Consider the following 72,089-nt stretch of genomic DNA (forward strand, 5'->3'; position numbering starts at 1 on the left):
GGGGGCTATCCCGCTTACTGCAAGCCATAAGAACCACAAAGAGCAATCAAAAGGCTACTTCTGTAACTTCGAAAGCAACTCCTGAAAGAACATTCAACAGGATTCCAAGAGGAACTTTCAAAGTTGCTCAAAGCCGTTTTCGAACACATTAAGCACGGGCTACCCACACTCGCAACAAGCAACACTCACCCTTGTCTTATCAGGATGTCAAAGCAATGTATGTGTTGAATTGCATGGAGATCTTATGCACACACATAATTTTTTCCTCAATGAAGAGAGGTGATAATCGTGCACAAAAGCACAATGAAATGTATATATTGCCTATCGTTTATGGATTTGAGAGTTTATGTGCGCTCGACGTGAGAGGATTAGACATTGCACTAGCTTTTGGTGGTAAGACCTTCCTCACATAGGAGTAGTTTTTTTGTGCTAACACCATATGTATTTCAAAACTCTTTTCCAAGAAGAGATCCAAAAGTGAATCTATCATTGCAAAAAAACATGGACGAGCTACTAAAAGCAGCAGTGACAGCAGGATCAACAATAAAGGCAAGAAGCCAATGAAAGGAGCAGTTCATGTAGTTGAAGAAGAAGAAGCAAGGGAAGAAGGAAAGGTTTTGTTTAGTTACAGATATACTTTGAAGATCCATTTCTACCTTCTCTAGTTCAAGGGGAGCTATTATCTATCATCCTGTGTGGATAGTTCTTGTCATCCTTAGTGGATAGCGGCGTCCTGTGTGGATAAATGGACTTTTTCATTATGTATTACATGCCCAAGGGGGAGGATTGAAAGGTGGGCATGGGAACTCCTTCTACACCTAGTACAAGCTTTGAAGTGACACATAGTATATATGTGCGTTTGGCTACTTTCAAAGACACATGGAGATGAGAGTTGCCAGATAATGGCTGTCAAACCTTTTGTATATATGCCCCTCCTTTTTTTTGTGTATGAGTTATGCTATGCTATAAAGATATTGGGTTGTACATTATTGTATATTAAGTGTGAAACTATATCTCTCTCTCTCTCTCTCTCTCTCTCTCTCTCTCTCTCTCTCTCTCTCTCTCTCTCTCTCTCTCTCTCTCTCTCTCTCTCTAGCCATGGTTGTTCCAAGTTTCAAACCACCTTGAGCTAATCACACCTTGAGCTTGTTGCACCCATCGTGGACCCCCCCAATCCCTACACTTTAGACAAAGGACAATGACTAGCACAAAATAACTCAGTCTTTCATTCATTTTTGTACATCGTAGTGAGAATGAGGTATCATTCTTGTGTTTTGTATATAAGATAGTCAAGAATAACTTAATGTGAAGTGAAAGAGGCCAGTTTTGACAGTGATGGACAGTAGCCTAGCCAAAACGATCATAAGTAAAGATCGAGTCCGCACATGCATCCATATAAAGATCGAGTCCGCACATGCATCCATATAAACAAGACAATAGATTCATTAGCCTTGATTATAGGTGTCAACGAACCTATTAGTTGTTATCCATGTCCTACTTAAAACCTTTTTAACTTATACCTACCATCCATGTCGTGTTAAATATCAGCAAGTATCCATTCTCAAAACAATAAGCTACAAATGAAAGTGACATGTCTGTGTGTGTGTGTGTGTGTCCGCCCTAACCCACGCACCATACTCAATGAGTAAGCAGTAGGCCCATTGAGTATGGGCCTACTTCCTCATCAAGTTGATGAGAATAGAATAGACAAGTCTGAAGCCAAAAACTTGTATCATATCAGAAAATCCATGAGTCTCATCGGAGTTATAAGTGACAATGTTAACAAAGAGGATTATACTCCACTTGGATTTTTTTTATGTTTTTTTTAATCCAGTAGAGAATAGTATGAATGTCATTCATAGTCAGTCGTAGAAGTTTTCCATGCTTTAATTACTTTTTATGGATAGTCCTCACATGAACGATCCATCCAAGAGTAGTTCGTTTATAGGTAAAATTTTCTTGGAAACATAAGAATCTAAAAAATTACACAAGGGTAAGTAAAATTAACATGCAACCTAAAACCAACAGACTCAAAGACTAGAATAGTTGTGAGCAGGAATTCGATCTAAAGACAAGGAAAGACCACCTAACACCTATCCCCCTAACAAGGAATTATAGACAATGGGTCGATCAAACCCTATAGACAAAAATTTCCAAAGCCAGCGTCCAGGTTTCCCAACTTTCTAGGAGAACCTTGTGTTTAGAACATGTGCATTACTGTTTTAGTCTTATACTCATACATAAAAGAACCTAGCACTTCAAAAGACATAAGATTTTAGACAAAGGATAATGTTTAGCATAAAAATAACTCTTTCATTCATTTTCGTACATCATAGTGAGAATGAGGTATCATTCTAGTGTTTTGTATATAAGTTAGTCGAGAACAACTATTTTTGAAGTAAAAGAGCCAAGGTTCGACAGTGATGGACAGCAGCCAATTACCTTTTTCTTGATAATGTGTCCACGCCAACTTGAGTTAAGCAATACAAATATCTTTGTCCTTTTTTTGAATCTATAGTAAGGCTTAGATTTACCAATGACATTGCCTTCTAGCTAAGGAAACAATTGAGATCCTAGATTGAAATTATAGGACACTGCCCATGTTGTGGATCACACTTAAAAAATGTTTTGCTCGTTGCATGTCATTGAGGCCATTCCATAATCATATTACGATAGAATTTCTCACTTAATTTGGGATGTGCAAACAAATTCCTAGAGCTAATAGCACATCAGTAGTGTCACTATAAGGACTATTGTACAATGCTCCCTCTCTCTCTCTCTCTCTCTCTCTCTCTCTCTCTCTCTCTCTCTCATGTCTCGCTTGGTTTTTTGACTCGCTTGGGAAACCTTGTTCCATGAATGGTAACACTCTTACAACTCTAGATGCACATTTGAGTGTAGCTTCCATTGGATCAAACTAGAGAACAGTTGAGACAAACCTTTGGGTGTAGATTCCATTGGATTGAAATGGAGAAAACTTGAGAGAACCTTTTTTATTCCATCACAACACATAAGGATCAATGAACTGCTCAATCATTTTGGCCATACCTTTTTTATAGTTTCTCCTTCTAAATTCTCTCATCCTAGAGTTAGTAAATTTGATATTATATCAATGAGAGAAGGGAATAATTGAAAAGCACATGGGAGACATTGATTAGTGTAAGCTAATCTACACATTGAAGAAACTAGCTCCTAACACTATCATTGTCTATGGCTTATGGCATCCTTAGTCGTGCATACACAAATGCCCAAAACCCTATTCTATAATCTTTGTTTGAGAGATAAGAGAAACTTTATAGATTCTTATTGAGTCATTTTGATCGGATGGTCTTTTATCCTAAGGAGATATGATCTCCATGTACAGAGAATCATTAAATGTAAGTTTGCATCACAACACTATCAAGCATTTTCTTAGGGATGCACGATCACGGAAATATACAATGAAAGATTGCTACATGCACTCTCTTGAACCAAATTAGGAACATATAGTCTTTTGTAGTCTTTCCCAAATTTCACATCGTGAGTGAGAACACGACTTGATTCAAAAACCCAAAATGTGACATTCAATATTACGGATCAAAGAGATCAATTGTACTATGAAAAGAGAAGAATTCTTTAAAAATTTTACATGCTATCATACAAAGAAAGTACATGTCTTGCTATAGGGCATTGGCTTTGTTGGAAAAGATTGCCTTTATAATCGCAACCTTAAACTAGTATTGTGCCATAAGTTGAGTGCCTTTGGCTACCTTTCAAATCCACAATTGCAAGGCTTGGCCCTTCAAATGGAACATAGCCAAGGTCATTTGCAAATCTTCAAGTAATCTTGTCTTGGAAAGCAATGTCAAATTGCTTCATGAACTTCTTCAGTGCGTCATCAAATTGTTTACCTCCCCGACACTAAAGAGATAAATTTTCTTAGTTCTTGAATAAAAGTGATACAAAGATCACTTCTTGGCTTTGACTTTATGCTATTCATGTACACGAGAGACTTATTAGGGCACCTTCTTAGAGGTGCCACTTCTTTAACGAAGTGCTCTCTAATTTCAGTCCTATGCCCTCATAGAAATGGGTAATTCTCTCTCCTCTGAGAAATCATCATGATGGTTCATGTTCTTCTATCACAGTATGCATTAGAAATTACATGTCATTATCATAAAACAAAGTAGAGAAGTTGGGTGTAACAATCGAATCCTTTAAAGAGTGGTCGTTCCAAGCTTACTCAATGTTCAAGCGTCTTTCATTTTAATCATATCAAAGCATGTATAAATGATAAAAATAATGACTCGTTGCTTACTAGAACAATTTAGGCTTTAGCTAATAATCAATTCGGTGACAAAAAGTATGCAAAAGTTGCTTTAAAAAAGAAAGCACATAAAACCTGGGACCAATCTTACCTGGTGCCATGTAGCACGTCCACAGCGCATGTATTAGTTGAGGTCGAACGACTAAAAAAACAAAGGTACTTCAACTGTGGGTAAACATAGAAGATGTTATTCTAAACATGAAGTTCGCATTTAAGTAAACACAATTTTGCAACGGCTAAGCTCATACGGGCCCCACATGCAATTACAAAGGCCAATGGCCAAACCATTACAGTTACAGAACTATCAAAAAAATTAGTCCCACTCCCACTAATGGTATGCATGTGTTGCTCAGGGGAGACAAAGAAATTCAAGCTTCTCCACTTATGCATAACTGACTTGCGTTACTTTACCGAAGTGAATCAAATGAAGGGGTATTTGTTCAATCACATGGTTTCTCGTATGCTTTCTACGGATTCAAGTCTTGGTGACCTTTCTAAGAGAAATAAATTTCATTCATAAGCATTGCATGCTACTCTCTCTCTCTCTCTCTCTCTCTCTCTCTCTCTCTCTTCCAATAGTTGCTCAATGAATTTAAAGATATTGTGCTAGAGGATTTTCTCATTCGATTGCCACTCAAGCATTCATTGCAACATGACATTGACAATGTACAAGGAAGCAAGCCTATCAATTAGCCTCTATGTACGCTTGGTAAGGAGGTTGCAAAGGTAGAACGTCATCTCATTGACCATCTCCAATTCACTAAGCACAAAACCTCTCCATGGGCTTTCCATATCAAGGTTGCTCAAAGTAAGCCTACCTTGTGTTCAAAAGTCATGCAAAAGAAAGATAAAAAGGATGCACTTTTTCTCCCGCGAATGGAAGCCATTTTTTCTAATGCTTAGTTGAAACCTCCAGAACTCTCCTGCAAAGTAAAGTATTCTTCCTAGTAGACTCGAAAATTAAGGGGCACAGCATGAACCTAGCAATTTGATTTCCCCTTCAAATATGAAAATCTTCAATGTCATAACTTCAAACATATGATGACCGCACAAAAAGCTGGGGCATTATAAACATGCCATGGGTAGAAACTGAAACAAGCAAGTATTCGAGGAAGAAAATCGGATCACCTATTCACCGCAACACCTTCGCGCTTGACGATATTCACTTTCCCCACAAATGGAAGCCATGTTCTTTCAACTCCTACTTGAAACCTCCATGACTCTCCTACAAAGGAAATCATTCTTCCTGGTAGACTAGAAAATGAAGAGACAGCCTGAACACAGCAATCTGACTCGCCCTGTAAATATGGCAATCTTTAACGCGGTACCTCTAATGAGATGATGACCGCACATGAAAGTTGGGGCATTCAAAACAAACCATGGTCAGAAATTGAAACAAAGGAGTCTTGAGGAAGCATATCGAGTAAGACAAATCTCCTATGCATCGCAACAATTTCCAGCTTGACACCATACTGACTTTCATGGAACAATTTGTAACTTGAACCAGGTATAAATTCCTCATTATCGGGGGGGGGGGGGGGGGGGGGGGGGGTGGGGGGGGGAAGGGACGGCCTCATGATAGACAGGATCCAAAGAATTACAACCAACCTGCTTGGCACGTTTTGCAATGGTTAGTGGCAAGAACTGATTGACTTATTCGTGCTTGCTACCAGCAGCATGAATGTTTGTTTAAAGGCATTTGATAGCAGAGTTTTTTTGCAATTCAACAGGCATCAAGATCTCGACAGGGGGGTGGCTTCGGTTCACACAGCAAAGTTTTCTGTCCCCCAGCAGGAGCTGAATTGAATCGATTGGGATTCTGTGTACCAGGCTGCAAGACAAATGAAGAGAAAAAAAACATTAGAAGACATGCTTCGTGCATTCAAGCATTTGCAGATTGATAACAGGAAATTCCTCTTACAGGTGGAGCCTCTCCTCGTCTAAGAATCTCCACCAATTCAATCACCCGTTTTGGTGTAAGATCTTCCTGCATATTAATGGTTGATTATGGACATATGGGCACAATATGCCTCACAGGAAGGACAAGGAGTCACCGAATAGTACAAAGCAAAGAGAATAAAACGCACATAGTAATTGTATGTATAACCTTCTGCACCCTTCGTGTAGTCTGCTACCACAATCATTGGAGCATTGACACAACAGCCCTGAACAACACGAGAGACTTCATTCAGAAGCTACTGAGGTAGAGGTCCAATGACCAAGAAACAACTTGGACCTCCATACTGAACGTACCATGCACTCCATTTCGCCCACAGAAAAGAGACCATCTTTTGTCACCTCTGTTCATGAAAAGAACTTAGGTGTTGCATGACAAACCACCACAGACACACACAAAACACATAAAGATTTATGTTACCATTCCTCTCAACTCCAAGATGTTTCAGAAGAGCTTCCTCAATGTCGCAAGAGCCCCGCAATCTGCACGGAGTAGTTCCACAGACCAACAAATGATACTTGCCGACCTGAAGCAGCATACAAATAGTACTTCAAATTTCAGGCACAAAACTGATAAACTTTAAGCTTAACAAACAAACATTAAATCATATAAAGTTGAATCACCTGACTTATCAAGTTTCCTTGTTTTAACCTAACGGTGCAAACTTCCACTCTAGACAACCAAATATCCACTTTAACTCTCTCTATGGCAGTATAACTACAGTCTCTTTGAAATTGTGAAAAAAAATCTCAGCATCACTAAAGTAATATTTAAAACTAACTGCTACTTGCCAGACTTTATTACCGTGTCAAGAATCCTACATACCTAGAAACAGCTGACTCCCTTCCTTAACAAGACCTGTACAATGAATGCTTATCTTATATATTTATTAAAACTTCCCTGCAAAAGCTAGGAACAATAGTCATAGCCAGGGATCCCTGCATACATGGGGGGTGGCGGTTTCATTTGTGATGCCCTCTCTGCTTTTCCATTTGTGGGCTGCTCTAGCACCCCTCTGAGTGTGTGTGTCTGTGTGTGTGTGCGCGTGCGCACACCCTGCGCTTTTGGGAGGGTGACGCTATACTAACACCTCCAAGGGGTATACGAACACCCCTTCTTTGGGGTATGCAGTTAAAGAGTTGCTTGGAATAGCTTGAGCACTTACCTCGAGCAGGCAAGGACTTGCACTCAGAATTGTACCAATTATAATCAATAAAGAATACCCGGTCCAAGGTGCTGATATGGCCAACAATTCTCTCTCCAGCTCCTCAAATTTGTGGAAATTCCCAAAATGCCCCTCATATTTGAAAAAGATTGTCAAAATCACACAAGATGCCCCTAAAATTCACAAATAATCCCAGACTACCCCTTTTTAATGTCACAAATATCTCTCAAGACATTACACCAGACTTCTTTCCATAAGAAGATCGGTCCTCTCTTAGGAGATGATAGAACTAGGAAATCTGATGGTATTGAGGGATCATGGGATGAAACAGTTCTTACTTTGGACACAAATGCCCCTGTTTGTGAGCGAGGTGGTGAAAACAATTGTTTAAGGCACTTAAAACTAGACCTGTATTATCAAAAAGAATAAACTAGCTGAAAATGGAGCAACCCATCCAAAATGGTACAAAGGTAACCTGAGAATTTTTACAATTTCACATGTATTTGAGAAACTTCCACAAATTAAAGGGGTATTTTGGTAATATTTCCTTCGTTAGTGTATTGATGAGTACCATCAATAAAGACCCATCCAATAGATTACTTGACACCGGCTTTATGCTTGAATATTTTGGTACCCAACGGTTGTAAGTCACTACTCTGTAAAGTTGCCACAGTTGAGAGGTTTGTTTTGGAGACTCCCAAGGCAGTAAAATTGAGCTGAAGCTGGCACTCTCTATGGCTGAGGTTGGGGCTGGAAGAGGACAGCACAAATGCAGACGACTCTGCCCTAGCCAAGTCACCTCCATGGGTAGGCTGGATTGCTGCCACCAAAAATGCAAGGTAGGACTGCTTCCTAGGCTACTTGAGCCACCAAACCTTGAGCTGGTCATGCAGCTAAAAAAACATACAAGAAGGGGCTGCTCCTGCCAACTCCCATGACCAACCATTCCTGGCTATGGTTGCGAGAGATTGCCCCAGATATGGCTTGGGGAGGCCTTCCACCTCTAGCAATAGCTACTATCAGATTTAGTCCTCCAAAACACTGGGTCAAGGAACGCACCTAGCAAGGTCTACCAAGAGTTAACAAAAGTCAGATCCTGAAAAGTTAAATAAAAAACCTGATTAAAAGTGCCAAGTCACTTCATTTATATTCCTCAAAAAAGGTACCTGCAGAAACACACTGGTTAGGTAACATGCTTGCACAACCGCATGCTCTGCTATTCTAACCAATACAGGAGCACAAGTCGAGTATTACTAGTCCGTGGCTACATGCTGACACTGCCCGATGCCAGTAAAATGGCTCACATCGCTGAGCCTTGTACAGTGCAATCATACAAAGAGGATTATATAGCAGTCCAATCTAGTCTAATGAATGTGTCCAAACACGTAGGTTTTGCAAACGGGCTAGCTAACAAAGACGCTAGTACTAGATCCCTTAGCCTTACTTAGTCTACTTGTTGGCTCTCAATGTCCTTATGACACATGGAACCCATGCATGTAACATGAACCGAGTGTCGCCCATAGTTATATACAAATTTACGGCAAGATAAAATGTCAACGTCATCAACAACCCTGCCATATCTCTTCTTCGCTTCGTCTATGTCTACATCTTTTATCTTCAAACAAAAACAATTCAAAGTACAAACCTATTTTTTCTACTAGCAAGGCCTTATATCTATCCTACACAAAGCTATAAGCGCAAACCTTTGACATAACAGACTTAAATTAAGCTCTAAGGTCCTCCAAGTTCAGTTTTATAGATAAAAGTTACGCGAAGTCAAAAAGTTGTCAACAAGAATAAGTTGTCTACCAAAGCCTATGAACAAAGACATGTATCATTTCTTCTTAATAGGTTAGGTCTTTGAGCTAGTCTCTAGATGAGAAAAGTGCAGGCTAGAGACATTTAGGCAGATAAAAGTGATCTAAGGTCTCTGTTTAAAACATGAAAAAAGTTCTAGACTCTAGCCCATGAGAGAGTAAAATCCAGAGATATTTGCCTAGAGCTGACCAAATATTATGTTTGTAACCACATCATCGACATAGATTTGTCACTTAAAAAAGTCTTCTTTGTTTGCAATTCAAGCACGCATACAAAGTTCAATGGAAACTCTTTAGATTTGTCACTTAAAACTATTACCAGCCAATCGAACTTGGATGCCCTAATAACAGAATATTTTTAAAATCTTCATTAACATGATTCAGCTTTAGACAAGTTGAAAATTACTCCAACATGTCTCACAATTCTGAACACATTTCAAGAAAGAAACGCCTTAAACTATGTGGCTTTAGTGTATTAGACACAGAATCCTTTGTTTTGAGGTACAACAAAACTATCGCAAGTAAAGCAACTCACTTTGGTCCTGTTGAACATTGAGTAAAACGTGGCGACCTCATAAACTCGAATGGGAGCCATGCCCAGTACCTCTGCTATCTAGTCAAAACATGATTGCATCATGTCAAATTGAGCCATCGCACTGCAGCTGCCAAAAGACAAAGCCCAATACCTTATTCATGGCAGAAATTGGCAACCAGCCTCCATGTTGTTGCTGAGCAAGGTCTAGTAATGGAATTACTGCAGATTGTTGATAATTAGCAGGATAATGTGACATGATCTCTTTTGCCTGCACGCCAATTGTTCTCAAAAAATTAAGCTAACTAAGAAACCAAATATCATAATTTTAATAACATCCACCAACAACCAACCCCAAGTAAATAAAACCTGAACAATAGGCCTTATCAATTAAGAAAAAATCACTATTCCACGTTCAAATTATAGAAACACACTTCTTCAAGAACCTATGACAATCAAGGAAAATCCCATACTCAACATCAAACGATGAAGCAAGTTATAGACTGATGGTACTCATCCACCAACAAGACCAACATATCCATCAATTTGCATAGTATTGACTACATAAAGTTCCACTAATGTCATCACTGCCCTATAAAGGTGGGGTGTGGAATTCTAGTAAAAACTGCTGCTTTAACTTACATGATCGCACGAAAAAAGTAGGTAGGGAACTAACGAGCTCGCTGCTGCTGCCTTCGCCCCATCCCCTGCGCACGCTCCTGCACCCCCTCTCCCTCGCCATCGCTCTCCCCCCCCCCCCCCTCCCTCCCTCACGCTGCCCTGCCCTGCCCTGCACTTTTCGCTGCCGGCCAGCATGCCCACTCGCCCCCCCAACCCCTTTTCTTAGCTCGCAGGAGTCTGTCCTCGCAGCCTTCTAGGAGCTTCGCATCACTTTCGTCTTCCTCGACTCAGCAGCAGACACAGAATGGCAGCTTCTGCTCCACCTCAGAGGGACTCTATTGAAGCCCCCTCACCAGACACAGCGGAGCCGACCCTTCAACTTGCTCTTTCGCCAGAAGAGCAAGTGAGCTTGATGGCCGGGAGCGCTTGCAAGCCACTTCGGTTATCTGTAAGATCATTGGCACTCCGCCCAGTCGGGGCAGGGTTCGGGATCTACTACAGGCCCGTCTTCTCTCCGATGTGGGCAAGATCACGAATGTCCAGATCTTCGGGAGAGGGTACTACCAGATAGAGTTCGAGTCTGCAAATATGACGGCCAAGGTAATTTCGATGAGCCCACTTGTCATCCGAGCAGCTCGAGCTTACTGCCGACGTTGGCATCACAGTTTTGACCCTACTACAGATGTGCTCGAGGAGGAGGCAGACTTGCTGATTTTGGTCTGTTTCCCAGGCTTGAGGCGAGAGTACCTCCCTCCTACCCAGGATTGGTTCCATGTTCGGGACAGTTCTAGAGTCTCCACGCACTACAGCTTCAATTGTGGCCAAGGCCGCAGGTTTACCTATTGTGCGGGTTCTCGTTCGTGACACGCATTCCCTCCTCAAGGTGGTACTGCTGCCTAGGGTGAGTGGGGGATGGATCAGACAGAGTGTGGAGTATTCAGGTCTCCCGAACCAGTGTTTCATTTGCAGACAGATGGGCCATTTGGCAAAGGCATGTCCTCGTAGGAGACCTCGACCCACAGCGCATGCGCAGACTCCCAAGGCTGAGCATGCCAAGCAACCAGATACACAGGACGCACAGGCTGGTACATCGACAGAGACCAATGATCAGACAGCTGATAGGTGGCAGCACATGCCTGGCCGCCGCCGACAGGGGAGGGCTCGCCCCACTGCTCCCCTTGGTGGCCGACCTTCTGCAGTTCAGCAGCACTGGGTTCCGACTAGGAACCGTTTTGACCCCCTTCAGCACGACCTGTCTGAGGAGGCCCCGTCTGTCACCAGCATGTGACTACTATCTATCCTTTTTGTTGATTTCTTTCTTATTATTTATTTATTTTCACTTTTTGGAAACACCCCTCTTGAAATCTAACTGCCCTGCATTGCATAGCTAGTGTGGAATTGTTCAGAGGGAGTCCAGGCCTGAGGGCAAGAGAGCACTAAGGTTGGACAAGGACTATGGTTAGCCAAAGTGGGTCATTGACTAGCCAAAGTGGAATCCTTTGCTTCATAGGCTACATTTCAGTTCTTGGTGTGGCTGCAGTGTACAAAGAGGGTCAGATGACCTAGAAAGATACAATGGCAGCATCTCCTAAAATTTAGGGAACTGCTATTTTGGACCTGAAAATGTGTTCGTGTCATTAGCTCTGGAATGACAAGAGGAACATCTTATTGCTCTGCTACCAAGTCAACTGATGCACCAGTTGAGATATTTTTAGCCAAGCTGGCCAAAATCGAAAACTGGGCGAGATGTCACTCTGTGAGCACTTCTACCACTTTGAGGGAAGTCTACAAGAGGAAGGGGGCGCCATTTTCACCTGTAGGTGGATTGCAACAGGTTGCAAGCACTATGGAGTGCTTCCTTTCCCCTCTTATGTATAGTGCGGTGCCAGGAGTGATACCCTGCACGCTACGCACTGCTCTCTCTCTCCCCTATGAGCAGTATGTTATGCCCCTCTAGTGGGCTTTTCATTTGACCAATGTACGGTTATGTGGGTTCATGCACGATTGCTGAGGCAAGAGCCTCTTGCACAGGTGCTTGATAAGCTAGCGGCTAATCCCCCGCAGGTACAGGTGAATTCGGAGAGGTTTCACGTGTGAAATCCCGTCCGATTCAAAGGGCAAGTAGCCCTACAGGTGCGGGAGCTCGAGGACTTGCTACGGATGCGACCGGCACGCGAAACGGAGCCCGAAACAGTGAATTACAACCTGCTGTCTATTTTTTCAGGTTTAGGGTTTCGGCCCTAAACGGACCCTAATACCCCCAGGAGTTTCGGGGATGCAATGGGACCGCTGTACAAGTGATCTGGCACATTTTCGGGGCAGAAAACAGAGAATTCAGCGTGCTGCAGATTCTCACCAGGTTTTGCAAAGTGTCCGTATGCGTCGGGAAAGTCATCTAATGCGTGGGGATACTGACTGTGAAGGGTCCTAGTATAGTTATGCTGCCAAAATCGGGCCAGAACAGATGAAATTCAGCCCAGATTGTGCGGGGCAGCTTGTAGGGAACCACAGCTTTTATTCCCTCTTTTAAAAAATAAAGAAATACCGAAAGGGGCGCCTATTTAGGGGCCTGTTAAGGCTCAAGCACAGGTGATTCATCCTGCAGAATCAATGGAAACACCTGTACACTTGACGGAGACCGTGCAGTCTCTAGAACCTGTGCCAAAGATGCAAGAACAGATGGCTGAAACGCCAGTCTTTCAAGCTGTACCAGTTCAGCCAGCCACCTTTCAGCAGCCTATAGCTGGTTCTAATGGGCAGGGAAGCAACATACAGGCTATGCAACAAGTCTTCCCACCACCTTCAGTACACTCTGGCTATTCTGGAGGTGGATCAGTATTCCAGAGCATGGCTGGTCATGCACCTGGAAATCAGTTTTACACGCCAAGAACAGTGTTCGGGGGTGCTCAAACGATGATGCCTAACCTCATGTATGGTGGCATTGGCATGCAACCAGGGTTTCAAAGCACTCAGGGCCAATTTGGGATGCCACGGGCAAATTTTGGTATGGCTGGAATTACAAATCAACAACCAAATATGGCATCTCCAAGTCAACTTAATAGCGGCCAAGGAACACAAATGAACCCTAACAGTGTTCCCATGTTTCAGTCACTTCCATATGACAACTTAACGCCGCTAGAGAAGCCAACTCCGTACAAAGAAGGTGGCAAAGGTGTGACATTCACGACCTTTAAAGAGTTTGATGACAGGAAGAAGGCTCTCTCATTCCTCCAACAGTTTGACAAGGCCTATGCAGGAGGAAACTTTACAGAGGCTTCAAAGGTCTGCAAGGCAACCACCTTCTTGACAGGGAATGCAGAACAATGGTGGACAACTTTATTGCTTCAAGGGCAAGCTCCGTCCACATGGATTTACTTCAAGCAAATTTTTGCATCAGCATGGTTATCTGATGACTTTGAAGCAGATGTCATGATAGAATGGCACCAGCTTAAGCTGCTACTTGCAAGAATCTGGATAACTTCAATCAGAAGTTTTGGAAAGCTCTACTTCCAGTAACTTCCTACAGGTTTGTGCCATTGAAAAAACAGATTGAAAAATACTGTTGTGGCCTACCCAAAGGATTGAGAAAGTACTACACGAAGACCAAAGTCACTGCTTCGACGCAGCTCATCGAGGTAGCAAACACTGGCAATGGTTTGCTCAAGGGAGAAGATTGTGAATTCAATACTGGCCTCAAGGAAGGATCAGCCAAGAAAAATTCAGCGAAGAAGTACGTTCTCAATGAGGTTCCTAGAGCGACTCAGGAGCCAGCCAAAGCATGGAAAGGCAAAGCCACAGCTGAACCACCAAAGGGACCAGCAAAGAAATGGAAAAGACCTTTTCCTCGCAAGTCGGAAGAGCAAAGGCAAGTCCTGAGGTCAGAGAACAAATGCTTTATTTGTGAGCAGCCTAGCCACATTGCTCAGAATTGTCCTCAAAAGAAAAGGCCAGCTGATTCTGAAGACAAGGAGGACAAGAAAGGGAAGAGGCCCATGGCTGATCTAGTGCCAGATATGGTGGGCGACAAGCCAAATTCAGATGCAAGTGAGCTTTGCAAAGCCTGGGAAAGGTCAGGGATCAAACAGTGCTTATCTTCTTTGATCCAGGTGCCAAAGCCAACTTCATTTTCCCAGAATTGGCTTCAAAGTTGGGAATCAGACCTGAAGAGATGGGGTATACAACAGAGCCAGGTTTGGCATGTCCTGGCCATACAGAGGCTGTGACACCCATCATCGGAAAGTTGCGCCTACATATCCAGTCCTATGTAGATGCTGAAGAATTTTACATCATGCCACTGGATGGATGTGATGTGTTGTTAGGCATTCCTTGGTTGTTTCGTGTACAGGGAATCATGGATGCCTACAACAAAAAGATCACTGTACAGAGCAGGGAAAAGACTCACATTCTGGATGTAAAGCTTAAAGGGGAGTCTATTCCCACCGTATCAGCTTCTACTATTACTTCTGTAATGAAAAAGCATCTTTCTGCGTACTTCGTTTTTGCACGTGAAGTGTCAGATTGTGATGAATCAAATTTATCTATGTTAGATAAAGAAAGGTCAATGTTTTTACAATAGTATAGTGACTGTTTTTCCGATTCATTACCATCTCAATTACCGCCAGAGAGACCCGAGGACCATGCGATAGATTTGGTGCCAGGCAGTAGCCCACCAAATAGGTTAGTGCGGCTCAGCAGAAAGAGATAATGAGCCAAGTACAGGAGCTGTTAGAAAAGGGGTTGATTCAGCCCAGCTCATCTCCATTCTGTTCTCCAGTGCTGTTGGTGCAGAAAAAGGATGGCTCATGGCGTATGTGCATCGACTACCGTGCACTGAACAAGAATACCATCAAGAATAGGTTCCCTATACCTAGAATTGATGATATTCTGGACAAATTAGAAGAAGAAGCTATGTTTAGTAGGATCTAAAGAGTGGGTACCATCAGATCCGCATTAGATCAGAGGATGTGCACAAGACTGCTTTTAGAACGACGTTTGGCCTTTACGAATTTTTAGTGATGCCCTTTGGTCTCACAAATGCTCCTACTACGTTCAATAGGATGATGGACAGAAACTTTTGTCCACACCAGCAGTTTGTTGGTACATTCTTTGACGACATGATAGTCTAGTCAAAGAATGAAGAGGAGCATAGGCATCACTTGGCCATTGTGTTCAAAGAGCTACGCAGCCATAGGTTGCTCATCAATGCAAAGAAAAGTGAATTTTTTCTGGAAGAGATTCACTTTCTGGGACACATTGTCTCAAAGGATGGTGTTAGAATGGATCCTGCTAAAGTTGAAGCGATCAAGTCATGGCCAGATTTGAAGACGGTGCATGATGTCCGAAGCTTCTTGGGACTATGCTCCTATTACAAAAGGTTAATCCGAAATTTCGTTGAGATTGCTTCACCTCTACATGCTCTTCAAAAGAAGGCAGTCACCTTCAGATGGACACAAGAAGAGATTTCAGCTTTTAATCTTTTAAGGAAAAGATGACTTCAAATCCAGTCATTGTGTTGCCAGACCTTAGGAAGTCATTTGTGGTCCAATGTGACGCTTGCGTTAGTAGCATTGGTGCAGTGCTAATGCAAGATGGCAGGGTAGTAGCCTATGACAGTAGAATCTTGCAAGGGCCAGAAAAGACTATGCAAGTCTATGAAACAGAACTGCAGGCCGTGATTCATGCGCTCTTAAGTTGGAAACACTACCTGCTAGGTGCAGATTTCGTTGTCCAAATGGATCATCAGACCTTGCGATACTTCTTGACACAGGCAAAGTTATCTGAGAAGCATATGCGATGGGCAAATATCTTGTCCATGTTCCATTTTCAGATTGTGCATGTGGAAGGCAAGAAGAACGTTGTGGCTGAAGCCTCGTCAAGGATGCCACAAATTTCAGTTGTGTCAATTCCTTATCATCATGAGCTTGATGATATGAGGGAACAATATGCAAATGATGAAAATTTTGCAAGAGTCTTCGAGCAGCTAATGGATGGACAACGTCATGAACACTATCTTCTCAAAGATGGTTTTATGATGATGCATGGCAGATTGTGTGTCGCAAAGCCATTGCGACGCAAAGTTATGGAAGAGAGTCATGTCCCACCGTATGCAGGGCATCATGGTATCAATGCTACAGTTAAAGCGGTTGAGACATTCTTCTACTGGCCTACATTGAGAAGAGATGTGGATGCCTTTGTGCGAGAATGCCTAATATGCCAGAAGGTCAAGTTTGGTAGGCAAAAGGCACCAGGGTTATTGCAACCACTGTCTATTCCAGATAAACCATGGGAAAGTAATGCTATGGATTTTATCTTTGATCTTCCGAGAACGCAGACAAGAAATGATGGTATTTGGACCATCATTTGCAAATTCAGCAAGCAGGCTCATTTTATTCCTATCAGGAAGAAGATAAAGCCAGATCAGATGGCACGCTTGTTTATGAGTAATATTTTCAAGTATCATGGCATGCCACAGTCGATTATGAGCGATTGTGATCCACGCATGACAAGTTTGTTCTGGAGAGGCTTGTTTGAGAATATGGGCACAACGCTCAAATTCTCTTCGTCGTTTCATCCTCAAACAGATGGCAGTCAGAAGAGGCAAATTCTACTGTCCTAGATCTGTTGAAGTGCTATGTGTCAGAGCATAAAGGAAAGTGGGAGCAATATTTGCCATTGGTGGAGTATGCATACAATAATACAGTGCATTCATCAACTGGCAAGGCACCTTTTGAGATAGTTGAAGGTGGCAAGAAAGTTCCTCCCATACTGCATACAAAGGACAAGATATTTGAAGCAGATAAGTATGTTCAGGACATGGATGAAATGTGATGAGCGCGGGCGATGTGTGCAAGTGAAAGAGCACGCGAGGAAGTGCAGTGTGTGTGCAGAGAGAGGAGGCAAAGGCCAGCAGGAGACGAAGCGCTAGCAGAAGAGAGAGGGCTCACGTTTTTGGGAAAAACTCAATAAGTGAGTTTTGGGTTTTCCCACTTTTATTATGAGTGACCTTTAAAAAATGTATCGAGGTTCAATATGAACCTGGACAAAGTATAAAAATGTACAAAAAGGGGTTATTTAGGCCTTTTAACCCAACAACCTCCCACTCAAAGGCATAAATGGCGCCTTTAACCTACGTGACTCCCACCATCTCTATGCATAGATGATGTTGTGCTTTGGGTAAGCACTTAGTGAGAGCATCGGCTGGATTTTGTGATGTATGGACCTTAACCAATGTAATAAGGCCCTCCTCAAGCACTTCTCGTATGAAGTGATACTGCACATCAAGATGCTTTGTGCGTGCATGAAACATGGCGTTCTTTGCCAGACATATAGCACTCTGGCTATCACAACCAAGCATAGGTGCCTTGGTAGGCAAGCCAAACTCACTACATAGGCGTGCTAACCAAATAGCTTCTTTGGAAGCCTCAGTGGCTGAAATATATTCAGCCTCTGTAGTAGACAATGCAACAATCTTTTGCAATCTAGAACACCATGAAACAGCACCTCCCGCAAGAGTAAATACATAGCCACTTGTGGATTTCCGTGTATCCACATCATCAGCCATGTCAGAGTCACAAAATACCTTCAACTCCATTGGTCCTTTACCATAGCAGAGGCATTTGTTTTTAGTCCCTTTCAAGTACCTCATAATGGACTTCACTGCATCCCAATGCAACCTGCTTGGATTAGCCATAAACAGGCTCACAACTCCCACTGCATGGGCTATGTCAGGCCTAGTAGCAACCATAGCATACATAAGTGAACCACAAGCTGAAGCATAAGACACACTTTGCATGTCATTGGCTTCTTCCTTTGACTTGGGACAATCATCCTTGGAGATTTTAACATATGGCTGTAATGGCACACCAAGAGGCTTTGCTTCAGCTGTAACAAACTGCTGACGTGTCAAAGCCTAAAGAATGGAAACCCTGATTTTTGCCAGAAACCCTAACTGCTGAAACCCTAATTTTTGGAAACCCTAACCCTAAAACTGCAAAAACCCTAACCCTAAGGACAGCGTGGTAGATTTCCGAAAATTGCACTGACGTGATGACGAGGCAGACTGTACGGATTTTCGTGATTTACGCTCGCAGCTTTTTAGCTTTGCTTTTGAACCAGAAGCTTTTAAGTTTAAAGGCTTTTTACTGTAACTGCTTTTCAGGCCAAGGGCCTTTAAATATGAGGCTAGGGCTCATTCTCTAGCATGCTTCAGTACGAAGGTGCAGAGTCTCAAGTACCGGCTTGTACTGTGTTGATGCAATATAAAGAAATACCGAAAGGGGCGCCAAGGTTTGAAGCCAATACTCTCTGGGTTGGAATTACGCCACTCCGTGTCGCATGTCGTCTCTCTCTATTTCAGTTCAGTTGCTAGTTAAGTGCTAAAAGCCTATTCAATCTGCTCCTTTATATTGGCACGTGGTGCCCGCTTTGTGACATCAGCCATGTTAAATCTGTCCAACACCTTTTCAATGTACTTTTCTTGCGACAAATACAATAGGCGCTTGTCTCTTTGCCGTGTAACACGCACTCCAAGTATATGTTCAGCTGCACCAATGTCTTTCATTGAAAACGCAGATTTCAGCTGCCCTTAAAGAGCATCTACAGTGCTTCTTTTCTTTGCAACTATCAACATATCGTCTACATAGAGCACAAGAATGATCGGGCTGCCATCCTCATCACGTTTGGTATACAAACAATGGTCTGCATGGCTTCTTTTGTAACCATGTTTAAGCATGAAGCGATCAAACTTCTTGTACCATTGTCTACATGATTGTTTCAACCCATACAAGATTCTATTGAGCATACATACCAAATGTTCCTTGCCGGGGATGACAAAACCCTCAGGTTGCTTCATGTAAATCTCTTCTTCCACATCACCATGCAAGAAAGCGGTATGTACATCCATTTGGTCCATTTCCAAATCAAGAGCAGCCACTATGGCAAACAATACACGCAAAGTGGTCATCTTCACAACAGGAGAGAACACTTCCTGAAAGTCTATGTCCTTGCTTTGAACATATTCCTTTGCCACAAGCCTTGCCTTATACTTGGGTTTTGCATCAACAGTTATGATTTTATACACCCATTTGTTAGGAATAGCCTTCCTTCCTTTGGGCAATTAAACCAAATCCCAAGTATGATTAGCATGCAAAGCTTTAATCTCTTCCTGCATAGCAAGCTCCCACTTGTCGTTGTGCTCACATGTCTTTGCCTCTTTATACGTAAGAGGCTCTCCATCATCTGTCAACATAATGTAATGCAAAGAGGGGTCATATCGACTCACAGGCCATCTTTGACAAGTAGACCGCCTCACCCAATGATCCACACTATCCGGCAATGGGTTTACATCAGGTGGCACTACAAAATCATCAACAATGGGCTGTTGTACATCATTTTCAGCACCATTTTCAGAATTGTTTCTTGGCTGCAAATGCCCTTCAGGAGCCTCAATTTGCTGTCCAACATCATCTTGCTAAAACACCACTGGATCATCTACATTTTCAACCATTTGTGGTGCATCCTGAGGGTCAAAAATAGGCCTAACAGGTGGCTGGTCATGCTGAAATTTCACCCTTTTATGGTCATACTTTGAGACACAATTGTTTTGAAGCAGCTTTGTCTCGTTAAAAACAACATCCCGGCTGCGTGTAACCAAATCCTGTAACCCATTTCGCCTTCTTCACCATATCCCATGAAGAGGCCTTTAATGTACTTCGCATCTAGTTTACTCCTCAACTCAGGTCTAACATGCACAAAAGCTTCGCAACCAAAAATGCGTAAGTGATCATATGAAGCAGGCTTGCCAGACCAAACCTCTTCAGGGATGTCACCTTTCAAAGACATGTGAGGGGATCGATTGCATATATGCACTGCAGTTTTCAAAGCTTCTCCCCAAAATGCATGAGAGAGATTAGCTGTGGACAGCATGCATCTCACCCTCTCACAAAGTGTCCTATTGAATCTTTCAACCACACCATTAGAAGAGGGATTGTATGGTACAGTAAGCTCCCTCTTAATGCCCAAATTTTCACAAAACTTGTTAAATTAAACACTTGTGTACTCCCCCCATTGTCTCTACGCAAGCATTTTAGCTTTCTACCTGTTTGGGTGGTCTCAAATGCATGAAATCTCTTAAACGCAACAAAGGCTTCATCCTTAAACTTAAGGAAATAAACCCAAATTTTCCTAGAATGATCATCAACAAAGGAGACAAAATAACATGCACCACCCATAGACTTAGTAGGCATGCTACATACATCAGAATGTACAAGATCAAGCACATAAGGTTTACGAGAGACGCCAGAGTAATAAGAACGCTTTACTTGCTTGCCATATTGACATTCATTACAAAAGTCAAGCTTTGTGCCTTTAGCATCAAGCTAGTTCAAAGTACAAAGCTTAGAAAGACCCTTTTGGCTCATATGGCCAAGCCTCTTGTGCCACAACTCCATGTGAGAGTTAATTTCAGCCAATGCAATAAACTTACCCAACACGGCCTTTCCATGCATACAGTAAAGTGTCCCTTTCATTGTGCCCTTTACAATCAGCCTTGAGCCTTTGGTCATTTTCCATGACCCTCTCTCAAACAAGATGATGTAACCATGCATATCCATCTGACCAACAGAAAGCAGACTCTTCTTGATTCCCGGCACATATCTAACATCATGCAAGACAAGCTCATTTGTGCCATCTATGGAGAGATGCACAGTGCCAATACCCTCAATGGAACATGCATGATTGTTTCCAAGGTATACATGGCCACGCTTGCTTGCATCAAAAGTAGAGAAACACTCCTTGATAGGAGTCACATGAAATGAAGCACCGGAATCAACTATCCAAGTCTGGGACAATGCATCATTGACGGTCAACAAAGCATCAATAAGATCACTCTTGGTGATCTGCATGTCCTGTGAATGAATATTAAGAGAGGCATCATAGTCATAAGCATCATCATCTGACAAAGTGGCACGCAAGATGTCCTCTACATCTGACAACTCCTCAATCACGACACTAGAAGCCACATTGGCCTTCTCTTTGTCCTTTGAGCTATCCTGTGCATCTGTCTTGACTTCCTTCTTCTCTTTCTTTTTGTCTCCGCCATTCTTTTTCCTTTCTAACTCCGCTTTATAGTACCTGCAATCGGGTTTCTTGTGACCTTTCCTGCCACATTGATAGCAAGTCACATCACCCTTGCCTTTGCTTGCATTTCCCCTTTCTTTACTCTTACTCTTACTCCTTTGTGCATAAGCATTCTTCTTTTCTGTCCTGCCTCTAACCATGTTGGCAGAGCTGCCTCCCTCTCCACTTGCTTTCCTCCTGATTTTCTCATTCAAGATAGAACCCCTAACACCATCAAAGGTCAAATTGGGGTTATTGGACAATGAAACAACCAATGTTTCCCATGACTCAGGTAAGGTCATAAGCAAGAAGATAGCTTTCAGCTTATCATCAAAAGAGGGCAAGCCAGATTGCTGTAACTGCGACAAAGTACCTGCGAACAATGACAAGTGCTCTGCCGCGCTCTTGGACTCATCTAGTTGCATGCCAACAAGTTTTCGCATCAAGTGCACCTGGTTGACAAGCGTTGTATTTTCATACGTTCCCTTCAACTTCTTCCACACATCAAAAGAAGTCGTGAGACCTTTCACATCAATGACGGTCTCATCGGTCCTGGCCATTTTAATGTATGTAATGGCCTTCCTGTTCATGCTAACCCATGCTTCATCCGTCATATTCTGTGGCTTCACCTGTTCAAGTGCCCCTTCACAATCCTTAAGAAATAGGATTCCTTGAATTCTGTCTTTCCAAAGATCAAATATATATACCTTCATAAGTTCAGAATAGTCTGAACTCACGAATTATAAGAGGGAATAAAGCACTCATAAAACTATAAAAGCAAGGGACACACGAAAAGAAAAGAAAAACAAAAACAAACAAACTAACTAACTAAATCGCTTTGATTGCTTCGAAACAAAACTAGATAAAACAAAACATTATTAACTTAAAAATGTTTTCAAAAAAGGGATGTGTAAAATAAGTTGACGCAACTTACTTGGCTTAAAACAAGTACTCAACTTTAAGCAAAAAAAAAAAAAAAAAAAGGATTAAAAAAAAAAAAAGGATAAGACATCTTAAAAACTTAATCCTCGAAATCAAACTTCACACAACAACCTATAACGGAACACATTCTTAAGTCCTCAGGTAAGCTAAATATGAAATCGAAAAATGAATACTACTACAAACCTACGAAGAGCAAAGAATCAAACTTGACAATATGTGATCTCAACTTCACTGCTTGTCCAAACAGGAAGAATAAGATTATCACCTTTATCATGCATAGCTTGGACGACAGCTATGACATCCCTACTCACGTCGTCAGTGCCCAAGAGTAGGTGCAGGTTTATATAGAGGTCATTCATGCTTTGAACGTACTCTACAAAACCAACGAGCTGAGTTTCTATCACCCTGCGGAGGTGATGGGCATACTCAGCCATGATAAAGGCTAGCAATTGTCAAGCTATAGTGAAAATACTAGAAACGCTAAAGATCAAAACAACAACATAAGGTGTTATTAAGTCAAACAATAAGTCGGCTTTTTAGCTCCCCGCTTCTATTGAATTTACTACTGATTATCTTGAACATTCCAAAGGAAGAGACACTAAAAATAAACTTACTACGATGCAAAAATGAACGAACTTTTTTCATGATTCTTTTGAATGAGTATCCTTTTTCAACTAGTAAAGAAATAAGATGGCAAGATTGAACAACAAAAGTAGATTTACTAGAACAAAGACGAGAAAATCTAAATAGTTGAGAGCAAATGACACCGTACTTAGCTAAAAGAGAAATATTCGAAGAAATGTGAGGCATGCGGATGATTTTTAGATTGGCATATTCTGGTTCAAGGCGCTTATCATAGATATCTACTTCTAATCCCAAGGGAGTCTGAAAAATCTTAAGGTCTAAAAAGGCACAACAATCACTATTTGTGGTACAGTTAAGTTCACAAAACTCCTTGGGATAAATCCCTCCGCCTACAGAACTCGAATTCAAGTACATAAAATCTTGAAAAGAAGGAACGTCAGGGACAAAAAGATCATCTACAAAGCGTCTTACATTGCATAACTTGTGCAAAAATATTGGGCAAGTGTTAGCAAGGACAAGACGCTCCATAAAATCAAACTCATAAGTAAAAAGATAGAAATTAGCAAGAAAAACAGCACAATTGGTACCCATAGAGATACCAATTGTTTGCTTGAAAAGAGAGTCACCGATGGTTATATATAAATTTTCCAAAAGAAAATCTAACCAAGATATAATGTCAATGTCATCTACAATCCTAGTGAATCTCTTTCTTCCTTTGTCTACATCTACATTCTTATTTTTCAGCCATAAGAAGTCAAAGTTCAAGGCTGACTTTTCTACTAGCAATGCCTTGTACCTATCCTTCTCAAGCTTGTACGCAAAAACTTTTGAAATAAGAGACTTGACTCTAAATTTAAGGTCCACCAAATTTAGCTTCGTGTATAGCGTTGTAAAGTCAAAAGTTTGGAGACATAAAGGAGAAGATTTCTCCTGAAGGCTTCTTGAAGAGTTCAAAAACTTTAAAACAGGAATCACACCTACTGAATCATTTAAAATCCAACTTGAATCGGTAGGTACGTCTGCTTCCTTTAGCATATTATTCCACAATTCATTTACGCTAGGTAAAATGGCTTTGAAACAATAACTAAGCCATTTGGAAACCTCGGTCAAAGAGGTGTTACAAGAAGCAGCTATAAATCTAGGCTTTATAGGGTTCTTGTGGAACTTCCAAACGGTATATAAAAAAGGTAATTTAGGCTGGCACTTAAAACCAAAAGACTTACAAAAGTCTTCATGTTTCAAGATAACCTCTTGCATTGAAAGATCACAATCACTGTAAGTCTGAGAATTTACTTCACCTAACAAGCATTCTAAATAGAACTTTTTGCACGTAACAACAAAGTTATTAGAGCACTTATCTACATAAGAGATTACAAAATCACAATGAAATTTCCTAAGAGCATCACGATCAGAAGAAGATGAGCTATTCCTTCCTGAAGAAACGTTCCGAGAGCAAGATGCTAATTTCAAAGAAGCTTTCTTGAGGATTACAGACTTCCAATGGGTAAAAATACCTTGAACTCCTAAAGACTCCTCAAACTTTACTACGAAACTAGAAATTCCTTTTTCTATGGCTTTGAGAAGGCAAGAGTCGTTTGAGGAAGGGAGCCTATATTTAGTACCTCTTGAGAAAAGGTCTTTCAAAGAATCCGAAGGAAGGATAGAACAATCGACAGTAACTACATGACCCAAAGCTCCATTTACGTAAGAAGAAAAGGCAGTTTTACTACAAGGGCAATCAATACGTGAGATTGCAAGTCTCTCTTGCTTTTTAAGATTACGTCCTATGTCACTATAGTTGAAAGCTTTTTGTCCTAAAGTTTTCACATATTTGAAAGCTACGACAGGATGGTTCCATACCTTTCTCACACAAGGAGGGAGAGCATCCAAAGCTTCTTGAGATCTCAAAATAGAGCTTAATCCAATCTTGTCTAAGTCAGGGGAGGTAAAGATAGTTATCAACAAACCTTTCTTTCCAACCAAGGGATTTTTCAGACTAGGACATTTGGACTTCAGAAATTTGCCTAACAGTACTCGAAGTTGAGTACTGTGAGACTCTCTTAGCTCCAAATCTTCATAAGAGTAGTTCTCAAGGGTATACAAGAGCTTAAATAGGATCCTTATATTATACCTTTCAAATATTTTATAAGAAAAAGAACCCAATTCCATGGCGCTAGATAAGTAAATCAATCTCCGTTTGAAATCTCTATAAGCAAAAATTCTATGGTTAGAAGGGTTATCACTCTCAATTCTAGAGATTGAAGCCCTAGGGAGACCTTGTACTCTACTAGAAATAGTGTTGAGCAAAACAACTAGATTGATTTCAGGGATAGAAGGCGGATCTGAACGAGAACCTTTAGGAATCCAAATTCTTTTAAACTGACTTGAAGGGAGAACTAACTCGGGTTTGGGATGCCTTCGCCAAAGCATAGGTTTCTTATGGTAAATTGTCTTATTTTTACGTAAAGAAGACTTTCCTTCCAAGTTGAAACCTTTAGGGAAAAAAGTATGCAAAGTTCTCATCCAAAACAACTCTCGAGGCCTCGCTGATTTATAGAACTCTTTAGAGTTTCTAAAATTACCTTCTATGTGCTCAATGGGAAAACAAGAGAAAGACTCAAACCCATGTTTTGCTATTGCCGCATACAAGGGTTTCACACTTTCACGTACGGTGCTCTTACTTTGAACTTTTCTCGCTTCTCTTACATGTTCCTGAAAACGAACAAAAGCTATTCGAAAGGTTTGGCCAACATACATCATAGAACTATCGTGAATATTATAAATAACATAAATAACTTGAGAGGTATGAACCGGACTTAGAGGACGATCTACCGCAAGATGTTTTTTCCTTAAACGCCTCAAACGATTGAGGGCTTTTATGGAAGAACTTGTGTAATGAGTACTAACTAAGACATTCTTAAAAGAAGCCCAACGAATAGAACCATCACCAAAAACATGCAAATTCTTCAAATTAGACTTAGCTAAAAACTTAAATCTTTCTTGATACAGACTATGACTACTTCTAGCTACTGAAAAGAAAGAAGGGTCGAAAAGACGTACCTAAGAGTCGTCAACATTGCTGGTTGAAGCTGAAGAAGAAGTAAAAGTGTTTTTCATTTTTGTAGTAAGGTCAAAACATGTACCATCGAACCTCCTAATCTCGAAGAGGTTTAAAGACAAAACGTGTACCATCGAACCTCCTAATCTCGAAGAGGTTCTTAACATCCGAAGAAGATGAGGCCATAGTTGCACGAAATAAGAGGGATAATACGCTGAATTTTTGGGCAAAATGCACAAAAATCGGAGTATAGCCTCGCAAAGATGTGCACTACAGCTCCAAATGGTCACAGGAGCAATTTGGGGCAAAATAAGTCGATTGGGCACAAAATTCAATTTCTGAAATTTATGCGCAGGAAATTTCAGCGAGCGAATTTGTGCTCGAAAACAACAAATTTAGTTGTTTTTAGCCTCAGAAGACATACATAAGGCTAATACATGGGCTTTGGAAGCATGTAAGCGCAAAAGCCACAATTTGTAGCATCAAAATTGCATGAAATTGAGCCACAAATGGTCATACATCGACAAAATTTGTCAAATGTGCGTAGATTGCATCAATTTGCACTTTCCCCAATGTAATCGCACCATAAAAACACTTGCAAAAACCTGCGCAAATCTGAAATTTGCTTAAAACACCTGTTTTAGGGCTTGTTTTTCGGCAATTTTAGTGTTTTCGGGTAGCGGGGACTCAGCAAAAGTATTCCTGTTTTTGACCTAATTTCAACCTGTTTTGGGTCAATTTGGATTGCCGGGAGCTCTCTAGTGTTCGGGGACGAGTCCTTTGGCGACGAAATTGCAAAATCTCGCGTGAAAGTTGACCTTCTTGGCTGAAATTCAGCATTTGCACGCTTGGGGCAAACCCTAATCGAGGCTCTGATACTGGTTGATGAGCGCGCGGCGATGTGTTCAAGTGAAAGAGCACGCGAGGAAGTGCAGTGTGTGTGCAGAGAGAGGAGGCGAAGGCCAGCAAGAGAGGAAGCGCTAGAAGAGAGAGGGCTCACGTTTTTGGGGAAAACTCAATAAGTGAGTTTTGGGTTTTCCCACTTTTATTATAAGTGACCTTTAAAAAATGTGTCCAGGTTCAATATGAACCTGGACAAAGTATAAAAATGTACAGAAAAGGGGTTATTTAGGCCTTTAACCCAACAAAATGTACAAGAAGGTCAAAGTGGCTTTAGAAAAGACTCAAGCAAAGCAAAAGAAAGCAGCTGATCGTCACCGTCGTGAAGTGGTATTTTCACTTGGTGATTGGGTGCTTCTGCGCTTTGAAAAGGCAAGGTTAAAGAAGGTGAAGGGCAAGGAAAGACTGTTTCCAACGCTCAGCATGCGTTACTATGGGCCTTTTCAAGTATGCGACATAATCAGTGATGTTGCATATAGGCTGAAATTGCCTGAGAGTTGGAAGATTCACAATGCGTTTCATGTGAGTCTTCTCAGACCCTATGTGGGTGATGTGCAAGAAGATATGCCAGCTGAAGATCAGCCGGAAGTCAAGGAACTTGACGAGATCTCGGTCCCGGAACAGATTTTGGCACATAAAGAAAGAAAAGTGAAAGGCAAGGTTGCTAGGCGTTACTTGGTGAAGTTCAGAAACTATCCACCAATGGATGCTAAGTGGATGGAAGAAGGTGAACTTGCAGAGTCACCAACTGTGTTATCACTTTACCTTGAAGCCTTCGATTTGCAACCTACCTTGACCCTTTGAGATTCAGAGCTACAGGGATTGTCAGTGTGACAATGGCTTATGAAAGAAATGATGTACATGTTATTTAAAGTGAGCTCAAATGAAGTACATGTTACATAAATGTTAGAGCTGTACAGATTGTCAGTTTGGCAATTGCTCGTATGGAATGTCCAAAAGTTTGGTTAGTGCTATAGAAGTGAGTATTTCTTGTCAATTTGTCAAGGATACAATAATTGCTTCTATTAAAGAGTACATGTGTAACTGCATTCTTAAATTGTCGGTTTGGGTATGCTCGAAAGTGTTACTGGATCCAACGTGTACTAAAAGACAGTGGCAAAATGCGTAGCTACCATTTTGTCATTGGAAAGTTATTGACTCAAAGCAATGGCAAAGTGCAAAGCTACCACTATGTCATTGGGACAGGGTTCACACGCAGGCAATACATGTGTCAACGAGGTGTTGAATACACCAGGCTTGACAATGAGCATGTATGTGTCGTACATGTGTCGACAGGTGTGCTGCGCACACTCGAGTGTTGACTGTGAGCATGTACGACATAGATGCAAACGAGCACGTTTGAGATTTCAAGAGGGGGGCATGTCACCAGCATGTGACTACTATCTATCCTTTTTGTTGATTTCTTTCTTATTATTTATTTATTTTCACTTTTTGGAAACACCCCTCTAGAAATCTAATTGCCCTGCATTGCATAGCTAGTGTGGAACTGTTCAGAGGGAGTCCAGGCCTGAGGGCAAGAGAGCACTAAGGTTGGACAAGGACTATGGTTAGCCAAAGTGGGGTCATTGACTAGCCAAAGTGGAATCCTTTGCTACATAGGCTACATTTCAGTTCTTGGTGTGGCTGCGGTGTACAAAGAGGGTCAGAGGACCTAGAAAGATACAATAGCAACATCTCCTAAAATTTAGGGAGCTGCTTTTGGACCTGAAAATGTGTTCGCGTCATTAGCTCTGGAATGACAAGAGGAACATTTTATTGCTCTGCTACCAAGAACTGATGCACCAGTTGAGATATTTTTAGCTAAGTTGGCCAAAATCGGAAACTGGGCGAGGTGTCACTCTGTGAGCACTTCTGCCACTTTGAGGGGAGACTACAAGAGAAAGGGGGCGCCATTTTCAGCTGTAGGTGGATTACAACAGGTTGCAAGAGCTATGGAGCGCTTCCTTTCCCCTCTTATGTACAGTGCGGTGCCAGGAGTGATGCCCTGCACGCTACGCACTGCTCTCTCTCCCCCCTATGAGCAGTATGTTATGCCCCTTTAGTGGGCTTTTCATTTGACCAATGTACAGTTATGTGGGTTCATGCACCATTGCCGAGGCAAGAGCCTCTTGCACAGGTATTGGATTAGCTAGCAGCTAATCCCCCACAAGTACAGGTGAATTCGGAGAGGTTTCACGTGCGAAATCCCGTCCAATTCAAAGGGTAAGTAGCCCTACAGGTGCGGGAGCTCGAGGACTTACTACGGATGCGACCGGCACACGAAACGGAGCCCGAAACAGTGAATTACAGCCTGCTGTCTATTTTTGCAGGTTTAGGGTTTCAGCCCTAAACGGACCCTAATACCCCCAAGAGGTTCGGGGACGCGATGGGACCGCTGTACAGGTGATCTGGCGCATTTTCGGGCAGAAAACAGAGAATTCAGCGTGCTGCAGATTCTCGCCAGGTTTTGCAAAGTGTCCATATGCGTCGGGAAAGTCATCTAATGCGTGGGGATACTGACTGTGAAGGGTCCTAGTACAATTATGCTACCGAAATCGGGCCAGAACAGATGAAATTCAGCCCAGATTGTGCGGGGCAGCTTGTAGGGAACCACAGTTTTTATTCCCTCTTTCAAAGAATAAAGAAATACCGAAAGGGGCGCCTATTTAGGGGCCAATCTGGTGTCGGTCTTTTTATACAGGTGCAATCTAGCAACCTGTATCCCTTTCCCCTTTGTTATGTCGTGGCAGCTAGCTAACCTTAGTTGTTGGTTTCTTTCCAATATTTTTGTTTACTTTTGAGACCCTCTTTTTGAAGTTGCAAATGGTCGGACATTGTATGGCCAATGTGAACGGTAGTTTCACCTGCAGATGGGAAGTTGGTCAGCACTAGAATTTGTATAGTAAGAGGATGTCTAGGCTCAATTCAAGATCATGGAGGTTCCCTGTCGCACTTAGCAAGTTGGTGGATACTAGGAAGTGAACTCAATAAAGGCATAGTGCCAAGGTGGGGTCACCGAGGGAAAGTACCCGACAGTTGGGCCACATTGCAATTTTGGATGCGGTCCCAATGGGGATAGATGGTCAGATGACCAGTGGGAGTCCAACAGAAGCATCCCCTAAAATTTAGGGTGCTATTTTGGGCCACAAAATCTGTTCGCATCATTACCTCTAGAATGACAAGGGGAACATTTTAGAACTCTACGGCAAAGTCAACTGGGCAACCAATCGGGAGATTTTTAACCGGGAAGCCCAAAACGAGAAAATGCTTGTAAAGGTGCCAAGTGGCACTGCCTGGTGCACTTTCCTCATGCAGAAAGTTTGGCGCTCGATTTCTAGCTGAGAGAGAGCTCATTTGCAACTTGTTACAGGTTAAGAGCTATTGATTGCAAGCTTTCCTTCTCATGTATAGTGTGGTGTAAGAAGTCATGTCCTGCACACCTCACACTGCTCTCTCTCCCCCCTACGTGCAGTAATGTGATGCCCCACAAGAGGGCTCTTCATTTGACTTATGTACAGTCGTGTGGTTACATGCGTTTTTGTTGAGACAAGAGCCTCTTTGAGCAGGAATAGGAGTAGCTAACTGCTACTTCAAAAGCACGCACCGGTGAGGGTGATAACCTCACCGTACAGCTGCGTTTTCAGCGCTGGTTATGCGCTGAATTTTGACTGTTTTTCAGCCATACGGACGCCAGAACCATTGGGAACAGTGCCCCACTGTTAGAGGACAATTTAAGGACTGTTTAGGGCTGAAAACAGGGCAAAAACCCGTAAATACAGCGTGCTGAATTTACTGTTTTTGGCAAGAAATCAAAGGGTTTATGTCAATGAAAGTGAGTTCCAGCAGGGGAATTGGTTTCGGGCAAGTTTTGGGGTTGTTATGCTGCCGAAATTTTGCCAAAACAAATGGTATCTAGCTGGTACAAGTAAAGAATTCCCAGGACTCTACTTTGTAACCTACCCTCTTAAAGTATAAAGAAATACCGAAAGGGACGCCAATTTTGGGGCCTACGGGTTGTCGGCGTTTGCTCGGAGGATTCTAGCTTCCGAGCCGTGTGTGCGCTTTAAGTGTTAATTCCCGTCGCAGCTGACCTTTGCTAAGTACTCTCTCTCTCTCTGTGTCTTACGCACAAAAGGCTTCCTTTTTTGTTTCTTTGCCTGCACTCCAGAAGTCCCGGCTGAATCTTTGTCTTTGGTGGCCTTTCTGACCCCTGTGACGCTTCAGAAGCCGTTTTCACCAAGGGCTTCTTCGCTGAATTTTTCTTCTGCTGCTGACACCTTTCCCATCAATGCATTAAGCGTGTTTCACTGAATAGCAATCTCTTATTGCCCGTCAGTCTGCGGGTGGAACAATGACAAGAACTGCAACCGCATGTCTATGTTCTCCCAAATAGCCGTCCAAAACAAACTCGTGAACCTCGGGTCCTATCGAAGACAATCGTCTCAAGCATGCCATGTAATCTGAAGACCTTGGCAAGAAACAATCGTGCCCACGTTGTGTTCTCGGGAGATGAAATCCATTGCAATACTTTCCCAAGGGGGGGTGGGTATGGGTAAAGGCTGTAACAATCACTGTGCTTTATGCCTTCAAACTTGACCTTCTGGCATACCAAGCAACTGCGCACAAACTCGTCCACATCCTTCTAGAGTCTCGGCCAAAAGAAGTATCTCTCTACCCCTTTCAAGGTGGTAGCAATGCCGCGATGACCTGTATAAGGCAGACAGTGTTAGGTGCAGCGGAATGAATGTTTGAACTTTGCTCAAGATGAGTGCTCCGAACTGTGCTCAAGGTTCCTTTTTATTCTTATGGAAGGGAGAGCCTTCCGTTCTTAATGAGAGAGTGCAATGGATACGAACAAGTGAATGGACACTGTGCGTGAAAATGTATAAGAATGAGAGATAGAGAAGAGAATACGACACCAGAATGTTGTCAAACCCTCCTCCTAAGGCCCCACTCTCTATGGCGAGAGCGGTCTACTATTGATTGCACAAATCTCTACAATGCTTGGACTTGCTGACGATGTCGACGACGATGAGGACGACGACGAGACGGACTGAAATCTGAAAACACTAAATGGCTGAAATCTGCAAATCTTGTATCTGCTGAATTCTAACTCTATGTCGATGACGATGTCGATGGCGACGATGCGACGACGACGCGCTGGAAACACATATGCTGAAATCTGCGTTTTCCGGGCTGAAACTGTAAACCTTGCGGAAACTGACCGTGCGGCGAGGAACTACTGTGGGAAGGTGAGATCTGCGAGGTTCGGGACTTGATCTGCGGTGTCTAAGGGCTGAAAACTGAAAACGCTGGTGGTTCTTGATGATCCGTCGCGGTAAATCTGCAAAACGCTGGGGCTGATCTGCAAATCAAAAACGTTAGGGGCTGAAAATGGCTTTGCTGTCGCCGGATGGCCTGCAACTGCAAAACGCTAGGTCTCTTGTTGAGTCTTCTGTCGCCAAGGATCTGCAAAAGTAAAAACGTTGGTTGATCTGGTCCAAAAACGCTAGGTGGTTGCTGTGGAGCAAAAACACTAGGGCTTGGGGTTCTGCTGAGAAGTTGCAATGGTGCTCTTGCTGCCTCTTCTACCAATTAGTGCTAGTCTAGGTTTGCTTATATACAAACTTACTCAATTTGCCCTACCTACTTTCCAACAAAAGTCACTTAAAAATAATAAGTGAAAAATGTCAAAAATAGGGGAAATAGGCTAAATGCACTGGAAAATTCCCCTGAACGATTCTAATGGATTCTCATGGGAATACTTATGATCATGTTGTGTGCAACCGGAGGATATGCATCTACACTAAGTGTCTGGACATGCACTGTCTGCGAACAGACTCGCAAAAGTGCCAGAACACTTCTAAATCTAGACTAACTTGACTGATTGAACCCTTGTCGTGTTGTAGCTTGTCCACGAACACATAGGGTTGGATGTGTCACATGACAGACAGTGGCATTCGGTTATAACCTTTTCCCTCAACGGTTGTCTAATGCACAACATGATTTTCTTGATCAAGCAACCATCCCGAATGGAATAGTCTGCTACTATCTCCCTTTTTTGTATTCAATTGAATACATCTGCAAAATCTGTATCAGTGGCGTACTAACCGACCATATCCTCGAAGTTCCTATGATGTATCGCGGAAACAGCCAGAACCAACGACTTTCGGGACAAAGTATTTGCCACCAATTTCTTATGTCCCTGCACATGGACAATCCGGAAGTAAACTGTGACAAGATGTTTGCCCACCACATCTGCTTTTTTCTGATTGCCGCTTCCGTGACAAGAAGTAGCGTAAACTCTGATGGTCTGTAAAGACAGTAAAATCCGCTCCGAGTAGGTAATGCCGCCACTGAATTAAGAGCATGGATAGCCGCCAAAAGCTCTTTCTCACATATCTGTACTGTCAATTCCGGCCTTGAGAACAATCGGCTCTCGTAAGCAATGACATTGCCTTCTTGCATTAAGACCGCACCCAGACTACGACCACAAGCATCACAATATACTTCAAATGACTTTTGCAAGTCCGGCAAAGTCAAAACTAGTCCCGTAGTCAATTTCTCTTTCAAGGCAGTCACCTCTATGGGTCCCCACGAAAAAGGGACTCCTTTCTATGTCAAGATATGCAAAGGAGAAGCAACCTCTGCAAACTTTCGAATGAACCACCTATAGCACGAACACAATCCCAAGAAGCTTCTAACTTCATGGAAATTCTTCAAATCGGGCCAATCACAGATAGTCTCTATCTTGGCCGAATCCATTTGCACTCCTGCTGCTGACACAATGTGTCCCAAAAAGTGGATCTCTGGTAGGAAAAATTTACTTTTCTTTGCATTAATCACTAACTTGTGATCTCGTAATGCCTGAAAGACCTGAAGCAAATGATCTCTATGTTCTTCCTCATTCTTGGAGAAAACAATGATATCGTCAAAAGAAAGTATGAACAAATAGCCTGTACTCTCGAAAAATCCTGTCCATCATTCGGTTAAATGTCGCCGGAGCATTGGTTAAGCCAAAAGGCATCACCAAAAACTCAAATAACCCCAGAAGTCGTCCGAAAGGTTGTCTTATAGACAACTCCCAGCGCGATTCTGATCTGATGATATCCACTTTTCAAATCAATCCTGCTAAAGCACGAGGATCCCTGTAATCTATCGAGTATATCATCGATCCTAGGAATCGAAAATTTGTTCTTGATGGTGATTTTGTTGAGAGCTCTATAATCGATGCACATTCTCCAAGATCCGTCTTTCTTCAAAACCAACAACACCGGAGAGCAATACGGTAAAGTACTAGGCTAGACAAGACCCTTTTCCAAGAGGTCTTTCACTTGGTTCATAATCTCTTCGTTCTGTGCTCGGCTCACACAATAAGGTGGCCGGTTCGGTGGTGTGCTTCCAGGTATCAAATCAATGGTATGATCTTCAAGACGAGCAGCTGGTAACTCGCCTGGTAGGCCCTCTGAGAAGCAATCGGCATGAGAGTGGAGAAAATATTGGTGTTCTTTATCAAGTTTAGACATATTTGTCCTATCCTCATCACTCAACTCTTTCATAAAGATCGAGTAAACAGACAGACTGGATTTCATTATTTTTGAAATGGCCGAAGCCGATACAATAGGGACAAACTCGCCCTTAAGTTTAATATCAAGTACAATTGTTCTGCCCTTCTCTGTAGTCAATGTCGCTTTCCTCACCCGATAGTCGACCACAACGTTGTTCTTGTGGTACCAGGGAATTCCCAAGAGAACATCACAACCTTCCAAAGGCATTATGTAAAAGTCCTCATGCCCCAAATACCCCTGACAATGCAACCGAAGTTTGCCAATGACACGTGTAATGGCTACGTCCCTGTCGGGGCCGCTAGAACAGCCTCCGCAAGTGATCCCATCCGATCAAGAGTGATCTCAAGCCGCGCAGCCAATTTCAGTGAAATGAAGTTGGCCTTGGCTCCTCCATCAAAGAAGATCAAGGCTTCTTGGTCTTTTACTTTGCCCCAAGCTCGGCAAAGTTCTATACTGCCGTTCAACGTGCTGGGATCGGTACCCATGCAGTCTGGAACCAGTCATGTTTTCATCTTGCCTTTTCTTCCACGTTCCTCAGTTGCTCTTGAACTCTCAAGCCTTTCGTCGTCATCATTTTGTCCTTTCTGTGCCTTTTTAGGGTTCGCGGAGATACGTCTAGTTTCCCTGCATCCAAAGCACTTCCCCTCCCTGATGAAGCGAGCTCTCTCCTGAGGAGTAAGCTTGGGTCGTGCATCTTTCTTTTCTGAGTTGCTCTTTCTCTTTCTACTTTCATTTATCAAAGTCTGTTCAGCTCTTTGTGTCATGATCTCATCGGTGGGGTAAGTCAGACTGCAAGAGTGAATGGCAAAACTCAGTTTCGCATGACTTATCAACTCTTGAATAGAAGTTGACTTCTTTTCCAAGCAGTGATCTCGGATCTCTGTAGGAAGACCCAAGGTAAACCGCTCAATCTGCTCCTTGAACGAGATCTTCTTAAATGAAGAGGCGGGTAGAAAAGAGCTCCAGAATCTCTCGCAATACGTGTCCACTGTATCTTTCTTGGTCATCCGAAGATGGTTCCAAGCAGTTCGGATATCCCATTCATACTCTCGAGTCAACCAAGAAGAAATGAAAAGCCTCTTGAATTTCAGCCATTTAACTCGCGCAATCTTGCTTAATAGAAGCGTGGACCACCAAGTTCGAGCATTCCCCTTAAAGTAAGAGGCAGCTCTCCAAATCTTAGAGTGCTCTGAGTAACGTCCTCCCACGAAAGCGATGTCAAACTGCTGTACAAAAGACAAAGCCTTCGAAGCATCTCTATATCCCGAAAACGTGTCAAATTTCATAGATTGTCCACCTTTCTTAAACTCTCGGACTTTCTTGCTTTTGTCTTCGAGAAAGTCATACTGGTTGGCTTTGTAAAAATTCTTCTTCTTTGCATAAAAGTTGCTCTCATCAGAGTCTGAACTGTCTGAAGACGAGTCCTCTGTAGAACTATCACTCACAGGGCGAGATTTTGGCTTCTTTGCCTTTTGCTTGCCCTTTCCGAAGCGTTGCTTCTTGCTTCGCTTTTTGCCTTTTCGGTCTTCTTCGCTCGAGTTAGATGAGCTAGAAGAATTGTCAGAAGAAGAAGAAGAAGAAGAACTGGATACTCCTTCAAATCAAACACGCTTCTTCTGTTTCTTTGCCTTTTCAAAAGTCGTCTGACGAACCAAATAGCCCGGGAAGTCAGTGCCTTTCTTCAGCTTTTTGCCATGCTTTTTAGCTTTGTTTTACGCATCAAAAAAGCTGAGCAAGTCGTGCATCCTCCACCTCTTCTAATTCCTTCTTTGTATACTGCTTGGGAACAGGAGGTTTCTTGAGAACGGGTTTTGGGGGTGGGGTTGTAATTTTCTGCCAGTGCGTGTGCACCTCCTCCAAAGAGGCCTTGCTCATATATTTTGCCATTTTCGGGTCCTTGACAAAATTAAGCATCATCTTTGTTGCATCGCCAAACAATTGTCGGCGCTTCATCTCTTGACGCTCCGCCTGAGTAGGCCGAGGCGGGCCATACTCCTCGCGTAAATCTTCGTTGTGATCCCTTCTCGCATCTCCGGATGCAAAGGGAGTCGACTGATCCTTGCCTGAAGCCATAGATGCCGCGAAAAAAAAAGTTGAAATCGGATTTCCCATAGAAGAGAAATTGGCCCTGCTCTGATACCACTGTAACAGACTTGGACGCTCCAAGTCAAGAATCAACCACGACCGCACCAAATAGCCACTTCGAAACAATTTACAGTTCACAATTTATTTGACACCGGCCCGGCGGACTTCCGTGCCTAGAGATATTGGCCCCAAAGACTGGCGTCCCTTTCGGTATTTCTTTTTGTATTAATCTGTGTTCAAAGTACAAGAGTGCGGGCAGGCGCTCACACTCAGACTCTGCGTCCAGATGCTCTGAGTTGTGAGGCCTTGCCTACTTATTTAAAGAGTACAAAGGGATGTTAAAAGCAGAGCCCAAAAGCTTCTTTTAAAGCTGTCCATAAAAACTGCCTCTAAAAATAGGCTTACAAAAATAAAGCAACCTAAAAATTAAGCCCTTTCTCACTTGTTGCATTACGTATACTTTTTCCTAATCATGGCGTAGAGTTCTACGTTAGCCAAAAAGCAGCCCCAAATTCTGCCGCACGCTGCCTTGCTGTCTCTTTTCCATACGCCAGCATTTACACCTGTATAGCAGGAGTCCGTACACAGCAGCCACATCAGCGTTTCGCCGGGTCCATTTGCCAAGGGAAGTGTGTGTAATGGGCAGCCACGTCACCCATTTGTGACAGAGCTGACGCCTAATATTGTGCACAAGGGGAGAGAGAGAGAGAGAGAGAGAGAGAGAGACCTCAATGAAATCTGTGCACCGGAGTGTGCACCCTGACCAGCCTTTGCAAGTTCTCAGCACCCTATACTTTGTCTCTATTATGCTTTCTCCAGAGACTCACTTATGTGCAAAGACTCATAAACGCATACACACCTTATTCAGAGGCCCTAAAAGCCCCAAAAATTATATGCCAAAAAGTCTAGATTGTCCGACGGCCGGCTCTTGAGCATCGTACGGTACATTTCGTACACGTACGGACCCTACGGTACGGATTGTGCAATACCATACCAGCCGGCAACCGGCTTTTTAAGTGTTGTACGGTACATTTCGTACACGTACAGATCGTACAGTACGGACTGTGTGGTGTCATACAGTACGTCGTATGGAAGCTACCCTGTTTCTAAGTCTCGGCTATTTAAACTTAAGTGGTGGGTTAAAGGCCCAAATAGCCCCCTTTATGTATATTTTTTAAGGTTATTAACCTTTGGCCAAGTTCACATTGAACTTGGCCACTAACTTTAAATTGGTCCTATACATATTGATAAAGGGAATGTGAGTTTTTTAACTCACTCATATTCCCCCCCATCTATTGAGTAGCACTCCCTCTCTCTCCCTCTTCGTTCTGCTAGCGCCCTCCTATCTGTCTACACTCGCCCCTCTCCAAGGTGCACACCATGCACTTCTTCGCATCCCCTTTCACTTGCACACACCGCTTCGCGCTCATCAACTGGTATCAGAGCCCAATTAGGGTTTGCTCCCAAACCTGCAAACGTTGATTTTCAGCCAAGGAGGGCAACTTTCACGCGAGATTTTGCAATTTCATCGCCAAAGGACTCGTCCCCGGACACTAAAGAGCTCCCGGCAAGTCAAATTGACCTAAAACAGGCTGAACTTAGGTCAAAATCAGCAAATTACAGGTTATGACAGCAAAATACAGGTTTTGCAAATGATGTATTAAGGTGTGGGAACATCTTTGCTAAATCCCCGCTACCCGGAAACCCTGAAATTGCCGAAAAACAGGTCCCAAAACAGGTGTTTTCAGCAAATTTCAGATTTACGCAAGTTTTTGCAAGTGTTTTTATGATGCGACTACATTAGGGAAAGTGCAAATTGATGCAATCTACGCACATCTGACAAGTTTTGGCTATGTATGACCATTTGTGGCTCAATTTCATGCAATTTGATGCTACAAATTAAGGCTTTAGCTCATACATGCTTCTAAAGGCTATGTCTTAGCCTTATGTATGTTCTGTGAGGTTAAAAACAACTAAAATTGTTGTTTTTGAGCACAAATCCGCTCACTAAAATTTCTTGTGCATAAATTTCAAAATTTGTTTTTTGTGCCTAAATCGGCCTATTTTGCCCCAAATCGCTCCTGTGACCATTTGGAGCTATAGTGCACACCTCTGTGAGGCTATACTCCGGTTTTTGTGCATTTTGCCCAAAAAATTCAGCATATTAGCCCTCATATTCGTGCAACTATGGCCTCATCTTCTTCAGATGTGAAGAATCTCTTCAAGATTAGGAGGTTCAATGAAACAGATTTCGATCTTTGGAAAGACAGGATCCAGGGAATCCTATTTCTTAAGGATTGTGAAGGGGCACTTGAACAGGTAAAGCCAGAGAATATGACGAATGAAGCATGGGTTAGCCTGAACAGGAAGGCTGTTACATACATTAAAATGGCCATGACCGATGACTCATGAGACAGTCATTGATGTGAAAGGTAGTGCTTTTGATGTGTGGGAGAAGTTAAAGGGAATGTATGAGAATATGCCTATCAACCAAGTGCATTTGATGCGAAAACTTGGCATGCAACTAGATGAGTCCAAGAGCGCTGCAGAGCACTTGTCGTTGTTCACAAGTACTTTGTCGCAGTTACATGATTCAGGCTTGCCTCCTTTTGATGATAAGCTGAAAGCTATCTTCTTGCTTATGACCTTACCTGAGTCATGGGAAACATTGGTTGTTTCATTGTCCAATAACCCCAATTTGACCTTTGATGGTGTTAGGGGTTCTATCTTGAATGAGAAAATCAGGAGGAAAGCAAGTGGAGAGGGAGGCAACTCTGCCAACATGGTTAGAGGCAAGACAGAGAAGAAGAATGCTTATGCACAAAGGAGTAAGAGGAAGAGTAAGAAAAGGGGAAATGCCAGCAAAGGCAAGGGTGATGTGACTTGCTATCAGTGTGGCAGGAAAGGTCACAAGAAACCCGATTGCAGGTACTATAAAGCCGAGTTAGAACGGAAAAAGAATAGCGGAGACAAAAAGAAAGAGAAGAAGGAAGTCAAGACAGATGCACAGGATAGCTCAAAGGACAAAGAGAAGGCCAATGTGGCTTCTAGTGTTGTGATTGAGGAGCTGTCAAATGTAGAGGACATCTTGTGTGCCACTTTGTCAGATGATGATGCTTATGACTTTGATGCCTCTCTTAATGTTCATTCACAAGACATGCAGATCATCAAGAGTGATCTTGATCTTATTGATGCTTTGTTGACTGTCAATGATGCATTATCCCAGACTTGGATAGTTGATTCCGATGCTTCATTTCATGTGACTCCTATCAAGGAGTGTTTCTCTACTTTTGATGCAGGCAAGCGTGGCCATGTATACCTTGGAAACAATCATACTTGTTCCATTGAGGGTAGTGGCACTGTGCATCTCTCCATAGATGGCACAAATGAGCTTGTCTTGCATGATGTTAGATACGTGCCGGGAATCAAGAAGAGTCTGCTTTCTATTGGTCAGATGGATATGCATGGTTACAGCATCTTGTTTGAGAGAGGATCATGGAAAATGACTAAAGGCTCAAGGCTGATTGTAAAGGGCACAAAGAAGGGACACTTTACTGCATGCATGGAAAGGCCGTGTTGGGCAAGTTTATTGCATTGGCTGAAATTAACTAACATGGAGTTGTGGCACAAGAGGCTTGGCCATACGAGCCAAAAGTGCCTTTCTAAGCTTTGTACTTTGAACAAGCTTGATGCTAAAGGCACAAAGCTTGACTTTTGTAATGAATGTCAATATGGCAAGCAAAAAAAGCATTCTTATTACTCTAGTGTCTCTCGTAAATCTTGTGTGCTTAATCTTGTACATTCTGATGTATGTAGCATGCCTACTAAGTCTATGGGAGGTGCATGTTATTTTGTTTCCTTTGTTGATGATCATTCTAGGAAAATTTGGGTTTATTTGCTTAAATCTAAGGATGAAGCCTATGCTGCGTTTAAGAGATTTCATGCATTTGTGACCACCAAAACAGGTAGAAAGCTAAATTGCTTGCGTACGGACAATGGGGGAGAGTTCACAAGTGCTGAATTTAACAAATTTTCTGAAAATTTGGGCATTAAGAGGAAGCTTACTGTGCCATACAGTCCCTCTTCTAATGGTGTGGCTGAAAGATTCAATAGGACACTTTGTGAGAGGGTGAGATGCATGCTGTCCATAGCTAATCTCTCTCATGGATTTTGGGGAGAAGCTTTGAAAACTGCAGTGCACACCCTGCACTTCTTTGCGTGCTCTTTCACTTGCACACACCGCTTCGCGCTCATCATTAAGAAGCTCCCAAACTCCTTCCTTGTACTACAAGTCCCTTTTGTGCTTATCCACTGTCTTTTTGTGTCTGTCCCGAAACATTTGCAATGCCTACTTAACCTTAGCAAAAGACGTCGCAAGATATTTAGCAAAATGATCTACTTGAAAGATCTTATTCTTGGCACAGAAGATAAGTGAAACCTTTGTGCATCCTCGACCGTCTCAATAGAATCATATTACATAAATGGCTTCCCAATAGATGTATATACCATGTTATTGTAGGCAAACTCCACCAATGGTAAACACTTGTCCCTTTCAGATTGATGAAGGAGACAAAACACTCGAACGAGTCCAAAAACCACTCAATTAGTGTACTTTGACTGACCGTCAGTTTGTGGATGAAAGTCGAAGAAAATGTGCATGATACTAATATTTAACCACTCAATTAGTGTACTCTGACTGACCGTCAGTTTGTGGATGAAAGTCGAAGAAAATGTGCATGATACTAATATTTTTACATAATGCTCGCTAAATTAAACTAGTCATCCTCAAGTCTTTATCTAATACAATAGACTCTAGCATCCCTTGATATCTCAAGCTTTGTGCAATGAACAACACAGTTGTATGATCACCTTTGCTTGTCTTCTTCGGTGCAATAAAGTGAGTTTCCTTGCTAAATCTATCCATAGTAGTCCATATGCCATCATGTCCACTCCGAGTCTTGGGGAGATCAAAGATGAAGTCCATGGTAATGCTCTCACACGATCAATCTGCAATTGATATAGGCTCGCAAGCGGTCAATCTACAATTAGAGGTTAAAGAAGCCTTAATGCTTTGTAATTGTCATACTTCATCTTTTGAAGACTGACACACCGTACAAGATTGCCCATACACATCCACATTTGACTTGAGTTGAGGCATATAAAAGTAGAATCTACAACCATCAAACTCGTGATAATATGTCCTCACAACGCGACTTTCGAAGATCTGGTACAACAAAAAAAGTTTCCCGAGTGAATGAAACCCTTGCCTTTGTCAAGGATGAAGCAATCTCTACAAACATTTTGAACAGAAGCCCACAAAGCTCTTTACTTCAAGCATGTTCATCAAATGTGGCCCCTTCCTATAGCTTCTACCTTAGTCAAAAGCATCTGCTATTTACAATTGGACCCCAAAAGCACTTAAAAATAATCCACAGGGAGGTATTTGTAATAATATCCTCGTATAAGCCATTGCTTCAGCAGCCAGCCAGCCAGCCAGACGGTCAGTGCAAAACGCGCTATGAATCCCAACACGAGATCGGGGAGACTCCATAGGGGTGCACACACCATCAACTCGCAGCCTCTCTCTCTCTGCTCCTTTTGCTCAAAAGTTTAAAGATCACCTAGTGGCAAAGAAGTCCACTTTTTATGGACCATAAAGCTGTTGTTTTTCTGGTGATCCTCCCTTCAAATTAAGTACCCTTTATGATCAACAACAAGGCAGATAGCCACGATGTCAATCCAATTAGCTATGGTTAAAGCTCCAACAAGCTTTTGAAATACTTCTGTATCACTCTACAAAACTTTCAGTGCAGATTCACACAAGCCACAAAACAAACAACTTAAAACAGTTTCATAGACACCCCCTTCCCCAATAACAGACCAGTGACTAGACTCAAAATCTTGGTTACTTTCTAATTGAGATGAAACCCTCAAGTATAAATGAAGTCTTAGCATTATCTTAGGATATAATCTGGATGAAAGATTCATAATCAACAAGACAAGCTTAATCTATACCGTTGCCATGTTTGCAGGAGTAAAATCCCAAGGCACATTAGGGTTATTATCTGGCGAGTCCTTATGCTGCAAAACAAATTCAACTTTCAGCGCTTTCACCTACTACTATTTTATTTACCAAAAATACGTGATAAATGAATAAGTCACGATATGTCAAAACATTCATTGGGGCATGCTCAAGTGTAATTTATTTGACTATTTAACACGGCAACCAAATCAGAACAATGCAGCCCGTTTACATTCAACACTTGGTGCATGGCCAGTACCCAACAACTGCACCTTGTCAACAGGAGACCCGTACCAAAAATTGGGTCATGTTCATGCATATCCACGCATACTCAAAAACAAAAAGAATCTCTCTCTCTCTCTCTCTCTCTCTCTCTCTCTCTCTCTCTCTCTCTCTCTCTCTCTCTCTCTCTCTCTCGCGGCAAGACAGAAGGGTAAACAACGAACCAGATTCAGGGCTGTAGAATACCATCGTGTTAACGATCTTTTCTCCTGCAAAAAATATGAGAATGCGTTGGGGGCGGATGCTACGAACTAGATTCTTACATGTAAATGATGTAATTAAAACCTGCGGGTACGATGAAGCAGAGGAGGTACACCTCCTGGCTATAGCGAAGGCCTGCGCGAGGCGTCGACCGGCGTGCATTTCGAGTAGGATTACGATGCGATCGACAGGCTCAATCGCTCACTCCATTAGTTCTCTGTGTGTTTCTAGGCTAATGGTCTGAAATCATTTCATAGTATGAAGTTCGTACTCATTAGAAAGAGGACTCAGGAGGTGTGGATTCTAATTATGAAGTTCGTACTCATTAACAAGAGGAGGTGTGGATTCTAATTTGAATTCCAAAGCAGGAGGTGTGTGTTCCATGTCCAAAGTATTCTTGCAAATGTTACCTTCTACAATTGCTCATCTCCATGTTCCTTTGGATGATATAGTGTGGTTTGATGAGAAAATTGTCTAGTTGCCAGGTCTTTCCCTCTACCATTGCAACCCTTAGACAAAATTGTTGGGAAAGGGGCGGGGGGGGGGGGGGGGGGGGGGGGTGTGTCATGGTGTGTAAAGTAGTGCATACACGAGCAGAGGAAGGAGAATGATGAGGGAGAGGAGTGGTCCAACCGCACAGGTAAGAAAGGTGTTAAATCCCCCATACATGCGCATCATTACTTTTGAGAGTGAGTTCAAGTAATTGAGTGGAGGAGTGCTTGAAAAAAGAAAGGTACACTCATGCATGCATCAATTAGTTTAGTGCGAGTTTAGATTGACTTTGGGAGGCAAATCTAAGTTCATAGATGCCAATTGCACATTGCATAAGTAAGGGTCATATTGTACCCCTTAACAACAAAATTGGGTGCGACGACATGCATAACCCACCTTTCTAACCCACACTAGGATAGGTGTTTTTCATTATTGGATGCATTATGCCCCCATCAAGAACCTAGTGCACCATTGAGAATGGCAAGTACCTCATTGGCTTGGAAGTTAAAGGTATGTGTGAGGAAAAGATTCCTACGGCTAGGAGCCTACAAGCTTCAGCTAAGAGCCTAGTTAGTTGCAAACCTATGGGAATAGGTACTATAGAGTCCCCTATTCCAAGAGATGCACATAAGTATAGGGTCGTATCTATAGAGGCATGATCGACTATATAAGGGAGGTTGGGTTGGGATACAGTATGCTCTTTCCCAAGTCCAAGGTAGTGGAAAAAGCCCACCTTCCTTACAATGGTATCAAAGACCTTTGCAATCTTCTTCTTCACAATCCTCTACAGGGGACATGCCACCCGCGCCATCTCTAAGCACCAATGCCATCACAAACAGCATGTGAGCCCCCTCTCTAGTGGATGGAAGAGCCAGGTCAAACTCAATGATTTCATGTGGGATCATCTCCAAAACTATTCGTCTTGCTCCCTGGAGCAATGTGCATTTCTACATTAGAGTGAAATCGACCTCCAGCTCATGTCATATTCCTCTCCACACGCTGCAAATTGGTTCCATCACTGAGAAGCTGTTGCTTTTCATATTTTTATTGGGCCACTTGAAGTGGACGCCCTAATTTGGGTACTCTGCCCCATAGAGAGTTTTCCTACGACCCAAGCGGCACTAACTTCATTGTTTTCGAGCCAAATCAAAGTTGATGCGTTACACATATAGTCAAAAAAGATACAATAAATCAGCTTGAGTGCTCAAAATATGGTTTGTATAAGTTACCACATCCAACATGGGGTTCTTGTTTTGTGTGTCTTTGTAGAGAGCTTGAGATTTGCTCATGTGAATAGTAAATGTGTCCATGGACTTAGACACAGGATGCAATTTTTTTTTATTGTGTCACATGCAAGTTGAATGCATTTCATTCGCTTCATTGATCTACGCTAGTATGTAAGCATCCCAAGTTTTTGGAAACAATTAAGAGCAATAATTTTTGCTCCAATGGAACACCTCATTGAGGGTAGGCTCTTTTATCAGTTGGAGATCCTTTTGGGCCAAAGGAACGGTCTCTCTATGGATTCTAGCTATCAATCCACTTGCAATCATACAATTCTAAGATGTTTAACCTTTACTATGAGTAGATAGATAGACGTGACGTAGGGTTATCAGGAAAACATTGCTGCTTGCAATCATACAACTCTAAGATGTTTAACATTTACTATGATTAGATAGATAGATGTGACGTAGGTTTATCGAGAAAACATTATTGCTCCTAGGAAGACAAATTTTGTTGTTGTTTTTTAGGATGAAAACTCTTCTTTAAGGGGGGTGAGTAGTGTCAAAACAAGGGTCTTATGGCAAGGAGCATACAAGATCTAGATAAGTTAATAGCCGGCTACGAGGGTTGGTAACTCCCATGAATACTCTTTCACAAAGTGTTTGTTTCTTGTTCCCCCTTGAAGGAGGTGGCAATGTCATTGATGACTAGATACAATGGGTAGATACGTACTTGTCATAGAAAGAAAGAGGGATTGTTATATACCCATAAGATGTCATCAAAATATCAAAGTGGGAGTTTCTAGCTAGGCTAGGACATGCCTATGGAGCATTATTTCTAGTTCTTGCTTCAACAAGTTGCCGTGAACACCAAGACCATACAACTCCCTCCATATGTGAAGCTAAAAATGGTTGGAACCCTACATTAATACTAGGGTCAAAATACCATGGTATTAGGTGCCAGGACATACTTGACATAGTGCCATGTTTTGATTTCTTTGTCCAATATTTTATTTGGCTCTTTGTTGCTTGAGTTTTTTGGGCATGATATCGGAAGTAAATTTCCATTTTTCTTATTGAGAAAGTTGTTAACCTAAGCGAGTCCTTGCTTTTGAAGAGACCACTTTGAGTGGTCTTTAAGCCCTTTTCAATAAATATGATTCTTAGAGTCCATGTAATACTAAATACTTCTCAATAATGAATACAAAGAGTAAAGAATGATGCATAGAGCTCTCCTTGAAGGCATTGTTAATGTTTCTATCCAAGAAAATTAGCACATGAAAGTTGGAGAATCAGAGAAGGGTGCTAGTTGAGCTTACCAACTTGAGCTTTTAAGGCTCGAGATACCCATGATTGCTAAGGCGTTGAGCTGCCAATCGAGAGTATGAAGCCCATGGGAGAGAGCTTCCGCATGGAAGGAAAGGTGAAGGCTTGCAAGGTGGAGGCTCTAGTAAGAGTCGGTCTCTCTTTGTTGGTTCTAAGACGGCAACCTCATACTATCATGCATGAGCGATTTTGAGAAAAAAACAATGGACTTAAAAAAATAAAATCATCCTTGTTGAATAGAACAAGCTTTTTAAAAAACAGAACAAGCTTTAAAAAATATTTGTGAATCAAACAAAAGCTCTTTAATAAAGTTAATGGAGGGTTATCCCTCTCAGTTATTGTAATTGTATTTCTTTGGGCTGTCACTTTTCAAAATTTGTATCATATATTGTGAGTTAACTAGAGAGGATTATTAATATTTCAAAATGTATACTTTTATGTATACATTAGAGGGGGTGGGGTTTTTTTTAATAATACACACAATTTATTTTGATTCCTTGGAAAGCTGCTTTTACTTTATAGCTTGTGGGAAGCATATGCATTTTCAACTTTTGTGCAACACGTGTAGAAATGAAATCATGTGTACTCCCAACATCACATAAAAACTAAAAAGCATCATCACCAATCTTAACTTGCATACATAAAAGACTATGTAGCTGAGAAGTAGGAGTACCTGTGTGATCTTAGTAGTCTGAGTTACCTTGAAGTCCTTCATTCTATCTTCAAAAGTGAAGGCAATATTGATATCCATCTCCATGTTTTGTACTTGATTGTCATTATCTTCTTCAATTCCCTCGACACATTGATGATTTTTTTGGATTGCGCCTCTTTCGACGCTTGTTTATGCATAGTCACTCCGCTTGTGTATATTGAGTATGGATTGCCACCGTGTGCACATTGTGGACCAATTTTGGCATTGAGTAGTGGCTTTGGTTTATGGTCTTTTGAGTCCTCTTTTGGTGACTATAGTGGTCGAGGTTTACTCCCACTTTCCCATACTTTTGGTTGATAGAATTTTTTTGGTTAGTTTGTAGCGGTCGAGATCATTTTCCACATTGGCATTTTTTATATGGTTTATGGTTGAGATTTCCTCTGTTTACAGGGGAGACTTTGTCTGATATTACCTAAATTTCTCGCCATAGTTTTGGCTTGATCGCCATACACTATTTTGATGCATTTGCATTCATTGGATTGAGAAGGTGAATCCCTCTTGTTGTGGTCAAGTTTGCTCCCACTTTGATGGGCATACAATTGCTTTGGACACAAACACGTGTTCACGTACCCACACTCACAGGAGTGTGTACGAGATGTATGCATTGTGTGGCTACAAGTTACAATTAGCCAGACTCGAGCTTCATAAATGGTTGAGTTGTTCTCCTACTCGCTCTACAGGTTCTAGATAAATTTGGCAGTTGAGACTTGAAGCAGTGTGACAATTGTAGAGCATAGTGTGGTTACCCTATTGCAGGAGATTTGGTGAGATCTTTTGAGAGAATTTTCTCCCTACAGGGAGCTCCTTTCAGTCCAGTTTTGGTACACTTCTCTTTGGCATTGGTTTATGCACATTGCCCTTGTATATGTTGTAGAGCCATAACTCTTGTTTATCCCATTTTGACGGCCATTATTTTGGTGATAGTGGTTGAGTTATAGAGTTTGATCATTGTGGCTACAGGTTATAGGTTATGCATTGTTTCCAATTGATGTATATTCCGATCATGAGTCTACTGTACATTACAGGTAGTCACATGTCATAAGTTTGACAGCTTTTCTTTGGTAGATCTATGTTGAGATGTAGGTTGCATATGCATTGATCATGGTTATGATTGTGTAGTGGTCGAGTTGATCTCCCACTTTGACATTCACTTATGAAAATTGATCCACCATGACGATTTTGGTGAGATAACAGTCTCGTACACCACTTCAATGCTCTCGGAGCATTCGCTGCTTGTGGTTGTTGTGGTCTTATATTGGGATTTTGTCGATACGTTTGATGCATCCTTCAAAACACTTTCTCAACGACTTGATCAACATTTTGTGTGATTGAAGGAGGAGCATTACATTTCATAGTTGACTTACTAATGGTTTAAGAGGTGCTATTGGTATTCGTGTCAGTATCTTTCGTTACGCTCCCGATAAGTCTTGCATTTGTCGACTAGGTACAAGGCCTCTCTAGCGACTTGTTCAAATGTGGTGCATGCCTTCAAGTGCAAATCCTTCTCGAGAGCTTCATTTGTCAAGCCCTTTGTAAAGAGAAATGATAGTCGATCATCTTGCGGTAACTCTTGCGTCAAACATCTCTTAATATACTGTTTGAAGTGAAGTGAAGCTTCCTTCACCTTTTCGTTTTTCTTTTGTTTAAAAGCATAGGTTTGGAAAACCGTGTTGTGCTTGATTTCTCTTTTGAAGAAATCCTCGCACGCTTCAATCTTCCCAAAAACCTTGCTAATGATAAGGATGTCTTGTTAGACTTACAAAAATTAAGCTTTACACCTAGGGCTTCTCTTGGCCAGTGGTAGACTTTACAAGACTCACACTCAAAATCAGACTTTACAACTCAAATTTTACAAAGGTTGGCTCATAAATCATTTTGGCTAGAAATCAGAGCCTCTCATTTTTACAAGGATTTTTGAAAAATAATAGTGGAACGTCAAAATTTTGTAGCTTCATGATGAGGTGGCCAACTAGGCTGGCACCCGTCTGGTCCATCTGCCAACACCGTCCATGTCGTGTTCCATGTGCATAGATCCCTAGCATCTATTACATTTGATACCAGCTTTCATGGCAAGGTTCTAACCCAGATTGGGATCCACCCCTCTATTGTCTCTATAGACCTTGAGGTAATAACTCATTCTATATTGCTCGATGAGTTTCCCAATTGCTAAGAGAGATGCCAACACGTGGTGAATAGAATTTTGGACACACCCTGCCGTGAATGACCAAATTTCCCTCCTTTGAAGTGTTAATGAAATCCCTTTAGTTACCTCTCTATTTTGTACATTGTGTGTTTATGCTTCATAATATTCTAAGTGTGGGAAAATATGACTTGTCATTTATGAAACTATTCCAATGAAGCTAAGAAAAATCAACAAGCTTGAACTGGTGTCATGTGGGAGGGAGGGAAGGGGAAGGGGGAGGGGGGGGGGGGGGGGGCTGTAAATGCATCAATTTTCACAAACATGGCTGATTTGCGGACCCTTCTTGCCACTATTTTTGGCCCCAAATAAATATCCTCTCAGTACCCCTTAAGAGTCCAAGGCAACATGGAATTTGTGAAAAATTATGTGTTTGCATACCACCCGACCTTCCAATCATGAGACTGACAACCCCAAACTCGTGCAATAAGATTCGGAGAAGACAAGATTGAATTTCAGACTATGAAATTGAACAACGCAAATGAATTTGCACATTGATAAGACAAAATTTTGATTTCTTTGCTTTAATTATTGGTCGTACAATAGAGAAAAAACTTTGATTCCATTGCATTATTACAAAAGTTGGGAGAGCTAAATAGAAAAAGATATTTTTTGCTTCACCAAATGGTCAAAGTCTTGCCTCAGACAGTGTGCGAGGTTCATTTACTTAGGTTGTATTATCACTTTCTTGGCACGTATTGCACAAAGGCTGGTGTCCTCAAGCCTAGAGATGATATGTGTCTCAATAGCTTCTTGAATTGCCTCTAGTGCAATGCATGCATTTAATATTGATTACCATAACTTTGAAGAATTTACTTCACTGTGCAAGCAAAAGGGGCTCAATAATTGACCAACTTTGTCATCTAGTGATAAAGTGCCAGATTTTTGCAAAGGCCCTTGTGACCTTGCAAGTCATTGGGGTTGTGAAGGGGGCACTTGCACATTGCGTGGTGAGCGGCGCTTAGGCTTTTTGAAGAGCTTTGAATTCGTTTATATGCTTTGTCACCTCCACCGGCTCTTCATCATCATCTCCCCTTGCCTCTCCCTTATGATCTTGCTATGTGGGCAAAGCTCCCATCCCCTAAGGATGTGTTTTGCCTACCACTGGTGTCAGGCCAAGGGCCAAAACAAGGGGTCAAGGACTCGGCCAAGGGCCGGCTGCCAGTGGGAAGGGGTCCGAAAGGGGCTAGGAGCCTATTAAAGGGAGGTTGGGCGGATGGACCAAGGATGGCAGTCCCTTGGTGTTTACACTGGTATCAGAGCTAAAGTGGAGGAGGAAGAGGGCCGAGGCCGCAGCGTGTGCAGAAGCTCTAAGCCGGGGACAAAGCTGTGGGTCGACGGGCTCCAAAACGCTCAAGCTTGGGCTCGTTGGGAGCGCCTTGGCGAGGAGTTCCACTCACGACCCTGCAGCAGGCCCCAACTCAGCCCACATCGCGAGCTAGGGCGACCTTTTCCCTCACGCAGGTGGCCGAACTGCGCTGCAGAACAGAGGTTGACATATTTTTTATTAAAAAAATCCCCTAAGGGTTGCCCGTTCCCACTCGGACAACCCTATTGGACCTTAAGGGAGCCGAGGCCCGTGCAGCTTCTTTGTTTTTTCTCTCCAGTGTCCCTCTCCAATACGATGGGCATCATCACCTCTGAGTTCTGTTAATTGCAGAAAATTCTAAAGTTCGAACTTGCTCCAAACAGTTTTTTGAAGCTTCGACAAACTACAAATTGCTCACCAAGCTTCAACCGATTTGGTGGTTGCATACGATGCAAGCCACCTCGGCAGTGACTATACATTGATTTGTGTTTTCAACTTCCTCATCGGCTGCCCAAATTGTCGGCAACTTTCAAGTTTATTTGGTGTATTGCATACGACTTAAACCAGACTATTGGCAACTTGAATTTTCTCCGTGCTTTCGAGTGAATCATCCACTGCAGTTTTGCTCATTGTTGTCAAGCTGGTAGTGGTCTTGGATTGAACTTCGCTTTTGAAGTCAGCGTTCTTTCTTCTCAAAGGCGTAATTATACGGTTCCTTATCGCATACGGCTACAAGCTCGTTGGAATTCAGGTATTCTTCTTTCTTTTCTCGCACAGTACGTCCACAGCATGGATTCGGACATAGATATGCATCATGCATTTGATTTCGAGCAGTCCGCACCCGTTTCGTAAGCCGATGCCACGCGGACGGTTCCTCTCACGGAGAGTAATCGTGCCCCAACGGCAACAGATGATGCGTATGAGTTGCTGGAAATGCAAGATTTCCGTGCATTGCAAACACGCATGACTGTGCTTGAAACGAATTTTGTACAATTAAATCAGAATGTCACAGCATTATCCGATTTGATTAAGTTGCATATGCGGCAGCAGGCCACGGGCCCTGCTAGTTAGCCAATTCAGGAGCATGGCTCCACACCAGGCCAAGGGCCGGCTGCTGAGCAAGGCCCTCCTCCGGGACCGCTGCACTCTCTGACCCAAAAAGAGGTGGACGATTTGTTGAAAAATACAAAGCCACCAATTTTTTGGGGAGAAGAGCGTGAGCGAAACAAGGACACCGTGAATATTTTTCTCAATAAGTGGGATGGTATTCATGCCCTTAGACGTACCCCGGATGCAGCCAAGGCGTTGCAGACAAGTCTAACTTTGGACGGCAAGGCCTACAAATGGTGGATGTCTCTCAAGGAGAAGGGCATGCTACCACAGACTTGGGCATCTTTTGAGACTGTCTTCAGGAAGGAATTTATACCTACCAATGAGAAGGATAGAAATTGGACCGCCTGGGACGAATGTTCTATGCGCCAGCATAAAACATTATTGGAATATATTTCCCATTATCGGGATGTGATCCTCAAACTGGAAGGGATGGATACCTTTCAGCAGGTGCGTGGGTTCATCCGTGGGTTAACTCCCGAGCTTAAGAAGCACGTTAAAACCCAGGATCCACAAACACTTGAGGACGCAATAGTGCAAGCTCACATCCATGATGATCCCGACGATCGGGCATTGCATAGTTCGCATGTGCATGGCACTACACCTGTTTCCACACGTCCACAGCATGTGCATCATAAAAGAAAAAATGTCTCTACTGCATCAGAGACCTCCAAAAAGCCCAAGGGGTCTAGGGGTCCTCTCTCAACGGAAGAGTTTGAGAAAGCCAAAAAAGAAAAGTTGTGCTTTAAATGTTTGGGAACTGGACATAGCAAAAAGGATTGTCCCAAGGGGAAATCTGCTGCTCAAGACAAGGGGAAGGAAAAAGCAGTACACATGGTGCATACCTCTTGAATCCTCTTCCCAGTTTGCTAATGTGGAAGTAACACACACCGAGGCGGTGCATGAGTGTTGTATCACGGCCTCCATGTGGCAGCAGACTTTCGGACCACATGAGTTGGTGCGTATGCATGGCTCTATCCAAGGGCACAGGGTGCGGATCTTGGTAGACGATGGTGCGTCGCACAATTTCATCAATTATAAATTGGTGAAACGACTCAAATTGCCCCAAACCCCGAGTTCCCATCGCTACAAGGTAGCAATGATTAACGGCCATGATGCTGAGATATGGGAAACTCAGGTTAAAGATGTACCTCTGGAAATTCAAGGATACCGTACCTCTTTGGATTTCCAAGTCATGAATATGGAGAGGGCGGATGTGGTTCTTAGTCGTGAATGGTTGCATAGTTTAGGATCATCCCTTAGACGTAGCTATGAGCATAATAGTCTAATGTTCGAATCCAATGGTGTGCACGTGCTGTTGTTGGGGGAGAAGGATGTACCTTCCTCACCACTTATTTGTACAGCTGAGCTTATGAAGCTCGCTTCTGATGATGCAATAGAAGAACTCTTTTTGTGTTACTCACTGTGCCATTTTATTTCCAATGTGGATGATGTTTTTAATGATGCTAGAGTTTTGAATAAAACTTTCTCAACGCCGCATTCTTCTCTCTCTCCTCTTCCAGCTATGGCTACTAATTCAAAACAAGCAAATGTTGCTAATGAATTGAAGGAACTTTTAAGGGAATTCAAGGATGTGTTCCCAGATGATTTGCCACCAGGGCTACCGCCGACACGTTCTGTGCAACATGGCATAGACGTGGTTGCAGGCAGTAAGCCAGTGAGTAAACCGCCTTATCGAATGAGTCATTCGGAGGTTGTTGAGGTGGAACGAGAGCTTGCTGACTATCTCAGTAGAGGGTTTATTCAACCAAGTTCTTCACCATGGGCCTCTCCCATTCTCTTGGTGAATAAAAAGGACGATAGTATGCGCATGTGCGTAGATTACCTTGGATTAAATGCGGTTACTGTTAAGAACAAGTACCCATTTCCACGAGTAGATGAGTTGTTTGATAAGCTCACCCACGCTCGTATATTTTCAAAGATTGATTTAAGATCTGGGTATCATCAAGTACGCATTAGGCTTGCGGATATACCCAAAACAGCGTTCCGAACAAGGTTTGGACATTATGAGTTTTTGGTAATGCCCTTTGGGCTAACCAATGCTCCAGCTACGTTCATGACACTCATGGATAGTGTCTTGAGACCATACTTGGAAAAGTTTGTTATCGTTTTCCTCGATGACATTCTTGTATATAGTGCATCTGAGGAAGAGCACTTAGTACATTTGAAACAAGTGTTTCATTTGTTACGCCAAAATCAGCTATATGCCAAGGAATCCAAATGTGATTTCCTCAAGGAGGAAATTCACTACTTGGGGCATGTTATTTCGGCTGCAGGGTTACACATGGATCAATCCAAGGTGGATGCCACTCGGAGGTGGCCCTCTCCCAAAAATTTGGAAGAGCTCCAGATTTTTTTAGGCTTTGCAAGTTTTTATCGTCGATTCGTTAAAAACTATGCCCATATTGTTGTTCCCATGACAGATCAACTGAAAGCCAAGGGCAAGGCCTTTCATTGGGGATTAGAACAACAACAAAGTTTTGACAAACTTAAGGACACATTAGCCACAGCTCCGGTTTTGGCTATTGTGGATCCCTTAAAGCCATTCGTTTTGGAAACGGATGCTAGTAATCGTGCGATTGGAGCAGTCCTTCTGCAGGAGGGAAGGCCAATTGCATTTGAAAGCAAGAAGTTGGATTCAGCACAACAGAATTACTCTGCTTACGAATGCGAGCTCTATGCAATCGTGTCTGCTTTAAAGACATGGCGACATTATTTGTATGGTGCACAGTTCGAGATTGTGTTTGACCATGAAAGTATCAAGTGGTTTACACAACAAAGTGATCTGAAGGGTCGCAAGGCCAGGTGGGCTGAGATTCTTCAGGAGTATGACGCCAAGCTACGATATTGTAAAGGGAGGTACAATATCGTGGCTGATGCTCTCAGCCGAATGCCAGAGATCAACTCTCTTCTTTTCGCGGAATTGCGGAGTGAGTTTTTGGAATCTCTCAAAGGTAAGTGCGAGCATGATACTGCATACTCCAAGGTGTGGAGCTATGTTCGAAAGCGGGATCCTTCTCACTCCAATGTTGGTAGTGGTTTTGTTTCCTCCACACCCAGTTCTCCTCTTTTGAGTGATGAATTGCAGAGATGGAAAAATTTTTCCATAGATGATGGGTACCTACTCCACAAGGGGAGAGTGTGTGTACCGACGGACGCGGACATTCGGCGCCAAATTCTTTATGAATGTCACGATAGTCCAAGTGCAGGGCACCCAGGAATTAAGAAAACTTATGCACTCATAAGACGACAGTTTTATTGGCCAGGTTTGCATGGGTATGTTCAAGACTATGTCTTGCATTGCCAAAAATGTCAAGTTAATAAAGCAGAGCGCGTGAAAGCAGGAGGACTCTTACATCCTTTAGAGATTCCCAATGGTAAATGGGAAAGTATCTCCATGGATTTTATTGTGGGTTTACCAACCACTATTCGAGGAAATGACTCGGTATGGGTGGTCGTAGACCGGTTGACTAAACTTTGTCGGTTTATTCCAACCAAGTCAACCATTAAGACTCCAGAATTAGCTAAGTTATTTGTGGACAATCTTTACCGGTTGTATGGATTGCCAAGTAACATTGTGAGTGATCGTGATCCCAAGTTTAACAGTCATTTTTGGAGGGCTGTTTTTAAACGATTGGGTACACAACTTAATTTAAGTACGGCTGATCACCTTGAAACAGATGGTCAGACGGAACGAGTCAACCAAGTGCTAGAGGATATGCTACGAGCATACGTTAGCAAGAAGCAATCAGATTGGGAAGATTATTTTCCTATTATTGAGTTTGCATATAATAGTGCTAAGCATGTTACAACTGGTTTTAGTCCATTCATGCTTATGTATGGTTTTCAACCTAGATCACCAGTGACGGTGGGGTTGTCAACTGAGAAGCTCCAACAGGTCAAGGAGTTTCTCCAAGATCATATGGAAATGCTGAGACTTGCTCGTCAAAATGTTCGACAAGCACAGGATCGGTATAAGAAGTATGCTGATGAGAAACGTCGGCAAGTTACCTTCACGGAAGGTGAAGAGGTATTTTTGCATGTGGCAGAGCATTCAGAAAGTCTGAAGACTGGACCCACACCCAAATTATCTCCACGTTATTGCGGGCCATTCAAGATACTCAAGCGAGTTGGTGATAGGGCCTACAAACTTGAGTTACCTGCACACTCGCGTGTCCATCCGGTATTTCATGTAAGTCGTTTACGTAAACGCTTGCATGGGGACGACAATGTTATCGGCCAACAGATATTGGTTGATTTCACTGAACCTCCCACTCAACCGCATGAACCTAAACGCATTTTCGATTTTCATGAACTTCGTACTCGTCATCATGTACGTAGTCAAGCTTTAGTCAAGTGGAAAGATCGCCTTGAAGAGGGTGCCACTTGGGAAAACATTAGTGTTCTTAAGAAGAAATTCCCCACTTTTGTTTTCGCGGACGAAAACGCTTCTCCAAGGGGGGAGTAATGTCAGGCCAAGGGCCAAACCAAGGGGTCAAGGACTCGGCCAAGGGCCGGCTGCCAGTGGGAAGGGGTCTGAAAGGGGCTAGGAGCCTATTAAAGGGAGGTTGGGCGGATGGACCAGGGATGGCAGTCCCTTGGTGTTTACAACTGGTACTCAATATGTGTGTGGTTTTTTTGCACATTGCCATGGTAGCTCCATCTGACTCACTGTCCATTTGTACAACTTGTAGTCTCTTCAAGGCTCCTGCGGCTCCACTTTATCAATTTTAGATGACTCCCCCTCTTTTGGATATCTCCATCATTGGGCAAGGATCTTATTTCTTCTCCTGGGCTTTGGTTGCTACACCCGTGATGAGCCCTCTCCTCGACCACCGTGCCCAGAAGTAGAGGAAGAGCTCTCTGAATGCCCCATCATCCGTGAACATTTGTGCATGTTTTCCTTCCATGCTGGCTTCTTGCAACCTTGGAGAGTATTCACATTTTTTGGGTGGATTGCTTTGTGCATGCCATGGGGTGTGATAGGAGCTCACTTGTGAGGATAAGAGAGTAAACAAGTGAATGTTAAGTGGGCTATAAGTTTTGTGAGAAGCTTTTATTTTTGAAAGGGGTGCTTCCCACACCCAAACTTCAATCAAAGTATATCTATAGACATGGAGGAGCTACTAGAATCGAGTCTATCTCGACCCTTGTTGCACCCTGTGTTGGTGCCATGCTGCATGGTTGGTGAGGCCTTGTGACATTCTCCACTTGCTGCTTGATTCTCGACGATGCGATTTTCCAACTTCCTTCACAATCTAGGATTGTCCCGCACACTCCGTGGTGAGCTTATGAGAACATGGAGAAGAACCACATAAAATCTCTTACAAATAGTTAAACTGAAATACACCACTATTGTGGTGAGTATTTTCAACGTACAGCCCCTAGCTTGATAAATGGGACTTCTCCATGCCCTGAATGCTATGAATTATATTTGTGCATAAAGAATGCTTCTTGTGTAAACAAGAGATGTTGCTCACACAAGAGAAGGATGAAAATTATGAAATATAGAAAATCTCTTTGAATACTTTTAATGTGTGATGTGGCTTACTATATAATGTGCAATGTTGTTCTTCCCCCAAGCAAGAGTGAAGACCTTTGCGAGGTCTGCCAACACTACTTGAAATGATTGGTGTTGCTTCTTTGTTGTGCTGGTAAGACCCATCAACTTGATAATTTTGTCAAAAGTTGCCCAAACTTGCTTGAGCTTGTTTACAAGCTTGCCATTTGAGTCATTGTCAATTGCAACCTTGCATAATTCCTTCCAAAGCTTCCAAAGTTTGGTTGCCTTGTGGTTGGAAGTATTTTGAGCTTCATCTTGGCATGAGTTTCCTGGATTAGCTTTCTTTAAGAAGTGTCTTGCCTTTCGACCACTCATTGAAAATGGTTGGGCGATCTCACGGGCCTCGTGTATTTTCTTTGCAGCAACAATTGACATATTTCCACCATGATAGCCAATTAAGTTGAAAAACTAATCCACCTTGGTCATTGCATCCTGAGAATTTTGTCACGGTGGAAATATTCATATTGACTTCATTGGAAGTATCACGGTTAAATAATGTCAATTGTTGTTAAAATGAAAATACGCGAGGCCCATGAGACCGTCGAACAAGTTTCAAAGAATGGTAAAAAATCAAGACACTTCTTGAAGAAAGCAATCCATGAAACTCATGCCAAAATGAAGCTCAGAATACCTTCAACCACAATGCAGCCAACCTTTGGGAGCTCTAGAGGGGATTATGAAAAGCCTCAACTGACAATGACTCAAATGGCAAGTTGGCAAACAAGCACAAGCAAATCTGGGCAACTTTTGACAAAATGGTCAAGCTAATGGGTTTTACTAGCACAACAGAGGAGCAACACCAATCATTTCAAGTAGCGCATCATTGGATTTAACAGTCCATGGTTCTCAATTATATACATCGTGGCGATTCTCAGCAGATTCAATGACCATGGTTCAATCGGATACAACATGTAGGGTCTTATGAGATCCTAAGTCTCATACAAAGCTTTATATAAAAACAAAGCTTGTCTTGTGTTCAAGCTTCCCATTGAGTCATTGTCAATTGTGTCTTTACATAATTTCTTCTAGAGCTCCCAAAGGTTGGTTGTATTGTGGTTGAAAGTATTTTGAGCTTCATCTTGGCATGAGTTTTGATGATTAGCTTTCTTCAAGAAGTGTCTTGCTTTTCAACCATTCATTGAAACTTGTTGGGTGATCTCATGGGCCTCGCATATTTTCTTTGCAACAACAATTGAGATATTTCCAAAATATCTCCAAAATAATAGCCAATGAAATTGAGAAACTCCTCCACCTTGGTCATTGCCTCCTAGGAATTCTGTAAAGGCTTCATTGTGAAAGCAAAGTCAATGTGGAGCTTTAGTAGCCTATTAAAAATATGCATGAAGGCATTCAATGTACATAAATGCACATTTGATAGAGAAAAATAAAATGCTAGGGTTCCATCTCTTGTCCTTTAGTGCACAATTTGAGGCATTGCGCATGGGGCATCTCAAGACGGGTGCTTTCCATCCTTACCTTCATCCCCGATAATAAAATTTTCAGCAACTTCTGCTCCATCCTTACCTTCATCCCCGATAATAAAATTTTCAGCAACTTCTGCTCCATCCTCTTGCCATGGAAGCCTAGGACTACCCTTTGTAGAGTACTTTTGTGACTTATGTTTGCCTGGTTTGTACCCTCGGTTGCAAAATGGACAAGGGTAGAGGGAAGAAGCCCCTCGTTTGTAGCCAAGTAAACACTTTATAATCTTAAAGTCCTCGCCCAAGTGTCACTCCACATCAAAGCTACTTATACCCTCAACCTCTAGCTTCTCACCTACAAGATGAGACTGTATTATTTTTGTAATCCATGCAGCTCACTCAAAAATCCATGAAAGTAACCCATTGGTCTCTTTGGGTACCTCAATGGCACCTAGCTACCATATAGTCCTTCTCTAATTCCACACTAAAGGATAAGGTGGGAGATAGTTTGACTAAATTCCTTTGCCTAGTTTTCAATAGGTCTTTATTAATTAGAGTGATGCTCAACCTCTTGAGCCTTTGACCTTTCACTCCTCTAAAGATCTTGAGCAATTTTATTTAGCTTTCCCCCTCGATGTGTAGGTATGCCCCAATGTGAGAGAGCACATCTTCATTTGTGGCCTTCTTTGCAAGGTTGACCTTGCATAGAACAAAAATAGGTTCTTGACAATGCCTTGTTATGTTAGGGCATCTTTAAGAAGTTAAAAGATAGCCTTGTAAGATTTGGTATTGATTCCGGCTTCGTCTCAAGGATGTTGCACTTCAGCTTCAATGATCGCTTCATCAACTTAGGCATCAACTCCCTAGTGACCTTATCACTAATGCGCCTCCCCCCAAGTGAGCGTAGGATGGAAATGAAATCACCAACATGTATTGATACAATCAATGATAAGGTTAACTCAATATTTTTGACTCCATCCATTGCATGTATTTTGAATAAAGTTCTTGGACAGTAATAAATTAAATGTGAGTGATGAGTGTAAAGTGGAGATGCAGTTGCACGTGAGGAAAAAACACCTTGTGGCCAAGACTCATCATTTGCATGCTCCACCCACATGTGCAAGAGTTTCAATGGGTGCAAATGTGCACTCTCCACCCACATGTGCAAGAGTTTTGTTGGATGCAAATGTGCACTTGCACTGTCTTGCACCAAGGGGTGTTTCTTTCAAGTGCGCGATGGTGTTGCCAAACTTTAAAATGTTGGCATCCTTCTTTTGTTTTTTTTTTTTGGAGGGTTGCAACCTCACTCTCTAAAGAGTCAATGTGTTGTGGTGAAATGCTTGGCATTGGTGCATCCACCAATGCAAAGAATCACTTGCATCCATAGATAGTTGCTTGCAATAACTTAGCAAGGCTTCCTCTCTTATCCAAACATATTGAAGAAATGTGGAGAGGCCATTGAATGTAATGCCAATGTGTTGTGGTGAAATGCTTGGCATTGGTGCATCCACCAATGCAAAGAATCACTTGCATCCATAGATAGTTGCTTGCAATAACTTAGCAAGGCTGCCTCTCTTATCCAAACATATTGAAGAAATGTGGAGAGGCCACTGAATGTTGGACGGAAATGGCTTCTAGGATCGTAAGAGTACAAATGGGCATTGATCCAAAGGTCAACACCAATGTCACCAAAAGTACAACATTCTTCTGATGATCTTTTCCCACCCACACGTGTGGCCTTTGGTGCACATTTTGTGGCAAGAATTTATGTAAGCTTGTGGTGTACTAAGTACGTGGTGGAGGGACAAGGTTTGAGGTGTTGTTGAGCACCATACCAAATGATCCTAAGGAAGCATAGGGATAGGAGAGGGGTGGGGAAGGGAAAAGAGAGGAAGGGGGTGAGGTGGGGGACATAGGGAAGAGAGGAGCAGGGAGAGTGGGAGGAGTGTACAAGTTTATTCTTTTTTAAGAAAAAAAAAGAATATAAAGTGGACTTTTAATGAATGCAAGTTAAAAAAGAAGTCCAAAAATGTTTTTTTGTATATGTATATCAATTGGGGGAAATTTTCAACAAAAAAATAATGAAAATAAAACTTTTGGAAAAAAGTCACTTTTTGGCCCTTGGCTATGCACATTTTTATGACGTGGGAAAGAGAAAGGAGCGAGTAGTTAATTCCACACCCTCTTTTCTTCCTTCACTTTCCAAAAAGGTATTGAGTGAAAGACCATTATACATGCACCTAAAAAAAGGTTAGAGAAACCTATGAAAAACTAACTTCATAAATTCCCTTCCCCTTAACCCTCCTCAACATTAGCTTTAATCCCTTAAAATTAGGGATTTTTATATGGATAAGTCCCATATTTTTCCTAATGAGGGAAAGGATTAGGGACTAGTTGCAATAATCATGGTCAACAAGGGCCATGTGATAAGGGTTTGAGAATCTAATTATTGGTAATTGAGCATTATTTACTGAGACAGAAGCTCGACTTGTCAATGGTATTTACATTAAGTTTGCAAAACTCCTCTAGCCCGTCAATGTCTAATGAGAATTACAAGATTGTGGTTGCCTAGTTGTAGCAAATTTTTGCTTCACACCAAATTACTCCTCCAGGTGAGGGTGCTTATAGTCCTTTATCAATTGTTATTTTGGTGTTTTCTTTCTTATTATAGTGTGTGTAAGTGTGCATATTTGAGTGGATATATGAGTGTTCTCATCCTTTTCCAAGTGTTTTTTTTACTTGAGAGCGTGTATTGCAAGAGGATGATAGTATAAGTATGGATATGTGTATGTGCATATATGTGGTATTGTTGAAGCCATACTTAGCACCTTTCTTACTTTTAGTCAAGTGTTTGTAGGTTCAAGCTTTATTTAGTAATATGGTAATGTAAAAGGGTGAAAACCTCTTCAGATCATGGGTGGGTGTTATCCCCAGGAGTTGTATCCTTTTGTAGATGTTCAATTTAGGAGAAGAGAGAGTTTTGCGCCTTGTATATTGTGTATCCATGGTGTTATTAAGTAATCCATTTTCAGTCGTTGCATAGTTAATTATTCCTTTCCTAATTCTTGTTTAGGACCTGAAAAGCATGTGTTTGTAAATTATGTGAATGGTGCACTTAGAGTAGAAGTGTATGTATCTTTTGGCAATCTCCCACAACCCCAATAATACTTGGCGATGTTGCTATCTGTGGAGAGTATTCAGTTGGCCAATTGGGCAATGGGATTGATTGGGGTTGATGGAGACTGAACCTAATGAGTTTCTGAAGCAATTTTCTAATTGGGTGACTGCAGAGGAAGAAAGGGAGGAGTATAACAATGCTTTTTTGGAGGCATATTTTGACTTACTTCCAGATGACCTGAGATTGAACATTGCCCTAAGAATTCATCAGTACCCGACCAATTGTTATGTATCCTTTGAGGCCTGCAATGCTCATGAATACCCGTCTTTCTACTGTAAAAGGTAGGTCATTGAATATTTAAGGTCTCAAAGAAGTGTTGGGTTTCAAGCCCCAGTCTGGTCACTTGTGAGAACACTCTCTTATTGGAATGCAAATACACACCAGTTCTAGGTTTAGTTTGCTTGTTGGGAAGGTTCAAGTGTATATATATATATACATATATGTATGTATGTATGTATGTAAACCCTTCAAATGATTAATATAGCATTATTGTTTTCTATAGTGTCGTTCTGCTCTCTCTCTCTCTCTCTCTCTCTCTCTCTCTCTCTCTCTCTCTCTCTCTCTCTCTCTCTCTCTCTCTCTCTCTCTCTCTCTCTCTCTCTCTCTCTCTGCACCTCCACACCCCAAAGCACCATGGCTCCTCATCGGCTTCACCCTCCATAGCTGCATAGTCCTTTCAAGTGGTATCAGAGCACCGGGCGGGTGAGTGCTGCATCTCAAGATGTTGTGGGGATTCCTAGCCGAAGAGTTGGAGTAGCATCTCAAGAAGCCGTTGATTGGCGCCACGCCCAGAGCCCAAAGCCAGGTGGCATCTCGTCGAGCGTAAAGGCAGGGCATTCTAAAACACCATTGTCAAAAGCCCTAGGCGGGTTGAGATTCAAGTCAAGCGTAGGTGAAGAAGACTTGGCGGCAGTGGTTGAGGTTGACATTTCAAAACGCCTACAAAACAAGGCAGTGAAGGAAAACCTTTCTAAACATCCTTGTTTGTGCTCCTTTGTTGGCAATTGCAGCAACGGTGACTATCCAAGACGTTGCCTATCCGATTGCAGCAGAGTTGGTTACTCTTTGACTAGCCCTTGGCATGGCCGTTGGCAAACATGGCCATTTAAAACACTGTCTTCAAGAGCGTCTTCACAAAAGCAATCTTGGAAGGTTTGAAGCCTAGCATTTTGGAACGTAGTCTAGCAAAAGGTACATGTCAAGACGCTTCTGTCTCTAGAGCTAATCAGTGAGCAATCGATAAACTTTCCAAAACGTTTTTTGAGCTTGTTGGTAGTTTTCCTGCATATTGAAATGCCCTTCCTTTGGGATGCATATGTTACACACTCACGAAGACAAAGACTAGCATATCTTTTCAAGAAAATTTCATTGTTTTCATATGCATCACATGGTACAAGAAGCATTTCATTTTGTTAAGAAAACTCGCCTTATAGGTGTAATAGTCAACAACAGTCCTTGTCATCAAATGCTTTGTGAAGATTCAAATATGGGATATCAAAATTTGATAAGCTTGACAAAGGTGCACAAATTTACATCATCAATTGGAGAAAAGATTTTGAAATTTTGACGAATTTTGAACCACCACAAATACACAGAAGATTTGCTTTGAGAATATGGTACAAGATTTTGCAAACTATTTTTCCTTGTTAAGTGTCATAATTTTTTCAAAGTTTGTCTGTTGTCAACACAATCACATATTTTTACTAAAAACCTCCACATTAGGACACATGACAAAGGGACTATTTACATTGCTACCAACACCTTACACTGTGAGCCTTGCAAAGAAATGTGCCAATACTCATAGTGCTAGCTTATTAGGTGGGATTCAATGTGTGGGTGATGTCATACACATGGAACATAACAAATCCTTTCCATACAATGAGTTCAACAATGTGTATGTTGACTTGTAAAGCTTCAAGAATTGATGATTAGGTTTTATGGGTTGACACAGAAAGAGTGTGACGGTAAAGTCATCTTTGTTTTATGAAGTTTGATGAGGACCATGTTATGAAAGGTCAAGTTCTCGAAAGAGTAAGCATTACCTCGATGAACAAGGCCTTGGTGGGCATCAATGTTGCTAAATGCCAATGAGAAGGGAACCATGTTTTTGGGGGTTCAATTGGAGAATAATATTTGATGGTTGGAATCTTTTCATCTCTCTCATGAGACACACGAGTCCCTCATGTGGTATTTCAATCACATTCCAATTGTTGACATTATTTGGCAACAACATAAAAGGACAAAGCTTGCAAGTTTCAATTTTGGGTACATTCCAAGTTGAATGGTGGTTAGGTAAGTCTAAACAACTATGGATCTGCGGAGCTTCAGATTGTGGAAGCTTAAAGCACGAGAAGTGCATCTTAGAAAGGGTTTTAAAAGACAAAGACTACATCACGAAGCCCTTTCTAGGAGAAGAACTAGAGCCTTTAGGATGGGAACACGTTTTGGCTACTTTTGATGTGTGTGTAGTGGCCGATGGTCCCACAACAAAGTTCTATGACAAGGATGGCTATGATGTCCCATATTATATGGTCAATGTAGTTGAGGAACAGGGGGAGAGTCAAGCCTCAAATGAACCCGCACTAAGAAAATAGAGCGAGGAAGAGTTGTTTTATGACTCTCCGCAGCATTTCAAGTATGAGAATGACGTAGATGATGAATGCTTTGACAACTCGAGCGACCAAGAAGAAACCATAACGGATGTTAGGTTTTATGAATTTCCAAATCAAAAACCTAGGTGGCAAAAACGCTACACAAAGAAAAGAACCTTAAACGCGTCCAGAGACAATCCAATGCTGAGAGTTAAAGGTAAAACATGATTCCTGATGCTTGTAAAGGCATAAAATTGCATAAAAGCCAAAATATCGGGTTAGTTTACAAAAACACAAGACACAAAAACAAAAGAGGGTATTAGGAGCTTAAGGAAGCAAGCTCAAAAGGCTAAAAAAGAAACAAAACAAAAGAAACCAAAAGAACCAGGGATGGATAAGTTTGGAGAACCTAAATGGACCAAGGTCAGGTGCAAAAAGAAGTACCAAGAACTCAAGAGAACCCTGAAGGAAGTATGGACAACGGAGATAGAAAGTGAGGAAGGAGAAAGTACCAAGATAGAAAATATGGATGTCCCTTCCCATTATCAAAAAATCACTATCGAGGACAGGAAAATAGTGATGACTCAACCGATAAGGGAGAAAAGAGGAAATGAATCCTATGATAGCCGAGAAAATGCAAAAAGAATAGACCTAGCGAAACCTAGATAGGCTGCAAAACTGATCTACATAGTATGGATTTGGGCACATAAGAAGAAGAGCTGTTCATCCAACATTTCAAGGAGTATAGAGATGTATTTGCATGGTCATATAAAGAGCTTAAGGGTATGGATCCATCACTATGTCAACACACGATTCCCTTGAAGCCTAACGCTAAATCCTGCAACATCCTTATGCCTATAATGACACGTTTTCCAAATGAATTAAAGAGGATATTGATAAGTTAAGGAGGCAAAATTCATCTACGAGATTGGGCACATTGATTGGTTGTCACCCATTGTGGTTGTCCCCAAGAAAAATGGAAAATTACACGTATGTGTGAATCTCAAAAAAGTGAGTGTTGCAACAATAAGGGATAACTATTCCTTACCAATCACAGAACACGTGCTTGAATGAGTGGCGGGTAAACAAACCTATTCATTTTTAGACAGGTTCTCAGGATACAACCAATTGGCTATCACAGTAAAAGACCAATACAAAACAACATTTGCCACGGAACAAGGAATCTACGCTTACAAGTTAATGCCCTTCAGCTTGACCAATGCACCAGCCACATATTAAAGGCTAATGAGGAAGGTTTTCAAAGAATACTTGTGGATATTCTTGAAAATTTACATGGATGACCTTTGTGTTCACTCTATCCTTAAGACAGAGCATATTGAACATCTCAGAAAAGTATTCAAAAAGTCCAAGAATTATAGGATGTGCATAAACCCTGAAAAATATGTCTTCATGGTAAGACATGGCAGAATCTTATGACATATTGTCTCTAAGAATGATATCTCTACATATCTTGACAAGATCGAGGTGATTGTGGAAATGCCGAGGCTAACTAATTCCAAACAACTACAATTTTTCATGGGACACTATTGATACTATCGACGGTTCATAGACATGTACGCAATCATTGCACAACCCCTGTATAGGTTGATACTTGTCTTTGATTGGACAAAAGAGTGTGAGGAGTCATTCACAAAACTTAAGGATGCACTTCTATCAGCACCAATACTCAAGGCACTAGATTGGGATAAAACATTCCACGTTCCCATTGATGCCTCGACATTTTCTATAGGCTGTATTTTGGCTCAATCAGGAGAACAATGGACTTCCCAGTCTGCTATGCTAGTTAACAACTAAACAGTGCAAAAAATAATTACACAACCATATAACAAGAAGGTTAGGAATTATATATGCCGTAAAGAAATTTAGGCATTATCTTTTGGCTAACAAATTTGTCTTCTTCATAGATCACCAAGCCCTCTTGTATGAAGTAAACAAACCTTGCGATACAGGAAAATTTGTTTGTTGGTTCATCATATTTCTTGCGTTTGATATTACGGTTGTGGTAAAGAAGGGCAAAACACATCTTAGAGCAGATCATCTCTCTAGGTTACCCAATGGCGAAGCACCCGAAGGAGTAGATAATGATATACGTGATGCTTACCTCTTCAACATCAAGATGGTTCTGAAGTGGTCTCAAGAGGTAGTCAATCTTTTGAATTATGGTGGCGAGTTTGATAAGATTGAACACATCCATAAGCAACAAACAATCAGGCAAGCTAAAAACTTTTAGCTTAACCGAGGACCCTTGTACCACCTAGGCTTCGACGGAATATTGCGACTATGCATTAGTCCAGAGGAATACAAGTGCTATCTCATGGAAGCCCATGTATAGGACATAGCCTCCATTGCTCTCAAAAGAAGACACACCAACACTTAAAGAAACTAGGAGTGTACTGGTCAGATATGCATGTGGATGTACATAATTATGTTCTAAATTGTGCTATACGCAGGAACAATCCACTTGTGAATTATGCCACATTGTTTCAGATAGCAGTTGCATCTCAATGGATTCAATATATGGTTGATTATCCAACAAGGAGGACATTCCCTGAAAATATCACAAGAGCCAACAGGCAAAGAGCCATTGAGCTGGAAGCTCAAGACTTCACATTAATTGAAAATCAACTCTACAAGAGAGGGAAGGACAACCAACTCAGAATATATGCAACATAAACGAATATTTTCTCATCTTAGAGCAAGCACACAGAGGAATTAGTAGAGGCCATTTCTCGGGAGGTAAGACATTCAAAATTGTCTTAACTAATGGAATTCTGTGGCCTACATGCACATGGATACGGATGAATATGTTAAGCATTGTGATGATTGCAAGCGTACCAAGGTACCTATAAAAAGAGATGAGATGCCATTACGACCAAGATGGGAGCAAGGGAATTTGCTAAGTGGGGTTTAGATTATGTGGGACCTATATCAACACTCGCTTACAAATCCCATGCCCAATATATCATTGTCGCCATGGACTATCTCACAAAATGGGCTGAAGCACAAGCCACACAAAAGGCAGATGCTAGAACACTACAGAGTTTCTATACGAAAATGTCTTTGTAACATATGGATTATCAATAAAATTTGTCAGCGATAGAGACACACATTTTATAAACAAAGTTATTGGAAATATTCTTGACAAATTCATGATTATTCCATAAGAAGTATGCCCCATACCACTCATAGGCCAATGGACATGCTAAAGCTACCAATAAAACACTTTGCACAGTACTGACAAACATTATGATGGAATCACGAAAAGATTGGGACCAAAAGTTACATTCTACTTTATGGGCATATAGAGTGGCCTACAAGACAATTATTGGAACAACACCCTACAACATGGTGTTTGGTCTTAATGCCATTCGGTCCATTGAATTATTAATCCCAACTTTGAGAGTTTCTAAACAATTAGAGTGAACAAGTCATGAACTGTCATCAAGATTATATGATTTGGAAAAGCTAGATGAGCTTCATCTTCAAGCGGTAGCATCTATCTATGCTAAAAAAAGACGCCAAAAAGAGTTCTTCGACAAGCATGTGCGGTCAAAAGAATTTAAAATAGGGGATTACATCTTGGTGTATACACTAAAACAACATGCTAAGAAACTCAAAAAGTGAGGGATGGGACCCTTTGTGATAAAAAATTTGTCGCCAAGTGGGGCCGTCAAGCTTGCAACATTAGGCGGAGAAGAAATGCTTAACTGAATTAGTGGATGCAAGAAGTATCATCTACCACTAACCCAAGAGATGCTACAACAGATAGTGAAAAACAACGAACAAAAGAAAAGCAACGGGTTATGGAAGAAGCACAAACAAAAGCTAAAGAATGAATGGCTAAACGAAAGCTTCTACGACGACAACAACAACAAGGGAGACCAATGTGGATCAATGCCATTTCCATACCTAAATTTGAAGAAGATAGAGTGGATCCAGTGATCAAAGTCAAAATCAGCAACGATCAAGTTGAAACTACCGCTCTACTTGATGTAGGAGCCCAAGGAAATGTCATTTCCCTGAGCTTGCATAAATAGATTGGTCAAGATGTAGAGCTTCAAACGACATGGAAATCTATACTAACCACCAGATCAAAGCATTAGGATTGGTGACCTTGTATGTTCAAAGGAATCAATATGTCTACCCACACAGATTTTATGTGGTAGAAGACCAACAAGACCAACACAAACTATTGCTAGGACAACCATGGCAAAGGATGTATAATGTTCAGATATATTGGAAGTCCGATCTGGTAATTCAAAATAAAACAGAGAAGAAAACGGTCCCATTGACAAAAGCAATAGAAACAAGGCAATCAATGGAAAAAAGGAATGACAAAAGCAAAAAACCCTTGCCTACAGGAACCGTGCAATGGATTCCCAAAGAGTCTTCACAAAAGCCAACACACGAAGTCAAGATGGCATCAACCCAATCTACACCATCACTGACAAAAAACCCTACAAGACAAACAACAAACAAATGAGAGAGATGGATACTAAAGAAACAACTCAAAACAAACCAGGTTTGGGTGAGGAAAGAGGAAACACATGCGAAAGAAACACTCAATACCCATAAGCCGACAAAGACTCTAGTACCATCTCACATACCCATACGGAACACCCTTGGATCTATCAAAAAAATATAAGCGCCAAAGAAGTTGGTTCAAGCTCAAAACACATAGGTGCTTATTTGGATTCTAATCATAGTAAGTTGAATCCCTATATGTGGCCAAACAAACCAACCAAGCATCACTTGGCAAATCAACAACCAACCAAGTCAACAAAGAAAGTATGGATAGCCAAAGAGTTATGTGAAGCACAAAAAAATCAGCTTTGGATATGGATTCCAGTGGGCAGGGTAAGCAACTGTGGAAACACCAAGTACGGCGGCCAAAACAGCCCAAGCAAGTCATCAACAAGACCAATCTTGTCGAATTTTTCCGGATGCCTATGAAAGCACGTGTTGCACTACGCCAACAGAGGCTATATGGACCCAGAAATATGGCTCCACCCACATTGAACCCATAAATTTCAATTTATCCATGAGGGCTGAGACGCGGGGGGGGGGGGGGGGGGAGACATGACAAAAGACATGGCAGAACTCATGCAAAAGGTTTTATATATATTATCAGGCATTGTTTTACAATGGTTTAAACCTTGTTGTGCTTTATTGAGATTTGATTTTTCTAAAAATGCTAAGTAATGCCTCAAAAGTAAGTAAAGGGGGATTAGGTCATGGCAGGGCCAAAATAACCCCATACTCTTATATATACTCCGTACACAAAAGATTTTCGTATTTTGTTTCTAATAATATGGTCAACCTTGGTAAAAATTTGAGAAAAGGCACAAAAATAGACCAATGATGGCTTCAACACTTTGTACATAGCAAAAAGCTTATCTTCTTAAGCTGAGAATAATTTACCTAAAATTTGGATAATTTTTGGCTTGATTTTGCTAAATTATGGGACTTACAGTAATTTTTTTGAAGTACCTTTTTGGAGTTTCTGTCAAAAATTCTAATAAAAATTTGAAAAAAGCAATGGAGAATCTCATGTCAAACGACAGAATGCCATAACAAAAGGAACTCACAACAAATGGAAGACGTCAAATTTTGGCCTAAATACGACAATGGCCCAAAAGGTAAACCTGTCGTATTTGGGACATACAAAATCCAAACGCGAAAATTGAAGATCCGTCAGAAATTTGAGGTATGCACATGGAATGATGGGAGCAAAAAGGAAAACGGGTTTTCGGAAGCACTAGCCACATATACTAACTTAAGGGGATTTTTTGGTCATTTCCACATAACGACTTTGCAGAAGAGAGAGTGAGCACGTGCGTCCTTCGGAGAGCCCATACACCCAGATCATGTATCCACATTTCTAGCAGAGCTAGGGGTGAGTTCTATGATGCTATAGAACATGTGCATGCATGCCCAAAACTAGCCCACTAACCAAAAACACAAAAACAAGGTCTAGGCACCTCACGCAGAAAATTGACCACTGCACAAGGTCGAAAAGTCCAAATGAAAGGTGCAAGGTATCAAAAGAACCCCCAAAGTATGGGGATTGCAAAGGTATAACCCATGTCAGCAGTAGGTCCCAGTGGCAGCTACTGTAGTTGTACCATATACATGTGGTAGTGATGTATGTGAACACACTTAGGACTGTCACGCATTTTTTCCCTCACTAGGAGATCCCCCTCCCTCGTGCATTGTATATACGTCCATCCCTCTAGGGATAAGTTATCTTTCCATTCCACACTCAGTAATACACTCTCTGTTGTGTGCCTTGAGCTTCCTTCGTCTTCTCCAAGCTGTGTGTATTTTCCTGCAACCCTTATTCCAACAATTGGTAATAGAGTAGGTTGTGTCCTCTTGAGCTTAATCGCCAACAGCTCCAACACACGCTTACTCACTTTCTTTTTATTTGGGCTCATTTTGGCCTTCGTTTCCACTACAGGCAGTTTTGTGCAGGCTATTTTGTCATTTTGTGCAGAATCTCTATCAGTGCCATTTTTTGCATAACAGGTCTCTTACAGTCTTCTATGGTTTGTGCTATATAGAACGTGTTATTCCCACTTTGTTTCTCCTCTTTTCGAGCTGTTTTCACATTAGGTGCAGGCATTCGCCATGACCGACAACAACACAGATGTGTTCAAGATGTTTGCTGCTGCTGAGGATAGATTGGATGGGGATAATTACCCTATGTGGGCTTACATGATGCAACATGTTCTTGTGTCAAAGGGTGTCTGAAATATTGTGCATGGCATTTGATGTATGTCTTGGTTCTGAGGATGTAGGCGATGTTGAGGATGTTGTAGGTCTTGCTGCAAGGATTGCTACTACTAGAGTTGTTTTTCCTACGACAGAGCAAGCTCGTTGGGATGTAAAAGATGCACCGGCTCATACATTGATTGCGTTGTCTGCAAATCACACTATTACTCCCCACATTCGTTCAATGAAATCTGCAAAACAGGCTTGGGATATTCTGGCTGGTCTTTACGCAAGTCGCACAATGAGGCTAAAATTGTATTGCTACGTAAAGAGGTGGAGTCAAAGATTATGCATGAGGAAGATGATATGGAAACTTTCCTTGCTGGTGTCAAGGATAACAATGAGCAACTTATTTATGCAAGTGAAATCATTTCAAACAGTTCCCTTGTGCAAACTTTTGCTAGTACTTGGAGACTTATGACCCAAGGAAATCCTGAAGTTGTTAAGTTTGATGCATTATGCACATTGCTGTTGCAAGAGTCACTTTCCAAAAAAACAGGAATAGACAGCGTGCAATTAAATAGGCCTTTATTGTTGCTCAAAGAAAAGGTGGTAACAACAATGCAACCACTTCTTATGGTTCTTCTACAAGTGGAAAATCACATATTCCTAATGCTTCCGCTGGCAGAAATTCATCTGGAAATTTTGGTGATAAGGGCAAAAAGAAGATGCGTTGCCATTATTGTAAAGCTAACGATCACTTGATCAAGCAATGTCCAAAGTTGAAAGCCAAAGACGCTAAGAAGATTGAGGGTGGTTCCATTGCAAATGTTGGTTCCACTACAAATGCAGCTATTGTTGAGTCTTTTGTGAAAGGAGACTGTGATGCTGAAGTTGATGCAAAATGGGATTTAAGTGCAGAGTGTACCTATAATCATGATGTTCATGATGCATGCAAGTAAGTTGATGCAGATTCACATGTGTGGTATTTTGACAGTGATGCTATAAAGCACATTACCTCACATTGTGATTTGTTCACCTCTCTTGAGTCT

The 72,089-nt window shown here is 41.9% G+C and overlaps 1 protein-coding gene across 5 annotated transcripts; it reads right to left on the reverse strand.

Annotated features, from left to right (window-relative positions):
• Nucleotides 1-5,437: 5,437 nt before the first annotated feature.
• LOC147440452 (NADH-ubiquinone oxidoreductase 24 kDa subunit) lies at nt 5,438-43,428 on the reverse strand. Of its 5 annotated transcripts, none has more exons than XM_086530190.1 (12): nt 43,241-43,427; nt 43,120-43,164; nt 42,667-42,732; nt 41,738-41,875; nt 41,521-41,658; nt 9,932-10,048; nt 9,781-9,858; nt 6,684-6,789; nt 6,560-6,606; nt 6,394-6,471; nt 6,228-6,293; nt 5,438-6,137 (listed from the first exon to the last, which is right to left on the reverse strand). In XM_086530190.1, the coding sequence occupies exons 1-12, from the start codon at nt 43,316-43,318 to the stop codon at nt 6,030-6,032; spliced, it is 1,065 nt and encodes a 354-aa protein (XP_086386316.1). In that variant the 5' UTR covers nt 43,319-43,427; the 3' UTR covers nt 5,438-6,029. The 5 variants fall into 5 exon arrangements, with proteins under 5 accessions (XP_086386316.1, XP_086386318.1, XP_086386317.1 ...); XM_086530192.1 differs by having other exon boundaries at nt 43,272-43,381; XM_086530191.1 differs by lacking the exon at nt 41,738-41,875.
• Nucleotides 43,429-72,089: the final 28,661 nt, after the last annotated feature.

Source organism: Adiantum capillus-veneris, chromosome 15, assembly GCF_014529385.1.
Source record: "Adiantum capillus-veneris isolate H3 chromosome 15, ASM1452938v2, whole genome shotgun sequence".
Classification (NCBI taxonomy): Eukaryota; Viridiplantae; Streptophyta; class Polypodiopsida; order Polypodiales; family Pteridaceae; genus Adiantum; species Adiantum capillus-veneris.

Excerpts from the sequence above, each read along its gene's own strand:
- LOC147440452 (XM_086530190.1), bottom strand. The coding sequence starts at position 43,318 with ATGCACGCCGGTCGACGCCTCGCGCAGGCCTTCGCTATAGCCAGGAGG. Across the intron at positions 41,659-41,737 it reads GTCAGTCTTCAAAAGATGAA|ATTGATCGTGTGAGAGCATT; the intron begins GTATGACAATTA and ends TATCAATTGCAG. Across the intron at positions 6,607-6,683 it reads TCTTGGAGTTGAGAGGAATG|AGGTGACAAAAGATGGTCTC; the intron begins GTAACATAAATC and ends TTTCATGAACAG.